At 32.6% G+C, this 51,057-nt stretch overlaps 4 protein-coding genes and 2 long non-coding RNA genes across 11 annotated transcripts; 3 read left to right on the top strand and 3 right to left on the bottom strand.

The window, feature by feature from the left end:
* Positions 1 to 6,620: 6,620 nt before the first annotated feature.
* On the bottom strand, positions 6,621 to 8,258 carry LOC145032464 (UDP-Glycosyltransferase superfamily protein). Its single transcript, XM_078981281.1, has one exon. The coding sequence runs from the start codon at positions 8,143 to 8,145 to the stop codon at positions 6,676 to 6,678; it is 1,470 nt and encodes a 489-aa protein (XP_078837407.1). The 5' UTR covers positions 8,146 to 8,258; the 3' UTR covers positions 6,621 to 6,675.
* A 1,992-nt stretch (positions 8,259 to 10,250) lies between these two features.
* LOC145029285 (uncharacterized) lies at positions 10,251 to 11,740 on the top strand. The gene is made up of 3 exons (XR_013676454.1): positions 10,251 to 10,364; positions 10,762 to 10,828; positions 11,661 to 11,740. It is a non-coding gene; the product is annotated as an uncharacterized LOC145029285 (long non-coding RNA).
* Positions 11,741 to 19,230: 7,490 nt separating this feature from the next.
* Positions 19,231 to 23,080, bottom strand: LOC145032463 (Transducin/WD40 repeat-like superfamily protein). Of its 4 annotated transcripts, none has more exons than XM_078981277.1 (19): positions 22,953 to 23,080; positions 22,782 to 22,878; positions 22,613 to 22,693; positions 22,401 to 22,447; positions 22,226 to 22,273; positions 22,051 to 22,084; positions 21,764 to 21,854; positions 21,548 to 21,639; positions 21,369 to 21,443; positions 21,200 to 21,288; positions 20,988 to 21,114; positions 20,818 to 20,907; positions 20,631 to 20,696; positions 20,452 to 20,543; positions 20,280 to 20,345; positions 20,088 to 20,151; positions 19,905 to 19,993; positions 19,713 to 19,827; positions 19,231 to 19,467 (listed from the first exon to the last, which is right to left on the bottom strand). In XM_078981277.1, the coding sequence occupies exons 1-19, from the start codon at positions 23,009 to 23,011 to the stop codon at positions 19,390 to 19,392; spliced, it is 1,500 nt and encodes a 499-aa protein (XP_078837403.1). In that variant the 5' UTR covers positions 23,012 to 23,080; the 3' UTR covers positions 19,231 to 19,389. The 4 variants fall into 4 exon arrangements, with proteins under 4 accessions (XP_078837403.1, XP_078837405.1, XP_078837404.1 ...); XM_078981279.1 differs by having other exon boundaries at positions 19,231 to 19,463; XM_078981278.1 differs by lacking the exon at positions 22,226 to 22,273.
* Positions 23,081 to 28,539: 5,459 nt separating this feature from the next.
* On the top strand, positions 28,540 to 30,816 carry LOC145029284 (uncharacterized). Its single transcript, XR_013676453.1, has 3 exons — positions 28,540 to 28,895; positions 29,527 to 30,270; positions 30,360 to 30,816. It is a non-coding gene; the product is annotated as an uncharacterized LOC145029284 (long non-coding RNA).
* A 2,430-nt stretch (positions 30,817 to 33,246) lies between these two features.
* On the top strand, positions 33,247 to 33,657 carry LOC145029283 (histone H3.2-like). The gene has a single exon (XM_078977869.1). It carries the CDS (start codon positions 33,247 to 33,249, stop codon positions 33,655 to 33,657), a length of 411 nt encoding a protein of 136 aa, XP_078833995.1.
* Positions 33,658 to 44,651: 10,994 nt separating this feature from the next.
* Positions 44,652 to 46,836, bottom strand: LOC145032462 (transcription factor bHLH130-like). 3 transcript variants are annotated; one of them, XM_078981273.1, is made up of 7 exons: positions 46,703 to 46,836; positions 46,048 to 46,604; positions 45,638 to 45,963; positions 45,362 to 45,538; positions 45,200 to 45,265; positions 45,050 to 45,118; positions 44,652 to 44,942 (listed from the first exon to the last, which is right to left on the bottom strand). In XM_078981273.1, exons 2-7 carry the CDS (start codon positions 46,559 to 46,561, stop codon positions 44,889 to 44,891), a joined length of 1,206 nt encoding a protein of 401 aa, XP_078837399.1. In that variant the 5' UTR covers positions 46,562 to 46,604; positions 46,703 to 46,836; the 3' UTR covers positions 44,652 to 44,888. The 3 variants fall into 3 exon arrangements, with proteins under 3 accessions (XP_078837399.1, XP_078837400.1, XP_078837401.1); XM_078981274.1 differs by having other exon boundaries at positions 46,048 to 46,592; XM_078981275.1 differs by having other exon boundaries at positions 45,362 to 45,535; positions 46,048 to 46,836.
* Between the last annotated feature and the right edge of the window lie 4,221 nt (positions 46,837 to 51,057).

The following is a 51,057-nucleotide window of genomic DNA, read 5'->3' as shown; positions in this document are numbered from 1 at the left end:
TCCTATTTCTTACAGGATTTGTTTTTTTTATTTTCTTGCTTTGATTTTGGGTTGGGGTTCGGATTGAGGTTGGGTTTATGGTTAGGGTGGGATGGGGTTTGCAATTAAGGTTTAAGTAAGGTTTGGAATTAGTTGAATTTGATGAAAAAAATTTATTGTGACATTAGGTATTGGGTATAAATCATTTGATCCGGACATCTAATTGTGGACGATAAAGTTGTGGTGAAGAAGGATCCTATGTGAAAATTTTATGGTGAAAGTGTGGAAGAATTGATGTTGTTTGGAGACATTTTGTAGCAAAGTGAATGAAGAATTAAGGTGTAGGATTGAAAAAAAATGTTAAGTGAAATGGTGCTAACAAGAATTGAAGGATCAACACTAACATCGTTATCACAAAAAAGATTAACCGGAACAATATTACTAAACTTTAAATGATACATAATTTTTAACACCCAAATTATTTCACATGTTAAAGAACCAAGATCCCAATACACAGACTCAATTGATAACCGAAATTGTAGATTGTTTTTTACTTCTCCAAGAAATAAGAGAATTACCAGAATAGACAAAATAAACACTTACTGATTTTCTAGAAAATAAACACTTAGCCACATCAGCATCAAAAAAACCTCTCAAAACAAGAGAATAAGTTTTTAAATAATAGGCCCTTTTCTCTCTAGATTGTTTTTAAGGTACCTTAACAACCTTAAAGCAATTCTTAAATGAGATCTTCTAGGTTGCATGTCGCTTCAGTCACATCCGAAGTCGGTATCATTCATCATATCTTTGTTACCAACAATCTTTTCTATAACATCGACCAACAATGTGTCACCGTGTGACAGCTAAAGAGGGTGGCTACATCGGGAATGTCTTGCTTGAAAGTGAGGAGGTTTTAAGAGGATTGAGCACTTTGGTTAACACTTTGATTAAAGGGGAGTTGAAGTGGGTTAGGATGAGCTTAGCCAGATTGGTGATTAATTTCACATCAAGATGAAAGGGATTGGTGTGTTGGTGGTAAGATCCATTGTGATTTAAAGATATTATAAATTGTAATTTAAAAAAATAAAAAAAGATGAAAAATAATAGAGGAAATGATACAAATGACCTACGAACTATCTAGGATTAGTTATTTTAGTTTCAAAACTATTTTCGTAGCTTTATGAGGAAACCAACTGGTAGGCAACCGGTCTTTTGAGCCAGTTTTAGTGACACATAGAAGAAACTTGGGACCATCTCTCTCGTCTTTCATCATCCTCCACTATGTTAAGCTCTTGCATTTCTCGTTCAAAGCCAAGACGAATTCTTGATCAAATCTTATCTTGGATTTTAATTCTTCATGCAATTAAGGCTACTGTTGCTCTTATTAGTTCATATTCTTATCAGATTCAGGTAATTTTGTTTTATGGTCAAACCTAACACCTAAGATTCAAACTCGAGACTCTCATGTTATTATGAATAAGTTTTAACCACTTAGGAAGGAGGGAGTCATTTCCTCTCAACTCACTCAACCCACTATCACATCACCTCTTTTCTATTATCTCACTTCTATCTTTCACAACCCACAACACATAGAAATCTTATCTTTCTCAACCCACTCAACCCACTTGCCACATCATTTAATTAAATTTAAAAAATATAAAATAAAATAAAATATAGCATTTTTTATTTAAAAATAAATATTTGCTAATTAAAAACAAAAAATCTAAAATAATATTAAAAATAACATTAATTAAAAAACCACACTACAAATTGAAAAATACACAATAATTATAAAAAAACACTTCAAAAAGACAAAATAATTAAAATCCTAAAACGATAATTAAAATTAATTAGTTATCCAAAGTTAGAATGTAGACATGTTCAATGTAAATATTGTTCAAAAGCTAGTCACATGTAATAAATTAAATTAAAGTTGGCAAAAATCTTACATGCAATGAATAATCAAAGAAAAGGTTGAATAGTCAAGGAAAAGTTAAAGCATTTAATTCACGGGTCGGTGAACCCGATAGAAACAAACAATTTAACCAAACCGCTAACCCAGATAAACAAGTAGTTGTCTGTCGGTGGTACCGGGGGTACCGCCCTAACCCATTTTCAAACTTTGAAACGACTATGTGAGCCCTTAAATATATGGAAAGAGCATAACATGAGCAACTTAGAGAGGTTGCTTACATAGTCGACCCTGGCGTGTGGCAGTATCAACAACAACTAAGACCGGCTGAGACCGGTTTGATCTACTACTGCTAAAAAGAAAATCAATCTTTTGGATTTTCTTTTTCTCTTTGTCTTTTCTCTCTTTTTCTTGCTTCAAACCAAAATCAACCTTGATTTCATCATAAAAGTCACTTTGTCACAACCATGGGGGTTAAAAACGTCATACTCAAGCAAAATCCTATCTCATGGATGTTATGATAAGTCACAACGTGTCAAGAAATTTGGGTTGCGAAAATTTTTCCTGTTACTATGTTACACGATTCACAATTTATCACCAATCGCTTGTTGAACTCGAGGTGGCGGATGTGTCAAATTACCAATAGAATCTGGTGTTGTATTATCATTAGCAGAATTGAAATTAACAAATGGATTCTTAATAATATTGCTATTATTAAGGGTCCCTGGTGTCAGAATCAATACATGTCTCCTTCACATATGCCCCATCCTCATGGTATTTAGGTACGCACCGATTTCTCTCTTTATCCTCTTATCAGCATCATCATACAATTCCCTAACACCATTACCACAAAAATTAACCAAAATTAGGAACCATAAAGAACAAGAAAGATTGATGGTTTTATATGATTTGTTTCTTGAAAAGGTCAAATACGGTGATAAAGCATGTAAGTTTTCTTCTATCTCTATGTTTTAAGGTAAATTACAAGATTAAAAGTTGCTAATATGTTTGAATAAGTTGATTACAGAGAGGAAGATGGATGTACCTTTTTCTGTACATTCATGGAGAGAGAGAGAGAGACCCCCAAGTTTTGTCTATTTATCATCGAACTGCTAAAACAAGTAAAATGACTAAAAAGATAAGTTGCTTATAAGTTTGTTCACTCGCTAAAACCATAAAAGTAATTTAAAGACTAAAATGACCAATTCTAAAAAGTTTCTAAGATATTTATATCATTTCTCCAAAATCATAAAGATATAACAGTCATTTTAATGGGTAATTGACACCATAGATCATCTTTTTATTAATAATAATAATAATAATAATAGTAATAATAAAAACAACTAGAAAGGTTATCCCCGCTACGCGGGAACTAGAAGCTTTCAATGTTGTTTCCGAATCGATAAATATGACAGACGTAGAAAGTGTAAGGATAAAAAGCTCAGGTTTTGCTCCGGACCGTTTTTTTCATGTTTTTATGAAAAAAATTAAAAGTTTTGACTGCAATGATCAGAAGTGTCAAAACGGCTAAAAAATTAAAGAGGTAGGAATTAACAACTTTTTAGAAAATGGATCAAAGTTGTCAAACCGTTAAAGTTTTGTGACCAAACTTTAAATAGTAAAAGGTTCCTAAAAAGTATAAAAATATTGATTGTAAGGACCAAAAGTAACAAAATGGGTAAAGAATGAGGAGCAAACTGCAGGGACCAATTTTGCCAAAAAATGGTAAGAAAATGGATCAAAATTATTAAATCGTTTAAGTTTTGTGGTCAAACTTTAAAAATTAAAAAGTTCCTAAAAAATGTAAAAATATTGATTGCAAGCACCAAAAGAATCAAAATGGATAAAGAATGAAAAGCAAAGTGTAGGGACTAATTTTACCAAAAAAATAATAAGTTTACTATTCATTTTGTTGAAAACTTTAATATATATATATATATATATATATATATATATATATATATATATATATATATATATATATATATATATATATATATATATCTTTACTACTTATAAAAGAAATCTAACTATTTCTATAAATAGATTGAATATAATAATATTATTTTTTTAAGACGTACAAACGATTAAGCTAATATTACAAACAACCATTAATAAAATAATATTAAATTTTAAATTTGTTTTGATTCCTTATATTTCTCAGCAAAATCCTAATTTCATGGTCATTCAAAATTTAAAACCTTTTCATCCTAATACGCTTCAACAAATATCCTTTAAATGTTGCATTTGCAGCTGATTAAAATATCTCATAGCAGACGTGTGTTTGTTCTCTCCACCTTATAAACCCTGCTATAAATCCCACTGCCATGAAGTATTTCCCTTATAAACCCTAATCGTTTTTCTCCCTCTCTTAGACGAAGACAATGTGTTTTTTTTAAGAAAAAAAGTTTGAAAATATTCCAATTTCTCAAAAAAATTTACCCCAAATGCGAAACTGGGTAAAATTTTCCATTTTGCGAAGACTATAGGGATGCGAAATGAAAATTCTGCACTTTTGTCTTTTTATGACCCCATTTTGCGAAGTTGGACCACTTATATTATTTCTTGAAAAGATCAGGTGCCAAATGCGAAACTCTAAGCTTTCTTCCCCAATTCGCATTTATACATTAAAAACTTCGCATTTTCATTCAAATTCTTCGCATCTTGCATCCATCCGTCTTTGAGTTCATTCGCATTTCATCGCATTAACTGAGAAATTAATCAGTTGTCTCATATTCGCATTTCAGTTGTTTGAGAAACCCAGATACGAACCCAAATGCGAAACCCACTGATTTCAAATGCGAACCAACCAAAAATCATCAACCACGTACTTGTGTCACCAAATGCGAACTGAATATCACCATTAAATTCTCCTCGCATTCCATAGATGCGAACACAATCCAGATCTCCGACTCCAAGCTTGCGAAATCAAAATCAATTAACCTCAAACAAATCGTGAACTTCTTATGCGAACTGTTTTGACCCACAAAACCAAATGCGAACTCAATTGATGTCATATGCGAACTGATTTCATAGATGCGAACACAATTGATTTCATATGCGAATCCACATCCATCGATATGAAACCAATACCAGTTACAAGCAATTAGTAGCAACAACCATCGATCCTCTAATTTTCAATTACTCAGCCTTCGCTTTTCATACAACCCGTCGACCCTGAAAAATCGATAAACACCAAATGTCTCATTTTTAGATCGATTTTCTGATTAAATGTCATATTTGAAGAATGATCGATTTTCTGATTAAATGACCCCATTTTGCGAAGTTGGACCACTTATATTATTTCTTGAAAAGATCAGGTGCCAAATGCGAAACTCTAAGCTTTCTTCCCCAATTCGCATTTATACATTAAAAACTTCGCATTTTCATTCAAATTCTTCGCATCTTGCATCCATCCGTCTTTGAGTTCATTCGCATTTCATCACATTAACTGAGAAATTAATCAATTGTCTCATATTCGCATTTCAGTTGTTTGAGAAACCCAGATACGAAGCCAAATGCGAAACCCACTAATTTCAAATGCGAACCAACCAAAAATCATCAACCACGTACTTGTGTCACCAAATGCGAACTGAATATCACCATTAAATTCTCCTCGCATTCTATAGATGCGAACACAATCCAGATCTCCGACTCCAAGCTTGCGAAATCAAAATCAATTAACCTCAAACAAATCGTGAACTTCTTATGCGAACTGTTTTGACCCACAAAACCAAATGCGAACTCAATTGATGTCATATGCGAACTGATTTCATAGATGCGAACACAATTGATTTCATATGCGAATCCACATCCATCGATATGAAACCAATACCAGTTACAAGCAATTAGTAGCAACCATCGATCCTCTAATGAGGAAACAGTTTCCTATTCGATTGTGCTTTGCAATGACAATCAATAAAGCTCAGGGACAAACAATTCCATATGTAGGTATCTATCTTCCAGAACCAGTATTCTCGCATGGACAACTTTATGTTGCATTGTCCAGAGGGGTTTCACGTTGCAATACAAAAGTATTAGTAAAGCCTAACGAAAATTCAAAAGGTGATGGGGTTTATACAGCAAATGTGGTGTATAAAGAAGTATTGCACGATTAATATTTTGTGTCGTCTTGACTGGTTGCTTTTTATTGGTTATTTGATGCATGATGTAACAAATAACACCATAGTTTGATTATATTGTCTTCAACATGTACTTTTTTTTAACATAACAATTTTGTAATGGAAACATATCACCGAAAGAACTCACGTGCCCCGCCGCTTTGCGCGGGTAGACGGCTAGTATATATATATATATATATATAATAAAGTTATTGACCAAACATATGTTTTTTTTTTTTGTTTTTTTTAAACACATGTTGTATAATTTTATCAAATATAAATTGATGTCAATAAAATGGGATCGGGTAATGGATATGTAATTGATAATGATCCCAAAATCCAATAAACTTTTTTAGAAAAAAATCACATAGCGGTCCTATAACCATAATGATGGCCTATAATTAATCACAAAAGTTTTGAGTTCGATTTTTTGGTGCATTTTTGCCATCAAAGTTAGCGGAAATGCAAGTCCCAGCACGACATAGATTACACCTCGTAAATTAAGGAATAATCTGAGGAGGACATTTGTAATTTACTCGAAAGGATATGAATTTTTTTTTTTTTTTTTTCTAATAGTGTTCATAACTGATAACTCTATAAACCATTACTTTAAACTGAAAAGTAAGAGACCAAATATATTAATGATCAATCGATTCAATCTTGTTATAAATCATTAGTGGTGGTGATGGTGGTGTTCTTCATCAATGCAGCTTGAAGGAAGTCTTCCATGGCTTCGACAGAAGAACCTCTGAAACCTTGTTCGTTTCTTGTTGCTTCTTCAATCATCTTCTTTATTTCAGATGCTTTCTTCCTCATCTCCCTCCCTTTCCCATCCTCACTCATCACCTCCTCTATCGTCTCCCTCAAATCCTCACTCCTTATCTCAAAATTAGTTCCTCTTGCCACCTCCACACATACCTCTGCAATCTCCACCATCATCTTCGCATTATAGAACTGCTCCGCCGCCATCGGCCACCCCAGCAACGGCACTCCACGGCTTAACGATTCCAGCACTGAATTCCACCCACAGTGACTCATAAACGCCCCTACAGATTGATGAGACAATATCTCAACCTGGGGTGCCCATTTTTCTACTATAAGTCCTCTGTGCTCCTCCTCTGTCTGTTTCTTGAAGTTTTCCGGCAGCCACTCCTCTGCTCTGAACTCGGTGTTTATGTCGAACCCCAGCGGCGGCCGGACTACCCATATGAAGTTTTTCTTGCTTTTATCTAAAGCTTTGGCCAGTTGCATCATCTGGGATGCAGTGATGGTGTTTTGTGATCCGAAAGAGATGTATAAAACAGAGGCTGGTGGCATTGAGTTTAGAAATTGTAGACATGAATTTGTTTCGATTCTGCCATTTTTTCCGGTCCGAGCTCCACCACTTACGGATAAGTCTATTGGGCCAATTGCCCAAACCGGTCGACTGAATTTTCTTCTGAAATACGATAAACCGACTTTGTCGAGGTCTTCTACTGTGTTAAACAAGAACCCATCGGAATTCCCCCATGCTGGGAGGTTCTGTTTCTGGAATTTCGACCAAGGGTCATCGCCGGTGGCGGCTACCAGGCTTGGAGTTAACTGGGTCACTTGCAGTTTACCAGCTTCTGGAAAATCCGGCAAAGTGAACTCGCCGGAATCGGAATGTTTGTGTGCCAAATTGATCCAAGACGAGAAGTAACACGCTAATCCAAACCCACCAGATCCACTGAAGATGACATGGAAAATCCCGAACTCATGGGTTACCGCCGCCGACCACCCAAAGAAAAAATCGGCCACCACACAAAGCGGCGGAGTTCCAGCGTCAACCAATCCAGAGAGGATATTTCTGAAGGCTGGTTTAAGAGAAGTGGAGGCGACAAGGAGATCGCAGATCTGGTATGGAGGGAGAGAATCGGTGTTCTCAGAGTTGGGAGGGAGGCCATGGTCGGAGGAGTTGAAGGGGACTTCAAGGAGGCGAACGGCGGAGGTGGGCGGAAGAACACGGCGGAGATTGGCGATGTTGAGTGGGGTGTTTATGAAGGTGATCTGATAGCCCTTTTGTTCCAGTTGAAGAGATAAAGATAAGAACGGGATGATATGGCCTTGTGCCATGAAAGGGAACATAATGATATTGTTATTATTGCCCGCCATTGAAGAAGCTTTTTTTGATTCAGAAGAGTGTTGATGGTGATGAATTATAAGGCCGAAGAAATTTCTATCTAAACCCGGTAAACGCTAGAAACGACCTATTTCATTTCTTAGACCACACAACTTTCTCTTTTTCACATTTGAACATTGGAAAAAAAAAAAAATTTGTTCTCAGTCAACGAGATTATACTTTTTAAGCAAAATTCAACTCTATGATTAACTTAATCAGTTAATTGGGAAAATATTTCGGATTATACAAAATTTGGTCAAATAGAAACCAAGTATTGCTTTGACGTTTTCGGTTATACGTCATAGACATTCACTAGCAACAAATATCTAAATACAAAAAGGTATATGATATTTAAAATGTCTTTTGCTTCGTCATACATGTTTGTTTCTCTTTCCGTGCAAAATTAAGCATATCAGTGCTATGTTTTCAATATTTATGTGATATTTGCTTATATGTTGTGATTGTGGTTGCTTACTTGCTTACCTTTGTAAAAATGTTTGGTAGGTTATGTTATAAAATATCATAGAATGTAACATAATAAAAATACGTTTATACTAGAAGGAGAACGCGTCGATCATTTTCTTTTGCAATTTAGTTGCTTTAAAACGAGTTCATGAGGCTCTTATCTTCATTTTATTATTAATATAATAAGTTGTTTTAAAGGGGATTCACGATGCGCTATGATGCAGTTTAAAATTGAAAATGCAAACAAGCTTTAAACGACATTAATATGTATACGTACAGACCGTTTATGTGTTTGATAGATGAGCTTTTCAACTTTATACTTTTTTGTTTCTAATCTTACAGTTTAATCATTTCTAAATTCTATACGACTTTTTCCAAGTTAAATCGGTATATTAGGTTTAACGGTATGGGTGCGGTCTGAGACCGCACTTCATGCCACATGGACATGGAACACCGCTCCCAGACCGCAGTCTGGTACGGTTTCGGCCGCAGTGCGGCTAGGAACTACCGTGCAATGTGATGATTGGTCATTTATGTTTGACTGCTTTTGACCGTTGAATGGTCTTTAATGGTTTTTTTTTTAAATTTACTACACACACACACACACACACACACACACACACACATATATATATATATATATATATATATATATATATATATATATATATATATATATCTTCTCTTCTAATAAAAACCTCTTTACACATGCAACATTTCATTGTCTAAGCCTATGTTTTGCCACGTGTAATATTTTGGTTAATATATTTTGATGTTTTCCCGCCCATCTACTATCCTCTAAAATAGGCTATATATCAATTTAATTTAATCATATTTGCAGTAAATAGCAAAAAATCAGGAATCTGTTAATCTTCAATTGTCTTCAACCTAATATTTGCAGTAAATACCAAAAAATCAAGATCGAAATTTGAAATCAACAATCATCGCCTTATTCTCTTTGTTTTCGTCTCCCACTACGTCCTCCGTCTCTTCTGATACACCCATTAATTTACTCTCTCCCCATCTCTCTGAAAACTCTAGAAATTCGACTGTGTCATCACCTTTTAGAGTTCGGAGTTTCCAATTGGACCATCGCAAGTTCGCAACCTCACGACCCAATCATTGCATCGGCATATCGTGACACACATTGTCGCAGCCCCACCACGACACCCCTACCGTCACATACGTGAAACATCATGTAGGTTTTTTCTGTTTTACTTTTCCCGAATTTCGATTAAAATTCTTCATCTAGGGAACATAGAATTTATAACAGAAAAGGAGATGGACTCATCTATTCCCATAGTTGATTGTTCTTGGTTCCACCTAACAAAAATATGTATTAATGCACAAAATCGTAGTTGTGACGATATTGGGTTTGATTTTGTGCAAATGTTTTAACCATAATCTTTCATTGGTAATTCAATATCTATAAATGTTCTTTTAAAGTGTTATATGTTATATATGTATTTTATTCATCAACTAAATTAAAGCAATTTGCTTTAGGTCAAAAAGTCAAATTAATGTTGCAAAAGAAATGTTTACACAGGTTCATGAAGTTGTTTTGCCATGCTTGTGGTGGAAAAATAAAATTAGGCAATTATTTAGAAATATTTCATTCTTTGTGGTATCGCAGGTTTAAAACTTGCAAGAGGAAGTGTTTTTAAGCCTCTTTTACGGTCTCTCTCTTACTCTAACAAATTGGGATTTTAAGAGTTGAAACAATTTCATGGCCTTTGGGGGTTTTCAAGTAAGCGGCCTTATATTTATAATCAAAAAAGTTTTTTTTATTTGAATTTTTGTTTAATTGAAGAGTATATATTCCTTTTGGAAACAAAAATAGATCCTTTATCCTCCATATAATAAACAATATCATGTTAGTAATCCTTCTTGAATCGTTACTTCTGAATGTATATTTTCCGAAAATGCCCTTGAAGTTAATAGCTAAAGGTCTCCTGGCTCGGCTCCTCCATTGCCCAATACCCAACATTTGTCCTTAAGCTACTCAAGCTACTCAACCATGAAGTGTCTTTGATATTTATTTTTTTATGGATCCTGTTTCTATGATGATAAAATTTATTATAGATATAGTATCTTTTTTAAATTTATATTGTAATTCATGAGCTGTAATTGGTGAAACATTGCAGACAAGAGATCGACATGACGGTGATCCAACAACACATTTGCAATAATGAACCACCACTTGCCCCAAAGGTATGAACGATATCTAATATATTGGTATTTTTTATTTTCAGTTTTCCCTCTACCAATGAGTGTGACGGTGATCCAACAACACATTTGCAATAATGAACCACCACTTGCCCCAAAGGTATGAACGATATCTAATATATTGGTATTTTTTATTTTCAGTTTTCCCTCTACCAATGAGTGTTTAGAGGTATGAATGATCTATTGCACACACATATACACACAAAGTATATGCTTCTGTTGTATATTAGTGTGTGGCTATGACAATGTGTATACGTGTGAAAAATAGGAACAATATTTATATTTCTTTCATTTAGCCCAATTAGGGGCTAAGTGCAAGAAATATAAATGTACTTTCCGTTACATCAGTTTCTTGGTGCCTTTTTTATAACTAAGATGTTATATTACTTGTACTATGAAATCCAACCAAGACAATAGAAAATAGGATGCTATAACACCTTATGTTTGAAAGTAAGATGCTATAAGTCCTAACCTATAGTTCGGATATATGGTGGGACAAGTAACAGACTATATTGGTCTAAATGAAATGAATAGCCATTACTTTTATTTACTTTCATTTCATAACACTCTACTTTTCTTTCTTTATATCACTACATCTTTTGCGTATTAAAGCATTATGCTTTGAATATATAATGTTATAATTGGGTAGCTTTTTTAAAGTATAATGACCTAATAAAATAACATTTGAAAGCACAATCCTATAATTTAGTAAATCATAAAATATGGTGTTGTAATAGAATGGAGTATGGTTCTGTGAGTTTTGTTTCTTTCGTGTGGCATCATGTTAACATTTTGGTGTTGTTTTCATTTCCTACAGGTCCAAGAGCTTCTTAAATTGTTTAACTGTCACATGGACCCTAGAAGCCTTTTTAGTATGTTGTTGCATTCGGACCCCACATTGGCATGTGTATTATTGTGATTGTCTTAATTTAATGAAGTCGTTCTCTCTCCAAATACTTCTGTTTTGTCTATTAGACAACAAAGATTTATTTTTTTCTTCATATTACCGGTTAGTTGTGGGTTCATCTCTGCTACATACTCTTTGATTTGCTATAGTTGCTTTTAGTATTTTAATATTGTTTACTTTTATTCGTTAAAGTCGATTTATAATTATAGTACTTATTACTTCTTTGTGTTTGTGTATCTTCTGTAGTAATGACATATATGAACTATGATAGATTTATATCATTGTAAACTGCATATTAGTTATGTGGTAAATAATTTCCTAAGCTCTTAAAAAACTGAAAATAAAGGTTATTGAAATATGCCAATTTCATTAATATGTAATGGTGTATTTGAAGCCTAAAGACTTTTGTTCAATAATTAGTTTTTTCAACCAATTATTAGAACAGTCATATTATCTAATCGACAAAGTTTATGACCATAAAAATTAAGTCTCAAAGGTGTATTTACATGTATATAACTTAAATCATTTCAATCAAAAAAATATATTATTGTAATCATAGTTAATATAATACTTATTTATGATATTTTGAAGATTAAAGAAAATATTGAGTGATAATTTAATCCTAATATGTTTTAAGCAAATACTTCAAAGTACTTAATTATATAGAATTACATTATTATTTTGTGTAAAATAAATTTCTTTTTTATCAAGTCGTGATACATAAGATCAAGTATCCTTCAATACAACCTACTTATCATTTTGATGAACATGAAGTTGTTTGATAAAACAAGATTTGGTTCAATGACATTTAAAATAATAAGTACGAATTTGAGCAAATTTTCTAGGAATGTTTGAATAATTGTGTAAGATAATTTTATAGAATTTTTCTGTTGTTTTGATGCATTCATGTTTCTTTAACACTTCAACAATGTGGCAAAAAAGGACAAATGTTTATGTAACACTTCAACAACATGGTAAAAAAAAGACATGTAAAAAATTAATTACCGCTTGGAAAGTATTTATGTAAATAAAACTAATCATTTATATCCGCATTGCACGAGTTATTTTCAATTTGAAAATATAAAGTTTCAATAGAATTTTTCCAATTTGATCGGAGTTATTTTAATTTGTAATTTAATTTTTTCAATTTGTGCTCATGTATGTTTCTTATATTTTCTTGCCTATTAGATTTTATATTTTATTTTACCACATGATTATTATTATATCATTAATATTTAAAGAATATAGTTTTATATTTTGAAACTATTTTACATATTAATTAAAACACACAATGATAGACTTTCGGACAAAACATCAAATTATATATAAAAACAACTATTTGCATATGTATGATGAATGATTACGATTTTTATAATATCTATTTTGTTTATAATAGCCAACCACCCGTGTAGTACACAGGTTATAACCTAGTATATATATATATATATATATATATATATTACCAATCTACACAACTTTTTATCATATCTCTACTCCTTTTCTCTATTTTTATTTGAAAAATATCATCTTCCAAACAATCTAGCAAAGAAAAAACACCCGTCAGAAATACCAACACCCCAGTACTTTCGTTTGATCAACCGATTTTCTCACCTCCGTATTACCACTACGATAGTATGTTTCCGTATTTTCCATAATGATCAGGGCAACCACAACCACAACCACAACCCGACTCGGATTTTAATCCATTTGATTTTTTGTCACAACCCGAGTTTGTTCAACAAACACAAACACAACCAGAAACGGTTGTTTCTGATTCTGAACCGGAATTCGTTACAGAAACTCAGCCCACTCGAGCAGCGACTAAAAGAAAACAGAAGACGGAGGCTAGATGTTGGGAACCTTTGGAAGCGTTAGTGTTGGCACAATCTTGGATCGATATTTCAGAAGACGCGACGGTTGGAAAAGACCAAAAGCATGACCGCTTTTGGATTCACGTTTTACACAGGTTCCATAAAGGAATGAACCGTGGAGAATACCGTTCAAAACATCAAGTGTACTCCAAATGGGGGAAGATGAACAAGGAAGTCATGTTGTTTAATGACTTGTGGAACAACATGAAATGTCAATGGAAAAGTGGAGAAAGCGATGAAGTCATTTTGAAGAAAGCATTGAAAGTGTATCAAAAAGAAAATCTGAAGGCTTTCAAGTTTCTTGAAGTTTGGAATTTTTTGAAAAATAACAGGAAATAGTTGAGTAGCAAATCATCTAACCAATATATCGATAGTGGGTCAAAACGAAGCAGAATATCTGAGTCCGACCACACTGCATCAGATACTCGTGTTCAATTTGACCTGAACGAAGATGAACCTGTTCCAGTCTCACCACCTTCCCGACCATTGGGAAGAGACAAATCGAAAAGCAAAGGCAAAGGCAAAGTGTCGACTTCAGATGATTTGAAAGAAATGGGAACTGACATGAAGGGTATAAAAGACAGAATGAACAAGATTTTAAAAATTGCTTCTGAAAGAGAGCTTTGGAAACAAAAGGAGAGCGACATGCGAATACTCGTGATGGACACGTCCAATATGACCGGGGCCAAGCTTGAAGTGGTTTTGGCGATGAAGGAGGAAGTGAAAAACCGTTACATCAATCGTGGCTAATTTTTATTTTTATTTTTTTCAAGTTTTTAATGGTTTCTTCTATGTTTTTTTTAAGTTGTAGGTTTTATGTTTCTACTTTGTTTTTCTAAATTTTTAGTTTTTTTTTTAATTAAGTAATGTATGGTATTCGTATTTTTAATTAATGAAATATTATGTTTTTAAAATTATGTTTTTTTATTAAAAAAATAAGTTTTATTAAATTAAAATAGTTAACAAAAAAACAAACAAAAAAATAACAAAAAAATAAAATATAAGTAAAACTGTGGCACCACACCCTTGGTGTGGCAAGAAACCACACTTAAGTGGTAAAAAGTGATATGGCGCTTACGTGGCGGGAGAGGAAGTGCGGCTTCGGTGGCACCACTTCCTCCATCCTTATAACTTCTATGAAGTAAGGGAGTTTATTTTTCTCAAAGTGGTACTTTTGACAATTTTCTAAGAGTAAAATACAGTTTTGGTTCCTATGGTTTGGTTAAATTCATATATTCATTTTAATTTTTGAAAATTTGACAAAATGTATCCTTATTGTTTAAAGAAATTACATTGTATATAAAAATACCATTTGATCCTTATTTTTATATATTTCTTTTTCTTATATATATATATATATATATATATATATATATATATATATATATATATATATGGAAAAGTTCAATAGAGAACCATAATTATTGGTTTTTCAAGGAACCAAATTTCTTTTTCAATTTCTAGAGCTTATTCTTTATCGAAAAAATATCTAAATTCATATGTTAACATTCTGAATGTGAAAAATATTATTCGGATTCACCGTGTGAATCCGGATTTACGTTGAGAATTTTCAAAAATTCACATTGTGAATTTGACGTAAAAAAAATCGAATTTGATATCATTAAAAAAAGGATAAAAAGTTATGAATTTCTGTATTTTTAGTTTTTTTTTTTTTTTTTTTGATAAAAAATAAGTTGCAAAAGTTGCAAAAAAATTGGATCATTGGTTAATTATAGTTCTATATTGAACCTCCCTATATATATATATATATATATATATATATATATATATATATATATATATATATATATATATATATATATATATATAATTGTTTAATTTTTTTATGTTTTGCCGCTTATATTTTATTTTATTTATTTATATTTTTTATGATTTATATATATTTTTTAAATTTTATTCAAATATATTTTTAATGTTTTTTATATTTTGGTCATTTATATTTTCTTGACGTTTTATTTGAATAATTTTTCTAGTTTTTTTTATTTTTTGATGTTTTGTTCAAGTATATCATTTAACACATATAAGGTATATAATTTTTTATTTTAATGGAGTTATTGTATAGGGTAACCCAAATTTAAAACGAATGTCAATGACTTCAAATTAATTTTTTTTAGTTTATAATTTTTTTTATATTTCGTTCCGAATGGAAAATGCTAATCAGAATTCATATACCCAAAAACACATGTGTCAATGTTTTCGAGATCATTTTTTTATTTTTTTATAGAGAGAGAGAGAGAGAGAGAGAGAGAGAGAGAGAGAGAGAGCAACATGAAGGAGAGGTATCTCGATGATGAGGATTAATTTGTAGAGTACACTCAGTATTATAAAAAGAACAAGAAATAGAAAGAAATTTGAAGAGACGTGCAAAGAGAAAGACAAAGACTAACAAAGCTTCAAGACACAGCTAAAGACCTAAAGCTGAGAGTGTTCGGTACGGGTCCAAACGAGATGCAACGCGGGTGAGGTGGCAGCCCTCAACGGCGTTACGACGAGAAGCACACCTCCCCCCAATCTCGTTATGTTGATTTTCGTTGCCCTGGAAACGAATTGTAACACATAAAAGGAATGAAAAAAAAAAAGTAACCGTTGTTATTAGACCGTTTTCAAACGGTCAAATATTAAAAAGAAAAAAAAAACAACTTACCTCTTTATATATATATATATATATATATATATATATATATATATATATATATATATATATATATGTGTGTGTAGGTTCAAATGTTTTTCACATCTATTGTGTGCTAGAATGCACCATTAGGAATTAAGTATTAATTATATGTATATTAAATGTTATCCATGCCTATAACTCATTTATATGGAAACGAATTAAATTCGTCATTAATGTCAACAATAATATTCTTTCAGAATAAATTCATATCTAGAAGAATAAGAGTGTATTCCAGCAGAATGAAAGTGTACTTTTAGTAGAATACACTCTCGTTCTTTATATTCAATAAAACTTTATTGTATTTTAAGTGAGTGAACCCTAAAATAAAATATGAACTCATATATAAAACCTAGATGTGAATTCATTCTGAAAGAATGTTATTGATTACATTAATGACGGATTTAATTAGTTTCCAAGAAAATCATAATTATGGATATCATTTAATATGCATATAATTATGGAAATCATTTAATATCTATATTTATTTAATTAAATAATTATTTAATTTACTAAATTCTTATTTGTGCAATCTAGCACACAATAAATGTAAAAAACAAAATAACCTAACCATATATATATATATATATATATATATATATATATATATATATATATATATATATATATATATATATATATATATATACTTTATTTCAAAATTTTATAAACATTTCTCTCATTCTCTCTATATCTTAGAAACATATTTTCTTAAAATTTCAAAAAATGGAGCAAAACCCAAACACCCCCCTCCATCATCAAACCCAAACACAACCTTGCCTCTCGGATTTGCAGGGTATGAAAATTATTTTAACTTTTTGTCATCTCAAGGTTCACCACAAATACCATACCAAGGTGCCGCTTTCAATCCCGTTTCACCGCCACTGCAATTTCCCAACTCACCTTACATTCAACAAAATCAATTTGGTCAAAACCCAAATTTACAACAAAATATTTTCTCTACTTTTGGTTTGATGCAACAAACAACCAATCAACCGTTACCTACAACACAACCATCAGTTCAATTGGAAGCTGGAAGTAGTAAGAAAGGGAAAGGGAAAAGAAAATCAAAAGAGAAATCAATAGCAGTAGAAACAGAAATGCAGACGTTCCACAATGGTGGACATCGGAGGAGGAATACGCTTTGACGGCGGATTGGTGTGCTACTTCAAAAAACGAACTTCGCGGAAATGGAATGAAAAAATGAGCTTATTGGGGGGCGGTGCTCGACAAGTTTCACGCTATTTTAAAGAAAATTTTGTATCGCAACAACATGTTGAGCAGCAAATGGGGTTTGATAATTAAGCGGTGCAACAAATTCAACGGTATTTACAACCGACTTGAGGCGCAACAACAAAGCGGAAGCAACGACTTCGATTTGTTCAAATCTGCTAAGGAACAATATCGGATCGAAATGGATCATGTTTTCGACTTTGAAAAATCATTGGAATTGTTGCGAGTGGATCCAAAGTGGAATAAAACGCCTACATCGTCGGAGGTTCAATCCAAACGGTCTCGCAATTCTAGCTTGATCGACGTGTCGGACGCACGGACTAACATCGAACTAAACGCCGATGACGATGAGATCCTGGATGATATCCCCACCACAAAGACCGTCCGGACGCGACAAAGCGAGGCGCGCTGCAAGACATGCGGAGGAAGTGGAGACGAGAGCAAAAGATGCGGCGGAAATGAGAGCCAAATTCGACGAGCATAATTTATTAATAAAAGAAAAAAATGAGTTGAAACGTCGTCATTTGGAGTTCCTGGAAAGGCAGGCACGGGAGAAGCAGGAATAAAAAGAAAAGGTACTAATGACACATCAGTTGTCAATTCTTCGGACAAGCGAGGAGGGTTTAGCGTCTGCTGATCTAGCGGTGCTACAAGCGATGTAGGAACAAATTAGGAAAAAAAAATTTGGGTTAATTAAGATTGGTGTGGTTTTAGTAGTAATTTGAATGGTATTTTAGTTATTAATTTAGGTTTAAAATTATGTTTTTTTAATTGTAATCGGAATTTTAGATTTTAAATATTATGTCTTTTTTTTTGTTCTTAAAATTATATGTTTTATAAAAAAATATATTAGTTATTAAAAAAACACAAAAAGAAAAAAAAAAACGAAAGCCAAAAAAAAAGTAAAAAAAAAAAACGAAATGGTAAAAAAAAATTACAAAAATTAAAATATTTATTTTCAAAAAGTTAGTGTTGCATCTTATTGCATTTTGTTGCCCATTTCTTCAATTGGTGTCATAACATCATTTGCTTAGGTGGCATGGGAGATGGCACGACTAGTTAGTTTCACTATTTAGCCATCAAATAAAAGTGTCTTCAGGGAAGTTACTTGTTGGTGGAGCAACTAGTTAGGTGTTTGTGGGAACGATTGCAAAATATGCATTCTCTCGGTGTCCAAAAAAAAGTAATTGCCATTAGTTGTCCTACAAACCACCTAGCAAATTACCCTTCTACCCCATTAAGCTCTCAATCGCTTAAACATCTCCCATTGACTAAGTTTTCAATTTATGTCGGTTTGCATTCCACTCAAAATACCTGTGGATTTTCCACCTTGGCATCTCCATGACATCATATTGTGTGGTGATTTTTCTCCAAATGTGTAGCAGTAAACAACCTCTAGTTCCAAGATTGGCCATTTTGTTAGTGTCGATAATCATGGGCTTTCTTTTTCTTTATCTTCTACTCTACAACACTTACAAGTACCTAAAGCTAAGGAATTAAGAATTGGCGATGATCCAATAGCAACAATGATGTAAAGGAAGCAAAAACGGTTTTTTTTAAACACAAATAAAAGTTCAATCCACATCAGCAAGCCTAGGTGGCATTTTTACCTCAGAAATGACTTGATTCCGGTAGCAATGGTATATTTAAAAATGAAACATTAGTCTGTTACTTTATGATGGCGTTTTTATAGTTGAAAGATGTTTTTTAATCATTTTAAAAAGTTAGTTACCACCCTTTATGACAATTATCCCAAAGACTAAATTAACTATGAATTTAATGTTACAATGAATTTAATATACAAATTGGTAAAGCATGTAGAAAGGACTACACACAAAAGTGTTCAATTATGCTCATTGTCATCATTGTCTCCTTTCTTCCATGAAATGTGCTTTTGAGAAATCATGAGTAGAGAAGCTTCCTAAAACAAATACCATGTACCAACATTAGCCTTTTTCTGTTCTCCACCAAGTAGACCCATAATGAAAAGTAACGAGGGCGTTCACGTTCACGTCTTTTACACAAACGAGAGATAGAGAAACCTCTATGGCATCTTTATTTTATGGGACAAAAATTGCATTTTTTGTCTGGTTGACATCAGTCTCAGTCTCAGTGATCAATGTCAAAACAATGTCTAAAAGAGCAAGAACAGATAAATATATGCACCAGGGTTCCAGCAATGATAGTGCCATTGAGGGGATGAGTGGCACAAGCAGTAACACGTCCAGACAATGGTATCAACTTGTTTTGCTTACGTGGATGAAAACTCTCCTTCATATCACTACACTCAACAAAGACATATGCATAAATAACCAATCAGTCTTTAACATGTGATTGAAGAGAAAAAAATTTACTTACTCATGATCTACATGGCATGGGGAGTTTCTGTGTGGGTAAAAATCCAATAGGTGAAGCCCATCACTTGAAGATGACCCAACTGCATACATCTGTAAATAGAAATTAAACAAAAATTTATTTATTATCAGGGAAAGTAGTAACAAATATGAAATATCAATTCAACAAAAAGAAAGAATCTCTTACCGAATGTACAGGTAACCATGATGGTTTTCTCGAGAATAAAATACGGATATTATCTGTTTCATCCCTAATTTCATAAACAAATGTAATTTAGAATAAAGACCAAAAAAGAAAGATGTTTTAAAAGAAACATATTCTGGAAAAAATATTAAAATGAAAATAATAAAGTGAGAGTGAGCCAAGAGTCAGACTTACAGCCAATGAGGTGGAGGGCAATGGATATGTGTCACTTGGAAATTATGCAAATCCAAAACACCAGACCTGAATTTACAAAATAAAAACTAACTGACAATAAGTAAAGTGGAATCATATCATCAAAAGTTTATTTAATATTTTAAATAACAAATTTATTTATTTTCTGACTTACCAACCATCATCAAGATGGAAGCCGAGTTGATTCGGACAAGATGGATTAATGTCAATTGACTGTATTTCCTTTGCTACAATATCTGATTGTGCCTGCATCATATATATCAGTTTTTCAACATTAAACTCACTAATATTATATTAAACCAAAAACCAAAGTGACACAATAATTTTTCATACCTTTAGAAGCTCAATCTTATTCAGCATGGATGCTAACTTTAATGATGTCATAGGAGAAGAATGTACCTGTCATTAGAGACAGTTTATATATACAATGAACTTATTTCAACGTTTGAGAATTTTTATAAAATCAAAAAGGATAAAACGATTACAAATATATAAAAGTTGTATAAAGAAGAAAAAGCACCTCCTTGTGACTTTGAAAAGCAGCTGATGATCTTCCACCACGTAGATCCCAAATATATATAAACCCACTCTTACTAGCACCATATACACACTGACAATTAATTTTTTAAGGTAAGTCTTTATAGAATTAAATGGAAAAGTAAAATTTAACAAATGTTTAAACCTATTTACTTGATCTCCATTCAATTGGATGCTTGTAAGGCTGCTATTTGCATTAGTTGTAAGCCCAGTTTGAGGAAGATCACCCACTCTTCTGTCCCATATACTTATTGCTCCACATGTGTCTGAAGCAAGTACCCTATTGAACAAAGATTGAGACATTTAAAAATCATATAATATGATTTTATTTATTAATCAGCATTAGGGTTTTTTCTTTTGTGAACCTTGTGTCATCATTAAACAATGCTACATCAGTTAAACCTTTGCGTATACTGCTACCATGAACAGTAACAGTAGGCCTCTTTCTCAATACCTGCAGATTGATAAACTTGAGATATTGAAGCATCTTAATGTACTTATATTAATGAAGAAATACAAATGAAATATGAATACCTCAACTGGTTCAGAAGAAATATACCCAATATCAAATATATGAACTTCATTATGGCTTAGGGATGTACATGCCACCTGAACAGTATGCAAGTTGAATGATAAGCCAAATTTAGTTACAAACATGTAAAGGAAAAAGAATAAAAAATAAAGAATGAGAAGAAAAGGGAGGGATAACAGACCTCATCCTGATTAACAGGATTCCAACGAACAGCATCAATAGAATTGGATAAAGAAATGTGCAGCAAGTATTTTCCCTCATCTTCTTCTCGGCCTATAACCAAAATAGAGAAAACAATTCATGGTTGAAAGTTAAAATAAATAATCAATTCTTTGATTAAAAACATTAAATTGTAACAAGGATGACACATGTAGTAGAGTTGGTTTTAAAAACTTACGTGGAACTGGTTGATTGCTTTGACAGTATAAAGATTCAAAATCATGAACAGTCAGACACCCTGATCTTGTCACTGATGCCAAATAGATTCCCTGATAGAAACATAATAAATAAACTGATAAGATTTGGCTACTCCTGGTGTTAAATCTGGAAAATGAAAAAAAAAAAAAAAAAAAACATGGTGAAATGAGACCTGAAATGGTATTCACATTTCTAGATATGAGCAAATGATAATAAAGCACACATGATGCTAGTATTTGTCCAGATAATGAAGCTAACAGTGCCTACCTGTCTGTCAAATTCCAAAGCAGACACACCCACCCTGGATGATGATAAAGTAAGAGAGAATATTAGTGGATCTCTCTAACTGAACAAAAAAATTGAAAAGAAGATTGGTGTTCTAGAAATGTAATTAAAAAAACGAAGAAACACAGTAAATTCAGATTTGAATTCGGGATATCACATTGCTATCCATGGCATATGAATGTGTTTAATGGATACTCCTTCGGTCCTTCCATGATTCCACCCCGTTATGTAGATAGATTTCATCAAATGATTAGGCAATATGTGCATAAAGATATAATTACATATCAAACAAAGGCATCAACTAAACACAAAAATAGAATTATGACACTTACCCACTGATGCGGGAACCCTCTGATGCGTATCCAGTGGCTGCGTTTATCTGCCAAAATAAAAACATAGCTATCACCGATAAGCAATTCCCCTTATAATGTATACTCCCTCGTTCCCAGTGAAATTATCAAAATCTTGGTGAATTGAGATTGTTTAACTTGGGACGATGCAGCATTTTTTCCTCAATTTAAATTTAAATGTAAAGGATGCGAACCAAGAACGAGTGATACATGCTGCTGATATGCGTTTTACAAGGTCTTCCTTCAATGTGATACGTGTGAGGAAATGCCCCAATCTCTCAAAATTAGACCAATCTAGGGTTAGTAACTTGGTCAAGTAAAAACACGTTGATAACACACCCAACCAAAATCGACACTTCTTACCTCGGAATATGATTGCATAAGCAGCGGGGAGACATCGTGACAGTAATTGCCTTTAAATTTTCCAGTCAATTCAACTAGACTCCTATTCCACTGCGTCCTTCATTTGGGTGATAAGCAAAACAGCAATTAGCCGAAGATTGAAACAACCACAATCTACTTAGAAGAGCTTACCCCGTTATTGGCTTAAAGTTTTCAGCGATCGCAGCAATAGGAACTGCGTACTTTTCCATGGCGTATTATGTGATATCAATGGAGGCCTCTGAGTGACCGAAGCCAGTAGCAGCGAAACATCTATAAGGTTTCCCGCTTCTATAAGAAAAAAACAAATATTGTAAATCTTCACAGCGCGTCTTTTACAAATAAAAAATAATAATAATATATTTTGATTTGTACCTATTTTTTTTCGTTAGTATTTAATCTTTACGATCGGTTATTCTAAGTAAATTGGAAAAAATGACTTAAAGGTAATATAATTCTTACTTTATACATATTTAGTCTTTGATTTTTTTTTTTTTTTTTGCACATTTAGTCCTTAATTTTTTTGTTACAAAATAAATATTTATTGTTTTTGTACACATTCAGTACTTATGATCGTTTTTTTAGGTTTTTCTCATGACATCCAATACAGGACAATCATTAATAAGGTGTTTGGGGTCGTTCATGTTTATGGTCATCGCCCCCGCGACTTAGGTTGCTTAGTTGCTTAGTTTTTGTGTTTTTGGCTTAGGTCTTGTGTTTTGGATGTCGTGACTTCTTCGTACAATCACAAATTTTAACGGTCATTATATCCACACGTTTGTATTTGAGTCTACTACGATTTTTATTTAGATTACTCCCGTTAAAAAACTGTATACTTTTAATTACGATTTTATAAAAATAAAAAATAAAAAGACGTTCATACATGTATTCATAAAGAACGCATGGATGTAAAGATTCTAAGTAAAAAATATATTGCTTTTTAATAGGGATAATCGAAATTATAGTAAACAATACGAATGTTTGGATATAAACATCATTAAATTTTGTGATCGTATGGAGAAATTACGACGTTTAAAATATAAGATATTAGTCAAACCACAATAACTAAGCAACCAAGTAGTCGAGGTCGTGACGGCCACAACCATGAACAACCCCGAACACCTTATTAGTGATTGTACCGTATAGAATAACGTGATAAAACCCTAAAATATCAATCGTAAATATTGAATGTATACAGAAACAACAAATATTTATTTTGCAACAAAAAAAATATTAATGACTAAATGTGAAAAAAAAAATGACTAAATATGTACAAAATGAGAAATATATTACCCTTTTAAGTCATTTTTTCGGCTTATTTGGAGTAATCGGTCATAAAGACTAAATGTGTACGGTTAAACAAGTTGAAGGGTAAATATGGACAAAAAAAAACTCAGTGACTAAGGTGTCGTTGGTTTTTTCGAAGAGAAAATGTCTAAAGTTTGCGGACCACTTCTGCAACCCTCTGTAGCAGAATATGAAGGATCAACCGGCTGCAGCATGTAATAAAAAATATGTCCGTTTTTAACATCTGCAAAATGTTACAATAAGTTAAAGTAATGTGTGAAGAAGCTTGAAGCAGAGGACGTCACGTACAGTATCACAACAATACATAATAGTAAACAAGCAACAACATCATCAATTGCATTAATAGTATAATTCAATACAACTGTGTTCAGTGTAATTATAATAGGACACCAAAAATGAATAATCAGAATAAAGACGAGTCTGAAAATGCTCCGTCTTCTCAAAACCTGTCATTTGTACTTGTCTACTGGTGAGATGAGAATACAAGTTATTTTGAAACAAAGGATCAACATTTAAGCTGATGAATTCATAAGTATTTAGTGTCAAATGTTGAGTAAGTTTGATGAAAAGTGTTTGTAAATGTTTGTAAATAAAGTTTGCTGTAATTGTTTGTAGTAAATGTTTGAATCTCCTAGAAAATCCTATATTTTCTACTAAAATGCAACTTTCTACCAAGATCCGAATGTTCTGAATGTTTGTTTCTTGTAAAAGTGAGTATTTTTCCCAAGAGTAACTATCATTACTAAACTATAGTTATACACTACCGTTTATACGAGAATATCACGATGTGAATGCAATGAGAAATAATAAAGTAATGTAGATTGTATAGGGGAACAAGTCCGAAATTTAGGGTTTTTGTAACATCCCAAAAAAATGACCCAAAATTTTTTTTGTTGAATAATTACTAAAAACACCATAATAAAATCATAAGGTAAACTCGTACGTCAATATCTCACAAACAATAGTAAAGTGTTATAAGTAAACTGAATCAAGAATGTATTAGTCACATCTATGAGAAACAAAACAACTCCCAGGACAACTGATGCTGTGGTGTGTGTGTGTGTGCGATGCCATCAACTCGAGCTCTTCCCTTTGCTTGCGGAAGTACCTGAAACCAAAACTGAAACTGTAAGCACGAAGCTTAGTGAGCTCCCCCAAACTACCACATACCATATAATACATATAATCACATACTGGGCCTTGCCCACTGCATCGGACCAAAGTCCGGAACTAACCAGGGCCTTGCCCTCTGCATCGGATCGGGATCCGGAACTACTGAGGCCTTACCTCCTGCATCGGACCAAAGTCCAGAACTACTGCATCGGACCGAAGTCCGGAACCGACTGCATCGGACAGAAGTCCGGAACATACTGAACATAGCATCACATAAGCATATCAACTAACATGAGTACATACATAGCATACTACATCGGGATGTAACCCGGAACACATAACACAAAATACTGTCTGAGCCACGAAGGCATCAAACATACTAAAATCTGCATCGAACCGAAGTCCGGATACTACTACTAGCTAAACGGGCCGGCATTGTGGCCTTAGATCCGTTCCTACTGAAAGGAAACTCACCTCGTGATCTGGCTGCTGAGTGTGTGGCTCCGGGAACTATCTGCTGCTGCTCCGGTATCTCCCCGGCTACAAATCCACAATTACACTCAATCAAATTATTAATAACGGTATTGGGGTAAATGACTCATTTACCCCTGGCTAAAGTCAACTCTCCTAGTCAAAGTCAACTTTACAGTTGACCTGACTCGCCGAGTTGGGCCGCCAACTCGCCGAGTCCCTACTCTCATTTCTCACCCTACTCGCTGCTACTCGTCAAGTATGGCATCAACTCGACGAGTTCCCTTTCGAATGTAAAACCTCAGGCAATCTGCATCAGACTCGCAGAGCCGTATGAAAAACTCGATGAGTTGTTCCTCGAGCTAAGAAGATTGCCTTGGACTCGCCGAGTTGTATGAACAACTCGCTGAGTCCCTCCATTACTGAGTCTAACCACAACTCACTGAGTCCACTCCATCACTCACTGGTCTCACTCGGCCTCACTCAAAAAGGGAAAAATCGAGGACTCGTGGCTCGACTCGCCGCGTCGTTCTTCCGACTCGCCGAGTCGCTTGCATGCAGCAACTCAAAACTTGATTCTGCTTGAATCCAGTGCATAAAACTTATAGATCAAAACTTGATTCTATCTTTACGTGCCCATATGCATTCATGAAGATAAAATGGCTCAAAAAGCATAATAAAGGCTAGATCTAGGGTTTCCATGAAAAGTATCTTCATAAAGGCAATAGATCTGGGCTCTGAAACTTCTAAATGAATAGATCTAAGGATATCTCGACTTATTAGGGCATCCATACAATCATAAGGCTTGGGAAAAGCATCAACTAGATCTAGAAGAGTCCTAATGGAGGTTTAAAGCATAAAACAAGAGGGAATCCGAAGAATACCTCAAAGAACTCTAATTTGCCCTTGGATCTTTGCACTGCACCTCTTATCCTTGCTCCTTTCTTCTTCTCTTTCTTCAAGCCTTCACAAATCAACACAAGAACACTTAGTTCACTCAAAAATGGATTAGGGTTTTCTCACAGCGTTCTGAGGGTGAAGGAGGCGAGAATGGGGGCTATAAGGTGGATTAAATAGTGAGCAAACCCGAAGATTTAGGGTTTTAACCTGGCAGACCGACTCGTCGAGTCCCGAATATGGACTCGCCGAGTCGCCGATCTATACGCTGATCAACAACGCGACCCTACTCGACGAGTCGGGACATAGACTCGCCGAGTTCCTCCACGAACTTCAAAAATAAATACTAAAAACCACATACCAGAGACGGGTCGTTACAGTTTTGACCCTATGACGCGTACGCCCATTGTACGTGAGGCTCCTCCGAGATCATTCACGCAGAGTACAGTAAGCGTACTCATAGGTACGCACAACGTCCTCAAGGGACCAATTATGCTTAAACGTAAATTCTCGAGGGTTTCAAGACGTACCAGGTTTTGGGTGTTGCATAATCAGACAATTTTATCATGTAATTTCCGAAGATCCATAGCCTAGTACTAGCATGTTGTTTTATCATATCACGAAATCAAATAATCCACAAGGTATTTTGGGTCAATTCGAGAGCTCCGACTGATTGTAACATGCATCCTCCTTTAGTATTTTGAAAACTGTTTGAAAAATCATTTTAAAATCTTGTCATTATTTTGAGACCGGAGACACAAGAATGTTTCCTCCAATCCACTCAAACCAAGACTCTGATATTAACTTGTAACACCCATAAGATTCAAGCAAATTTAAACATTTTAAAACATTAAGTTATTACATTTTTTTTTTCAAAATAGTAGTATCCCCATAATCAAATCATGAAAAATATAATGAGGTGTACGATCACGCATTCACCTTCCCGCGATCTTCAGAAGTATATGAAAATTGAATATCAGAAAAAAGCTGAAAAAATAAAAAGCTAGACTTCGATGGGGAAGCACGACCCATGATTGGGCTTCGCAGATTAAAATATCCAAAATAATGACATTGATTAGGATCAGGAGGTAGGCACAACTCGTACTTGGGAGACATAACCCGCGATTCAGAATCAAAGTTTTAAAAAGCCTAAAAAAATCATAAATCTTTCGATTAAGCTTCGTAAGTGAAGAATGACTTGGGTTTGATGAGACATAGCCCGTATATGGTCTTTTTTTGATGTTTTGGCTCCAGATAAGCTCCATATACGCTCGAAAGACATTTAAACTACCACTCCCTTTCAAATAAACTAAAATAGACACCGAAACATGAGCAATGAAATGATGAGTGGAGTGAGAAAAATGCCCATCAACTCTAAACCGCACGCAGATTACGGTGTTCTAATGTGTGGTTTCAACTCCTTTCACATCTTTGTACAATTTACCCTTCAGCCTAAATAGATCAATAAATTTAGCCTCTTAGATTGGTAGGTGTGGGCAACGCCCACACCGGCGTTATTGGGAAAGACAAAAAAACGACGTTAAAAAATGTTATGGTGGTAACAGGAAGTAACGCGCATGCTAATAACGCTTGATAACGGGGAAGGGGGGCAGTGTTCACGTGTTATAACACCCAATAACGCCCATTGGGGCGTTGTCCGTACCCAACTCTCTTAACAAACAAAACTTGAAGTTTCTATTTTTTCGAGGGGTTCAAATGTTAATTTTGAAATAAAGTTTTTCGCTAATTTTTTTATTAAATAAAAAAATGTCATAACCTTAAGGTTTCACGAATCTCTAAATATTATTAAAAGAGAACCTTTAATTCTAAATTGAAGAAATCATGACTATTGATTGCATTTTAACCATATCTTTTCCACCCTTAGATTATTTGCTACATCATCCTTCGACTCAAACACATTCACATTGCTATTGTTTCAGGTCAAATCTTCACCAATATCTTCTCTCCTTAAAATAAAATTCAAAATTCAAATTCTTCCCAAATTTAAAACCATAATTTGTGCATTGACGATATGTTTGCAAATCAACAGTCTATTTCTTTCTCGGTGTATATCAATGGAAACTCAGTTACTTCATTTTCTCGACCAACCATCATTTTGTCGATCAACCAGTTATGCAATTTTGAATCCACTGATTTTTATCTTTGCTTACAACCTACGATTTTCAATATGGTGTTTGCTTCTTTGACATCCCGATGAAGACAGACCAAAGAAAGCTTTTTTTCCTATCAGGTGTACGAGGTCTCACTGGTGTATCCATGTACGATCTCCTATAAACTCCACCCAAGGTACCACACTCTGATTTCTCCATCTTTATCTTTCATTTTTTTTCACACGATACATTCATCATCACTAAAAGAAAGTCTCCATTTGTTTTTAACAGAAGTGTTTGAAATATAAGTTTGTACACTTTAAAGTAAACATGTGAACTGTATGCACATAATCTGTTTGTTTAAATGCCCAAGTGGATATTTTTTTCTCCTTCAACTATCCTTTGATTATTGATTCTTCAATTACCTTTGAACAAATGAAAAAGTGCATAGTTGTATTTAGTTGTTTCGGGGTATGGTTACAAAACTCAACATGGATCATATTATACATTGACCAAAATTCCATATAGTGAATAATGCATTGCCATTTTGTATCTAATACTGCTAAATATGGATCTATTGTCATTTCAGCAAAGAAAAAATAACGAAAGTTCTAAAGACACTAGATTTTTAGTCGTCTTCTAGCAACCATTTATAGAAGACATATTGCAGAAATTTTCAGTAAAAATTACTGCTCCATAGTATGGATTACAGCAGCACCAATTGAAATGTTCAGTACTGTTTTCTTATTTGAAAATTAAAGTCTTACCTAACCCTTCCTAACGAATAACACGCCAAAGAAAGCTAAAAGTGATTTTTTTTCTCTCAGGTCGAGGTTCTTCATTCCAATTGTCAACCACCATCGCCCATGTCAAAGCTATCACAATCCACCATATGATACTCTCTGTGTGTGTGTGTGTGTGTGTTGTGTATGTTCTATATTTATATTATATGTCTCTTTTGTTTGTATTTTACAATGTATACTCAAATTCTACTATCAAAGTACAATTTTATTACAAGGTATAAGGAGTTGTTCATTTGTAGTCAAAATAAAATCCACAGCTGAGTAAAGGTTAGATCGTTTGTTGAATTTAAGAGATATTTCACTTACAAGTTATACTTTTATGATTATAGATTTTTTTTTTTCATTTTTTGTAAGAGACCTTCAAGAAAAAATGTTATGCAGTTTGCTTTATATTGGAACAATTGAAATTGATTTCTACAATATAAATGGAAGCCTTATGAGGTAAACTATCTTCCAAACCACTAGAAGTGTTCGTGTCTGGATAATTTTGTCAACTCATTGAGTTAGTGAACCATCAAATTTTATTCTTTGTTAGTTTTCATTTAATATATAGACACGTGTTATACAAAAGCAAATGTGATAACTTTCTTAGTCATAATGAGTTACATAATAGGTCTTAGTTGATGAAGGATGGGATTTGGACATGAATTTATCAAGGAACACGAATGACTAGCTTTGCTATCAATGGATTTCACCACCAACATCCAAGAGCAAGTGCTCAAACACCAAGATAAAGGTTAACCGTTATCATTCAATTATAACAATTAGGTATTTGCAGTTGCAAACATTCTTGAACTTCATACATTTTTTTTAGGTTTTTATGATTCCTTTTATTTTATTTTTCCTTTTTTTTTCAGAGTGTTCACAACAATAGAATATGGAAATTATACCCTGGTTTCGTGTATTAAGGAGGAGCTATGGCTATTGGAAAATCTTTATGAGATAACTGTAAGAAATAGGAAGGCAAGTTTCTTTATTTGTTCATTACATCATCTTACTTTCATTTTTTTCTATTATGATATTCTCTTTGTTGAGTTGTAGTTATTTTGATTGTACTTTATAATTATCTTAGCATGAAGTTAAGCCTACTTTAATCACAAGTGAGCATAGCATGTTATGATACAATTACATTCATGTTAGTACCTTCGATCCTTAGGAAGGATAGATTGTTGGAGTTGATGCTGCTATACAAAATTTCAAAGTTGATCAGTCATATCCTATCAGCTAATTACATAAGGCCAATGATAGTATTGTCTATAGTCCGTATTGTTAATTTATTTACTATCTCAGTATCTCACCATTGATTATATTTAAGTGTATTATGTCATAAAATTTTCCTTAATATGTGTTAGTTCATGTTCATGGCAAATATGTAGGCAGTGAGGTATTTAATAAAATATTTTTAAGTTCTAACAACCTGGCATTAAAATAGATTTGGAAAATATATTACTTTTGCTTCATTATAATAAACCTGACTCGTGAAAAAAGAAACTAATTTGTGGCTGATTATATTCGTTTTGTTGTTCATAGTTGGTTGGGTTTGAAGATGTACACCAAATGCTTGATGAAACGCTTGAAAGAATGGGTAAGATTAGTTTTACTCCATGATAACTTACACATTTTTATATAACTTTTTGGTGGTAATTATTCAGTTTTTTTTTGTGTTTTTTTTAATCTATGTTAAACACTAGTCTCCACCTTTAGGGTTGAGTTTGGAGGGTAATATTGGAAAATTACTGGTTTCTTGATTTGTATTTGATTTGGTATTAGTTTATTTTATCAGTGACCTAATGAGTTGGTTAACAGAGCCCATAAATTATGTGACGAAACTACCCTTCCTAAGTTGGTGGATGACTTTGGTTCCCTTGAACCTTCGCCTATTGACGGAAGGACACTGACAAAAAATTTCATGTACACAAAGGGTTTGTGTATGTGCTCTTAAGGTTGAGTGGTAAGAAATGAAGTTCATTTCTTTTTTTCCATACCAATTTACCCTTGAAATCGTTACATCGAAATGTACTATGCTTTCTTTTATCCGGTTGAAGTTGTAGATAAGCTTCCTTAAGTGCAATCACTATGTATCCACAAAATGGTAGTTCGAGTTTAAACACATATTGGAAGCAGTTATAGCAACATTTGATCATGTACTTATTTATCTTCATCAATAGCATCCTGTTATCACTCATTCGTAACTACATAAATTCTTCTTCTTTTTCTTGTTATTTTTAGTTGGACATAAGATGAGTGTTCAAATTCCTTAATTTATTCAATTTAAGGAAAGATTTAGATAGTGGCTTCTGGTACACATATGATTCATGTACACATATGATCATCCAACTATGTTGTTCACTCTTTTGATTTTTTTTAATTACTCTTTTTAGTTTAATTTTTCAAAGAATCAATATTTTTAATAACTAAATTTTTGGATTTATTTTAATTATTCCATTTAGTTGAGATTTTCATGCCCTATATGTTGCTAAAGAGTCGCTTTTTTTTTCTAAATAATTGTTGGATTGGCTTGGATATTATAAAAATTAAATTAAGATGAGTACACCAAAAACACCTATTCCTTACAAACATAGCAATATACTTACGCCTAAATGCAAAATAGCAATTTATTGTAATTATCATTAATTTTTGTTGGTTTTTGAAGTTTTTTTTTTTTTATAGTTTATACTCAAAAGTTTATACCGTTTTTAAATAGACATCTTATATAGGAAATGAAAATGAAGCTCAGTTTGACCCATAAAAGCATCATACTTATGGCTCTTTACGTAATAGCAATGCCGAAAACATTATAGATTATATAATTACTCCCTAGGCAAAAAAAACTATTATAGTATTATATCAATTGGCAAGAAAAATATTACATAACTGGTTAACAATGGTGGGATTTCTTTTGCTATTTTAAAAATGGAACTACCTTGTTATAACTATAATTGGTAGATTTGTCATAATAAAATGTTATAACGATAAAAAGTTGATCATTCGTTGCTACTAACAAAATTCAAGGACAATTATTATTAGATGTTGGATTATACTTACGTAGATTCGTCTTCACTCATGGTCAGTTATATGTTGTTTTTCGCATCACAAGTAAAAAAAAAAGTTGAAGGTACTCGTATGTGATGAATAGGTCATCCAACTAATAAAACAAAAAATGTTGTCTAAAAATAATCCTTCAATGATTACAGATATTCAGAAATTTCATTGTTTTTTTTTTCAGACATTTTAATATTACCATTAACGCTATGCTTTTTTCTGTTAATTTATCTTTTTTATTACTATTGTGCCGGCTTTTTTATACCTGTATTATTTTATTTGTTCCCCCGCGTTTTACGCGGGTTATAATCTAGTAAACATCTAAAAAACAATGTATTTTTAAATGTTTAAGCTTTCATGATACATATTTACATTTCTTTTATCTTCGTATATTCGATTAATATGGTGAATACTAAATTTAAATATTTAATTAAGAACCCCAAGCGAAATGATGAATGAACCGCACACGGATCGCGATCCGTGTCATTTGTTTCTTCACCGTCCGATTCCACTTTGATCCAACCGCTCAACTCATCTCGACAAAAACACATCAACCTCCCCAAATTTGAAAGAATCCCGCCACCTGAAAATTTCTTCAATAAAAACATTGCGAACTGACGTCTTATATCATAATCTACCACCAACAAAATCTCTCAAAACCATTCATACCTCAAAAAACCTCCTCCCTCTAATTTGCTCCAGATGGCTCGTACTAAGCAAAATGCAATGAAATCAACCGGAGGAAAGGCTCCTAAGAAGCAGCTGGCAACCAAAGTCGCAAGGAAGTCGGCTCCGGCAACCGGAGGAGTGAAGAAGCCCCATAGATTCAGGCCCGGAACCGTCGCTCTCAGGGAAATCAGGAAGTACCAGAAGAGTACTGAATTGTTGATCAGGAAGCTTCCATTTCAGAGACTTGTGAGGGAAATCACTCAGGATTTCAAAACCGATCTCCGTTTCCAGAGCTCCGTCGTCGCGGCTCTCCAGGAGGCGGCAGAAGCTTACTTGGCCGGACTCTTCGAAGACACTAACCTTTGTGCGATTCATGCCAAGATAGTCACTATCATGCCTAAGGATATGCAGCTCGCTCGTAGGATTCGTGGTGAAAGGGCTTAGGGTGTAAGGGTTTCAGCTATATCAACACGTTGTATGGTTACCTTATTGTGATAACCAGTAGGTGTTTTATCCTTAGTTTCGTAAATCTGGGTTGTTTTTAGGATTTGTTATCTTAAATGATAGTTTTCGTTTATGTCGAACAAAATATGTCATAGCTATAATCTAAATTTCTAATTGAATTTGATATATTGCATCTAATGTTTGTTTAATCTGATATGAACACGCATATCAAATAACATCTTATTTTTGCTCTTAATGTTTAAAATTTTGGTGTTTTTTATGTCTGATTGATGAATTAGATCCAACTGAAGGGTCAAATGTTTAGATCTTACACTCTAAAACTAATTGATCAAAGCACACAATTTCGTAGCAATTTTGTTAGTAAGAACAAATCGCTTGACCTGTTAAAGATAATTTGTAAATTATTCTCAAGGCATTATTTATTCACTCGAAAGCCTTATTTTCTTATGATTAGCTATGTGCTATAGTCTTAGGGGGGGGGGGGGGGTGTTTAGATTAAGTTATATTGTATATTAGCGATAAAACAATAATCACTCTTTTTTCACTATCCAAACACCTCCTTATAGTGTTAATCGCTAGTTTAATTGCTTATAGTGTGTTATAGCTATGTGCTATATGTATGTGGTGGTAAAATAGACCCGGTACAACCTTGTGTTGACATATGAGTTGAAATAGATTCAGGGTGAAATAGACTCGATACAACCTTGTGCTGACATATGAGTTGAAATAGAATCAGGGGTGAAATAGACCCAACACAACCTTGAGCTAACATATATGTATGGTATGCGGTATTTTGGGAAATTCAGTAAACTTTGTGCTTACGATTTTCAATTTATGTTTCAGGTACTTCCAGTTCGAAGGGGAATGGATCAGGGTGACTGCATTGCACACCACATCATATTTTTCATGCTTTTTGACTCTAATGTACTTTTGGGATGTTATTTAATTTACTCTGAATACTTTAATGGTTTTGATAAACATGTTGGGTTGATGGTTCAATCAGTATAAAAACGAAAATTTTTGGTTTTGAATTTTGGGACGTTACAGATGACCCGCTGTAGACAAATGTGACCTATTGTAGAGGTCAAAATTGGTTGAAGGGCAAAAATACACAAAAATTTCAAAATATTAGGTAACACACTAAAAATCGTTACAATGACTAAACAAATAAAACTTAAAAACTTAAATTTTTTATGTCAATAACCTTTATTTTTTATGACTAGAAAGATGGATATAAATATACTAATGAACGATGATTTCTTTTGAAAAACACTTGGTTTGAAAATTATAAATATTTTGATTTGTAAAAGTTCATATTATGTATACTTTAGGTTGGAGACTTGGAGTGACATTAATTTTTTTTCCTCCTACAATACTTGAAATTTTTTACAGATAATAATAAAAAAACTTTATAAAAAAACTATAATAGATATACTTTAATATTACAAGCAACAAATATTATGTTTAGAATTTAATTATTCAATTACACTAAAATTCTAAATTTAAAGAACCAAAATATACATAGAATTTTTTAAACTTAATTTGTTTTTATAGTATTTTCCTCATACCTCATGATGTTTGGGTTTTTTTTTGAACGACAATGTTAGTATTTTGTTAGAATTGAACTCAATATCTCCTGGTTAGAAACTCCTAGTTAGATACATTTTTAGCCAAGTGGTTTAACCCAACTTGTCAAATGATGTTTGGATTGAAGTAAAATAAACCAACCGAACACCATAATATAATTTTAAACCATTTATTTCATAAAACTGCTCCAACATAATACCAAATGTTACACAAAATTGAATGTTGACGAAACATACAAACCAAATATGAATATGAAGTTATTTTAAAAAAAAAAAAAGTATTTTCTTTGTTTCCGGGATAAGCTTTTGCGTACCTATTAATCCACAATTTATTTACATTATAATTATTAATGTTATACAAAAGATAACAAAAGTGAAATGTAAAGTGATGTTGTGAAGACATCTTCAATCATATCGTCGTTCACATACCATTTTTGTTGTTTTGCAATAGTAACCACCAAAGGTGTTCTGCAATAGTATCCCACCACATTGGTGGAACACTATTCATGCCACAATTGATTTGATCAAATATAACATTCATTAGACATGCATAGCATAATAATACAGTTTATATAAAAATAAAATTTACCTTTTATATATATATATATATATATATATATATATATATATATATATATATATATATATATATATATATATATATATATATATATATATATATATATATACTAGTTTGTAAAATAGGTTTGTGAGATCAAACCAAAAGAGACCAAGTCTATATCAAGAAGAGCTGACAATTGATCGATCTGGATTGGGTTCGAATACAACCCATTTATTAATTGGGTTGGAGATTTCAAATTTTCAATCCAACACAACCATTTTATTTAAATAGGTAGATATTTTCAACCAACTTTAACCTTTTAGATAAATGAGTTGTCATCGGATTGACCAATTTATGTAATTCTCAACCCAATCGATTAAATTAATGAGTTAAACCTAGGTCAACCCATTTAAAACAAAAAAATTTATAAATTAACTAAGGATTACACCACTTAAATTAGTTCAACAATTAAATAAACTTTCAAAATATAACAAAAGCATAATCTTAATTAACAAATACAAAAAAATTGTTCAAATAACATTAAAGATATGTAATTTCGAAATGATATTGAAAAGTGACTGGTGTTGTCGGCGTAAAAAAAAAGACAGAGATTAGGATTGCATTTTTTAAAATATAAATAATAATAAAACATTGTAATTTATAAATTAATACTTAGATAATACATTGTAATATTTAAATAACTATTAAATTAAACATATATTAAAATTAAATGTGTTTGTGGATTGAAAATAGGTTGACGACATTTACCCAACCTAACCTATTTAATTAAATTGATTAGGTTGGTTGATCCATTTATCTTGAATGGGTTGAAAATCCCAACCCAACCTACTAATTTTGAGTTAAGTTGAGGTTGAATTGGTTGGTTGGATTGATTTTTATCAGCTCTATATCAAGATTCAAATTGTATAGAATATATCATACATGGTCAAACAAATATTTTTCTAAAAATAATGCTTATGTTAATAATAAATTCTTATATTTATGTTTACTTTCCTAAATTAAATTCGTTTAAATAGTTTTAATCCTTATGTAATTTTAAACTTAAATTATTGGTAATTTTAATTTATGATTTTGATCCCTTAATGTATTTTAAAATTTTGTTTTTATCCCTCATGTAATTATTTTTATAGTTTTCATTTTCGTTAATATTATTTTTTATTTAAACTTTAATTAATGCGTTCAAGATACACTTTCAAACTTTATTTTGTATGTCTACTCCATACATAATTGTTTGGTTAAAAACTTTATTTTATATTTTTATAATTCACTTTGTAAAGGAGTTTTGATGATAAAATACTTGTTATATATATATATATATATATATATATATATATATATATATATATATATATATATATATATATATATATATATATATATATATATATATATAACTTTAGTAATTAGATTATTTTGTATTTTAATTTTTTTTAGAAACAAAGTACTTAATTCAAATTTTCCAATGAAAAGTTAATATAATTACATAAAATTCAAAAGCGTAGAAATTAGTTATTTTATTGTATATTATATATATATATATATATATATATATATATATATATATATATATATATATATATATATATATATATATATATATATACACACACACACCCACACACACAAAAGACACTATGTTTACATCAAAATTTTAATTTGACACTGTGTTATTTTTTGTCTTAAATTTGACACTTGTTTTTCAATTTGTTACAATTCTGACCACTTGATCGGTCAACCCGATTACTTGTTGATGTCGCATGATGATGTGTTTAAATCGATATTTTTTCCACAAAAGACACTAAATTTTCATTTTTTCGATTTTGACACTAAGTTTATTTATTTTTTTCAATTTTGACACTCTACTTTTTGTTCTAAATCGAACATTACTTTTTTCGATTTTGTACAATGCTGACCATTTTTCATATGAAATTGTACAAATACTTTTTATCACATTTTAAATCACATAAATACATTTTTTTTCATTTAAAAACGATATTTTGATATAAATACGAAGGATTTTTTTGTACATTCAAAGCATATGTTATGTATAAATATTTTCAAGTATATCATGTGAGCCAAACTAACCATGAACTTCGAAGAAGAAAAATAAAATTCTATCAATTATCACTTATGAAATATTATTTATTTTATTTTTTGTTGTAGATTTTACACATACTTTTATTTATGATTAAATAATTATATTAGGTATATATTGATGTTATATCTAACATTTGCTTGAAGCATTAAAGAAGATGTGAGAAATATAGAATAAAATATCAAAATGTAATGTGAATACTAAAATAGATGTAATAATGTAACACCCGGTTTTGAAAGTGTTCGATTGTGTTTTCGGAGACCAAGGGTATAAGCGTAATCTGATGATTCGTTTTTTTATGGGTCTCGGGTCTTATTCGGAAGGTTGTAGGGCTCGGGTGTGGAGTTGGGAGCGTAGGGTTTCTCGTCACCCTTTTCGTGGATATGAAGTTCGTATAAACGGACTTAGAATGAAGAAGTTATACTACTTTGAGGGTATTAGCATCATTGGTCCTTAATAGAGAAAATTGGCAAGGAAGGTGGCCAACATGAGTACGCCCAACGTAAGCTGGGGTACGCCCAACATGGAGGGGATGAGGAGTCGCAGGTATTGGAGACGTACGTCCAGCGTATGAGAAGTACACCCAGAGTCTTTAAACCCTACTTTTTAGGGTGTGCCACTATATAAACAACATTATACCCTCTAGGGTCAGCCTCCTTCTCACCCTTAGACAATTTTGACGAAACCTTAATCCTATTTGAGTGTTCTTGGAGCTTGGAAGGCTTTGTGTGAGCATTTTGGTGTTTTGGATCCACTCTTAAAGGAAGCAAAGGTCAAAGGCAAGGTGTTGGTGCAAAATAGGAAGTTCAGATATGGGATTGTTGCTTCTTTACAGATCTTTTCAAGGTATAAAGTCTCGAACTTGATGATTATCTCCTTAAATCTCTTAGATTGAGTTTTGGGACCATTTTGGTCCAAAGGTTGAAGCTTTGTGGTTCAATCCGATTTCTAGGACTTGGAGTTGCTACTCTCAGTTCTAAATGAGTCCCTAAGGCAGAAAGTTGCCACCTTTAATGTCCTAATGGGTTCATGCATGAGTTAAGACCATTTCCATGGAAGTAGATTGTCATTTTTGGAGTTTGAGCTTATGTGGGCCATACAAAGCCATCAAGTAAGCAACTTTATGGTTTAAGACGTCAATATGGAATTGGATCGTAATTGTAGCTTCAGGAGTAGAGTATTAAGCACTTAATGGGAAAAGTGACTTAACGGGGGGATTACGCTGAGCATACATGCAGGTACGCCCAACGTACTCACCATTTGGCTTGTACGCTTAGCGTACATAGGAGTACGCCCAACGTACTCATCAAATATGGGTTTGGGTTGTTTTGGGCCTCGGTTTGGGCCATGGAAGGGATTTTGGTTCTTTGGGCCTTAGTGGGCCATTAGAAGTAAGATAATGTGTGCCAAGGAGATGTTTGGGCTTAGGGTAAAGCCGATTAGAGGATTTAGGCCCAATTTGGCAAATTAGGCCATTAATGGGCCACTAGTAGGCTTGGAAAGCCTACATAGTGTTGGGATTTTGTTTTGGAATTGGGCCTAAGTTTGGATCATACTAGGCCAGGGGTAGAATGGTCATTTTACCCTATGCATGGATTATGAATTATGGTTTGGGATCCAATTGCTAATTGGGTATATTGTTTGGTAGAGGCAGCTCGGGAAGTTGGCGAGGCAGCAACGAAGGAATTCGTGCGGGAAGCTTCGACAGTGCGAGGTGAGTTTTCTCACCATACCAATACGTCTAAGGCACCAAGGCCGACCCATCTTTATGATAGTTGGTATACTTGTTGTGTAGATTTGTGTGGCATATTTATGCAACGATACGTGGTAGAAGATAGCCTTTAAGCTAACGGTAGAGATAACCTTTAGGGCTAACGGTAGAGATAGCCTTTGGGCTAACGGTAGAGATAACCTTTGGGGCTAACAGTAGATATAACCTTTGGGGCTAAGGGTAGAGGTAGCCTTTGTGGCTAATGGTAGAGATAGCTCGATAGCTAATTGATATGTGATATGTGGTAGAGGTAGCTTTTATAGCTAATGAATATGTGATATGTGGCAGAGGTAGCCTTTGTAGCTAATTGTTATGTATTATGTGGTAGAGGTAGCTTTTATAGCTAATTGATATGTGGTATGCAGTAGATACAGATTTTATAGCCGATATGATATGTGTTGTGTGGATTCTGTGTGGGGTATGCTCTGGGGGACTCACTAAGCTTCGTGCTTACAAGTTTTGTTTATGGTTTCAGGTATCATTGTTTTGGAAAGGAAGGGCTCGGATTGGTCGCAGTGCACACACCTATGATTTCCGCAATGAATGATTTTGGGAGGAACTCAGATAAATGTTTTACTTAATGATGATTTGAATTGTTAGAGTAAATGGAATCAATGTTTTAGCTATATTAAAAATAAAATTTTTAACATTGATTCTTGGGTCGTTACAAATAATGGCCATATTTATCCTTCATAAATATTTTTGAAAAAATTAAGCTGAAAAATATGATTTAATGGGAGTCAAACAATGTGATTCAAGATGTTCCTAATAATATTATGAATATTATATTAGATGTAAAAATTTCATGAGTTGCAAACTTGTGTATTTACTATAAAATACGTTTTTTATATAAATAATACATATTTGTACATAATATTATGGTTTGCATGTAAAAAAACTTATATTTATGTAAAAATATGGTGTTAAATGAAAAAAAAAAAGTATTTATACAGTTTAAAAGTATTTAAAAAATATTTATAAGGTTTTAAATAGAAAATGATCAACATTAAACAAAATTGGAAAAAATGATTTTCAATTTGGAACAAAAAAATAGAGTGTCAAAATTGAAAAAAAAAACTTAATGTCAAAATCGAAAAAAATGATAACTTAGTGTTTTTTATGGAAAAAAAATTTAATTTTGATACATCAGCATGTCATGTCAGTATGCGATATTATCAAAACTGACATGCCATCATGCCACATCAGCAAGTAGCTGAGTTAATCGGTCAATTGATCATAATTATAACAAATTAGAAAATACAGTTGTGAAATTTGAGATCAAAACTAACATATTATCAAATTAAAATTTTGTTGTAAAGTTAATGATTTTTGTGCTATTTACCAAAATAATTTCGTTTAAATAGATTTTATCCTTTTGTAATTTCAAACTTAAATTATTGATAATTTTAAATTATGATTTTGGTCCCTTAATGTATTTCAAATTTATGTTTTTATCCTCATATAATTATTTTTATAGTTTTCATTTTTATTAATATTATTTTTTATTTAAACGTTAATTAATGCGTTCAAGATACACTTTCAAACTTGATTTTGTATTTCTACTCCATACATAATTGTTTGGTTCAAAACTTTATTTTATATTTTTAGGATTCACTTTGTAAATGATTTTTTCGTTGCAATGCACACGATGACAAAATACTTGTTTATATATATTTTTAACTTTCGTAATTTGATTATTTTGTATTTTTTTTAGAAAACAGTAATTAATTCAAATTATATATATATATATATATATATATATATATATATATATATGTGTGTGTGTGTGTGTGTGTAACTTTAAGAATTAGTTTGTTAGAGGTTGATTATTTCATGTCTTGGAGGTTTTAATAATTAGTTATATATCTAATTTTATGGATTGGGAGATGATAAATCCACGACATCATTTTCACTTAGTTGACAATTATTTCATGTCTTGGAGGTTTTGATAATCCACTGATTTTTAAACTTAGTTGACAATTATGCCTTTATTTATATTTAGAATGCAATTTAGTTTTTATTTTAGGCACGTTGTTCATTATTAGTAGTTAATTTTCGCTTTTAATTTTTTTGTTCGCGAATCGTTTTTGATACTTCATTTTCACTATGTTTTTTTTTTCACTTAATTTTATCATCTATTCATTAGTACTTAATTTTTGTCCTCCCTGATTATGACACGTAGGTTTTTTGTTTGTGAGACAAAGGATGAACCATAAACATTCTCAATTGACTAGTTGTTCATATGTTTGTTATTCAGATTTAACTAAAAACCAAACCAATTAAACCGAAAACGATTGAACCAAACTTTATTCAAGCGGGTTTTGGTTAATAATTTGGAAGTAAAAAAAAAACTCAATCAAACGGAACCGAACAAATTGATAACCAATTAAACTGAATGGATAACATCCCTAATCAAAATCAAGGAACTATTATATTTGTTTTGGTATTTGGAATTGACATAATCATACTCGTCACTGTTAAGTTTGATATTTATAATTAATAGGGAACCGTACACAAAGAATCAAATGTTGTGAAGAGATCAAATGCAAAACTGGAAACATACACAAGAAAAAAGAATGGATGATCACTTACTCTTTGACGGCTGAATATTATAACGCCAAACATGTTCAATGAAGATGGTTGCTGCCGAAGGAGGAAGAAGTCGCGTGTGTCGTGCATGTTTGGGATAATGATTTACTAATAATTAGACATATGACTAATATAAAAAGTTAAATTACACCCTATTATAGATGATGAAGGCATAACTGTTCGGCTCGGATTTCTCGGTTTTTTGACTTCCAAAATATCAGTCGAAACTGATCCGAATAAAGTTTGGTTTGATCGTTTTCAGTTTAATTGGTTTGGTTTTCGGTTAAATATAAATAACTTATACATGAACAACTAGTCAATTGAGAATGTTTATGGCTCATCTTCCATGCAATCAACTTGTAAGAAATAATAACAAAAGAATGATTAAACTATAAGCACAAAACAACATACAACAACATAAATAAAATAATGTTTATAGAGTTATACTTGCAATATCATTGAAAGAGTCGCTAACAAATGTTGCTGAGAACATGTAAAACAATGACTAAACATATGCATGTAATCCAACAAATCCAAAACCTTATTCTCATCACAGGAAAAAAAAAAATACAATTATCATAATGAGGGGATGACAAAAAATTAAGTATATTTGCATCGTTAAAATTTTTGTGGAGAAAAAAAAAAATTAAAACATCGTAAAAGTGAAGTATTAAAATGATGTGTAAACAAAATATTAAAAGCAAAAATTAAATACTATCAGCTTGTGCTTAAAGTGAAAATTAAATTGCATTCTAAATATAGATGTGGGCATATTTGTCAACTAAGTTTAAAAGTAAGTGGATTATCAAAAAAGCCGTGGATTTATCATCTCCCTTATTGATTTATTGGGTCAGTTGTAATTGCAACTGCTATAATATTAGTTACCAAAATATTTAACAAATTTAAGAATATATAATGGTTAACGTTTATATTTATCCAATTTCCTCGTGATAAGATCATAATAGTTGCTAAGTGTAATTACACATATAAAGATTTATGGTTCAAACCGTAGCACTTATAAAATAATATTAATGTTCTGTAGTTAATTTTCCACATAGGCAATTGAGATGATGCATTTAACTATTTTTTTTATATTTTCCAAATTAGGTTTCTGTTAATTTAAGTCAACAAGACTATTATTATTTTTCAAAACATACATCTTTTATATCATTCCAACTTATCCATATACATCTCTTGTACAACCCCCATTAAAAATGTTTTATACAAATATATCACAAAATAATAAAAAAAACACCCATAAAAATGCATCATGCTTACAACCCCCAAATCCACACCAATCCTCTTCATTATCCTCCAGTACATACAAAAATCGTACAACTCTATCTCATCCCTACAACCTCCACTGGAGATGACATAAGATGTAATAAAAAAATACTAGTAAGTTGTTTTTGTAAAGCTTATGTTTCTTTAAAAGTAATTCTAGTTTTTAGGCAAGTCAATCGGATTTTATTTTTCATTTTTCTGACCATAATTAGTTTATAAAGTACTCAACTATTTGCTAATATTATTTTTTAACAACATATTCTAAAAGTATTTAATGTTTTATACCTAGGTGTGGTATTTTTATAAACTTTTTATCAAGTTATAATATGTTAAAACTTAATTAGAAAGACAAGACAAATCCCTAATGTCGATGTCCTCAAATTCTATATATCCTATAATTTGTTTACATTTGTAATAAAATAATATTACATTTACATGCTTCCACTCATCTAAATGAGCACCATGAGGCCTCGTGACTTATTGGCAACGATACGTGTGGCTGAGAAACCACTACACATAAAGGGGTTCTTATCTCATCTCCATCAACCATCATGATGTGTCACCACCTTCGAAAACGAGTGCAGTGGAAGTCACGGCTTATTGCTAATAAGTCTCAACTTGTACCCTCCCTTTCAACTTTCCTTCAAGGACAGGCAACCTAAACCATACACAATTCTAACTTTCTCCTAACACGACAAACCAACAAAACTACCTAGTCTCATTACAACTATTACCAATTTAACTTAACCAAAGCTCACAATATCTTGGTACATGCATCTGAGATGACACAGTCTAATTTGTCCTGTCTTGTTCCATCATCCGATGACAGTTTCACATCCTGTCATATTCTGTTATGTCATATACTGTTAAATACGCTATCATGTTCTGTTCTATTATGTCATGTACTGTTAAATACATTTAACAACAAAAGTACAAGACCATTTGACTAAGATGTATGACTTATTTACTAAATAAAAAAAAAAAGATATTTAATTGCTTGGTTTTTATATGGAACAATAAAAGGAAGCATAGAAGAAATATAAGGGATACAATACATTACGCATCTATAGTTCTATACTAGGGTTTGGTTGCATTTCGATCTTAATAATAATTACAACCTCGGTTACATGCACTTTAAATTGACTGCACAATTGGGTTAATGTTGAGTGTTACACAACAAATGGAGTTTTCTTATTCTTAATCTGTTCTATGTCATTACTAAAATAACTACAACGAGTTTCACCTTCTTCTCCTTTCGTTTATATACAGAAGCGAGATCTACCTATATGCTTAAGACTTGCGTTAGATTTCCTGCTTATTTGGACACGTGCACTTCGCATGATGATCTGAAAGCTTCTGAAATGTTAAAAAAGTAACACAAAATAAGTGAGATTATAATTACAGGATTACGAAGGAGACAGATTAATTAGTGACTTAAAGTTAAAGGGTAGTATTATTTATACCTCAACTTGTTTTTGAAGTTCTTTGATGTAATCCACTGCCAAATCCAACATGTCTGCTGTGTTTGTTTGCTGCAAAGATTAAATACAACGTACAAACTGATTAATCTTGGGATATAATTAATAAAGTGATAGAATGAAAAATGACGTTACCTTATCCATATTAGGAACAAGCTCTTGTAGCTTTCTCATTCTTTCACTTATTCGTGTTCGCCTTACCTACACATAAGTACAACAATGACTGTTTTTATTATCTTCATCATAAGGTAAAAGTGTATAGTTCCAAATGATGAGTAGGTAAGAATGTTTATTTACCCTTTCGGCTATGCTTCTTGGATGGGTGGCACAACCCCTTTTAGCTCTGCTCCTTAAAGGCACATTGTCTTGGAACTGCAGTAATTTTTCCATGACAGATAACTCAGAGGAACTCGTTGGTAAACTCAGTTGATGACTCAAAACACTGGAAGCATGGATTCTCCTTTCATCATTCTGCTGAAAAAGATGATTTACTGTCAGGATAAAGTTATTCTAAACCAATTTTCGCAAGATGACATGTCATGTCATGTCACATGTCACGATATTTTAATTTACCTGATTTTCTGTTGAACTTATTTGATCGCTTTCTCCAAGCTCTTTCATGAATTCATCGGTTAACATTGTTGGTTCATCCCAAGACCCACCATGGAAGCCATAACCACTAGCTCTTGGATGAGTTTGACCAAAACCTCCATTGTTGTGTGCACCAGCACCACTCATTCCCATGGTTTTGCCTTCGTTTTCAGGGATAAGAGAAAGTGGTCTAGAAGATGAATGTGAAACTGATGAGAAAGCCATTCGATTTTCAAACCCCTTTGATAAATCTGGTACACTGCCATCATCAGTTTGAAATTTATCCATGGATCTCATCGTGGAGTAACCTGAAAAGAATTGTGATCAGTTATAATTGCAGTGTGGGAAAACTGAAAAGATTAGGAAAATTAATTTTATAGGAATTGAAGTACCATTGTCCATATTAACGTGTTCGAAGAATCCAGCTGGTGAACTACTCTGACGAAGAAGGTTCGTTGGAGGATTCATGGCCACTAACGGTGACGAGCTAGAACCAGAAACAACCGAGTTATGATTATGATCGGCTTGCTGGTGGTTTTGGTACATCATCTGTTGCTGTTGAGACTGATAGGTAAAATTCGCTCGTTCCTGCTTCATAGGATCCATAAATGGGGGGTCGTTTCCCCGAATTTGACCTATAGTCTGATGAGAGCTTGAATTATCACCATCCCCGGAGATGAATCTCGATAAAATGCGTTCCGTTTCGGGGCTTGAAGACCGAGGGTTGAAGAATGGGTCAACGTCTTCATCTTCATACATGCCACTGGTTATCAAATTCGAGAAATACGAACTCGGTGCTGATCTGTATCGCGTCAAACCAGAGTTTATAGTTTGTTGCCCCTGCTGCTGCTGCTGCTGCAATTTCTGTTGCAGTTGTTGCCGTTGATTATGAAGATCCGAATCCATTAGAACCCTAGAGGTTGCTTCCAACTACAATCTACGATAGAAACTAAAACTATTTCTTATAAAACATGCACACACTCAAAATTAAAGTAGCTTCTCAACAAGAAAACCAAACTTGACACCAACTCTTCAAAAGAAACTTACAAGATTTCACCATGAAGTAAACTCAAAGCTTCGCTGTCGATTACAATACAAATCTGTATAAAAAAATCTACGTATATGGAGAAGATTAGCTTCAGAGGACGATGAAAGCTGAACTGAAATTGAAATTCAATTAATTAACATTTGAAGAAATTGATGAAAACTGTAAACTATGTTGGTGATGGGAGGCAGAGGAATGGAAGACGGTGGTGGAAGTGGAAGTGAAAGTTGGAGGAAGAAGAAAGAAGGCAGCCATTTGTAGATTTTCCCTTTTCCGGTTTTGTTGGTGTGAGTGCGTTGCAGGCTTGCAGCCAATAGGCCAAAAGCTGCTTTCCCATTCTTTTGTTCCATTAATTTACCTTAACGCCACTTCATGTGAAAATTATTGGGGATAATGTTCGGAGCGGCTGAAGATCTACTTTTTTTTTTTAATAAATTAATTTATCTTTAAGTCATTTAAAATAATTCATTAAAAATTTATTTATAATTAGTTTATCAAGAAATTATTTAAAATAGTTTATATTTATTTTTCTATAACTTATAGTATGTATTTTCATCGTCTAACCAACTATTTAATCTAAACACAAAAAATAAATTTAACTTATGAGTAGGCCTGACAATCGTATCGTGTTCGGGTTGGCGTGTCGCGGGTTGACGGGTTGGCGTGTCAAAATATGTCAACCCAAACACAACCCATTTAAATATATAGATCACGGGTTGGCGGGTCACGGGTTGGTAGGTTTGGAACATAAACCCATATATGACCCACCAACCCATTTATTTAAACGGGTTCACAAGTTGGCGGGTTCGTGAGTCAGATTTGGGTTCATGGTTCCGAATTTTACATATTTAAATCTTAAACATCCAAATGAAAATTAAAAACATTCATAGAAACATGTTACAAACTTAGCCTTATAGGTTACGACTTATGACATTAGACCATTCACCACGAGTCATAATGTCAAAACAGTCAAATGGTCTATGAATAAATGGTATATTTTTGTAATACTTATTAAATATTAATACTTGATACATAAATACATTTAAAAATAAAATATTTTTTTTATCAAGAATATAAACGGGTTGGCGGGTCAACCCGTTTATTTTTTAAGAAACTCATATATGACCCGTTTAATAAATGGGTTAGCGGGTTAGTGGGTTGGCGGGTTGGCGGGTTGAAAAACTCAACCAAAGCCTATTTATTTCGTGTCGTGTCGCGGATCGTGTCGTGTGTCGTGTCGAGAATTGCCAGCCCTATTTATGAGTCAAGAGGGAGTTGTGCTTGTCAAGACAAAATATAAATTGTGTCTCGCCAACCGGCTAAGTGAAGGAGATAAGAGATAGAAAAGGGGAGAGGCCATTTTGACCTACTTTTAAATAAATAAATGTCAAGATCACCACCGCTTCCTAACTTTTTTTTAAGGTGGACATGTTTTTTGAAACATATTTAGGTGGTCATAAAAATGATTTGAGGTCACTACATGTTAAAATTCATCGCCACTCTTAATATGAACGCTAAAAGAACCATAGTTATTCATTAGTTGTTCACAAGAGAAAAAAAAAAAAAAAAAAAAAAAAACTTTTGGAATTATATATCATGGGTCCACTCCCCCTTCCTCCTTTATTATTTCATGACAACCTAAATAGCTAAGTAAAGCATGATTTTCAGAAATTATACCATAAAAAATAGTTTACTGTTCAAAAATCATGAATTAGTAAATATATATTTAAATTCATTTATTTAAATAGTTTTTGATAATTTGTTTTCTTAATACAATATAAAATAAAAGTTTGTCAAAATACTACAAATAACTTATCAATTTATTTCGTTTTGATACTAGATTTTTTTCTTAAACTCTATTTTAACATTAGATAAACAAATAAACACTTTTACAAATAATAAACAATCCCAAACTATCATCACTTGATTCAAATCCCATTTGGAAACATTTTATAATTTGGAAATGAAAGTAAAAATAAATTTAATTGTTTTTTTTTTATTGGAAAGTTGCTGCTAAAATTTAATGATAAATATTTATATATTAGGTTAGTGCGAGTTGGAATATTTCCCTTAAAATTTTCTTGCAAAATTTTTCCTTTTATTTGTGTGATAAAAAAAATGGTTAGGTTGTTTTGATCCTACACCTTTCACTATAAATACCAATCAGTTTACCGATTAATCTAACTTTAATTCGTAAAAAAATAATTCAACCCTCATGAAAATTAATAAATTCGTGAGGTATTGTATTAGAAAAACTAAATACGTTTTGTGTTATAGGCCTATTTGCGAGTTTAGGTAGGTAAGTAGTCTTTTATATATGAAATTGACATACTAATTACTTTTTCGTTTTATATATATATATATATATATATATATATATATATATATATATATATATATATATATATATATATATATATATATATATATATATATAGTGAGGTTCAATACAAAACCATAATTAATAAGGAACCAAATAACCAATCGTAAGCGTCGTAAATCATAATGATCGATGGCCAAAGAAATAGATGTATAATTTCATATTTGACCCACACATACCGCATTATATCAAAAAATTCACCTCTTACCAAAAAACTCATATCTTTTTTTCATTTAAAATTTTTTTAATCCACATTATAAAAAATAAAAAAATAATAAAAAAAAATAAAAACTGAATATACCGTTGTTCTCGATTTTTCGTCCTCTTTCTATAGAGATCCATATTGATATATAAAAAACAATTTTTTTTCGAAAAAAACTCACTTCATTTTGTTAGTTTTTTCAATATTTAAGTTTATTTTTATCAAACAAAAAAACTAATTATACAAATGTGTCCAAACAATCGTATAATTTTCCCTAGACTCTTCTAGGACGTCTTCCATGCATATATTCAATCATAAATTCTGCTTCACTCGGTTGGTGATGGAAACGTTAGACGATGGGATAACTTCATGGATTATACCAAAAATCTTTCTTTCTGCTAATCGAACATGTATTTCTCCTGTACTAGACGTATTATTTATTAGACACATTCTAAAGCATGATATCACTCTTACGATATCTTCCGATATGTATCATTCAGTAATGTAAGCCTTCTCATTTCATCCATTCACTTAATTCACTACGAGTCTTCACCATGATGTTCTGCACACCAAAGCAGACGTTCGGTGTATCGAGACGATAATATATATATATATATATATATATATATATATATATATATATATAGAGGATGATTTTGTAACACCCAAAAAATTCAAACCAATTTAAACTTTTTATACATATCAAGTTCATCAAAACATTACAACTTTGTTTTGAAAATATTGGTTATCAGAGTTTTTCCCAGAAACATAAATATAATAGGAGGAGCAGTATGATCACACATTTGCCTTGTCGCGATCCTCTGATGTACCTGGAACAATAAACTTAAACTGTAAGCCCGAAAGCTTAGTGAATTACCCCCACAATACCGATACACATACAGTCCACATAGCAATATCAACATCAGCATATCATCTCAATAAAATAGAACAACATGCACTGGGCCCACAACTTTACAAGCTGGATTACCCCCTGGGCCCTCAGTACGAGTCTGGAATGCCTGTCAGGCCCTCAGCTCGTATCTGGAATGCCATTGAGCCCTCAGTACGAGTTTGGAATGCCTACCGGGCCCTCAGTTCGTATCTGGAATGCTCCCGAGTCCTCAGTATGAGTCTGGAATGCCTACCGGGCCCTCAGCTCGTATCTAGAATGCTCTCGGGTCCTCAGTATGAGTCTCGAATGCCTATCAGGCCCTCATCTCATATCTGGAATACTCTCGGGTTTGTTTGCTACCGCACGGAGCAGTACAACCTCAACCCACCCCACATAACATGTCGACATGTAACAGATAAATGCACATACAGGTAATCAATCAGTATCACAGGCAGTCCTACAGATCTACCAGACTAGCATATCAACTGGCATACATTACTAACTCAACTTATCATATCAATAACTACAAGGATATCAAATCCAATGGGTCGGCCTTGGTGCCTTAGACCCCTTAGTATAGTGAGGATAACTCACCTTGTAGATGTCAGCTCGGTAAAATAATCAAAGCTCTTCGATCACTTGTCAAAGACTCCACCACCTATTACCATAATATGACATGCTCATAAGTCCTTCACCTTATAAGGTGCTCCATAACCCACTAGTCAACCCCTGGTCATAGCCAAAGTCCCCAATCAAGGTCAACAGTCCATGTTGACCTTAACTCGTCGAGTACCCTTGGGTACTCGCCGAGTTCTCTGAAGCACATTCCAACTCGCCGAGTCATCAGGGTGACTCGTCGAGTTCCTTCAAATCTCGATCAACC

Source organism: Lactuca saligna, chromosome 2, assembly GCF_052625555.1.
Source record: "Lactuca saligna cultivar CGN05327 chromosome 2, ASM5262555v1, whole genome shotgun sequence".
NCBI lineage: Eukaryota > Viridiplantae > Streptophyta > Magnoliopsida > Asterales > Asteraceae > Lactuca > Lactuca saligna.
This window is presented reverse-complemented; position numbering and strand designations above follow the sequence as displayed.

What these genes read in the sequence shown, in the direction of transcription:
- LOC145032464 (XM_078981281.1), bottom strand. Translation starts at nt 8,145, where the DNA reads ATGGCGGGCAATAATAACAATATCATTATGTTCCCTTTCATGGCACAA.
- LOC145032463 (XM_078981277.1), bottom strand. Translation starts at nt 23,011, where the DNA reads ATGGAAAAGTACGCAGTTCCTATTGCTGCGATCGCTGAAAACTTTAAG. An exon ending in TTGTTTAATGATGACACAAG is followed by an intron (nt 21,115 to 21,199) that starts GTTCACAAAAGA and finishes TTTGTTCAATAG; the next exon opens with GGTACTTGCTTCAGACACAT. An exon ending in CTATCATTGCTGGAACCCTG is followed by an intron (nt 19,468 to 19,712) that starts GTGCATATATTT and finishes TATTTGTTTTAG; the next exon opens with GAAGCTTCTCTACTCATGAT.
- LOC145029283 (XM_078977869.1), top strand. Translation starts at nt 33,247, where the DNA reads ATGGCTCGTACTAAGCAAAATGCAATGAAATCAACCGGAGGAAAGGCT.
- LOC145032462 (XM_078981273.1), bottom strand. Translation starts at nt 46,561, where the DNA reads ATGGATTCGGATCTTCATAATCAACGGCAACAACTGCAACAGAAATTG. An exon ending in CAAGAAGCATAGCCGAAAGG is followed by an intron (nt 45,266 to 45,361) that starts GTAAATAAACAT and finishes ACTTATGTGTAG; the next exon opens with GTAAGGCGAACACGAATAAG. An exon ending in AACTTCAAAAACAAGTTGAG is followed by an intron (nt 44,943 to 45,049) that starts GTATAAATAATA and finishes TTAACATTTCAG; the next exon opens with AAGCTTTCAGATCATCATGC.